Raw genomic sequence first — 72,089 nt, forward strand, 5'->3', positions numbered from 1 at the left:
AGATTTGGTTTAGACGATCGATATTGGTGAAGAAGGAGAAGTAGTAAGGCAGATAGTATAAGATATATATAAGTTAGTCGGGGTATTAAACCAGAAAAATCAACACAGATGGATGGTTAGGCACTAGTTCGGGTGTTCGAGAGGTCGCGGGTTCGATCCTTGCTTTGGGGCAATTATTTTTGCAAAAGCTTGTAAAGGGTATAATCCTTTTATTTCCTTTATTATTATTATTATTATTATTATTATTATTATTATTATTATTATTATTATTATTATTATTATTATTATTATTATTATTATTATTATTATTATTATTATTATTATTATTATTATTATTATTATTATTATTATTATTATCATTATTATTATTATTATCATTATTATTATTATTATTATTATTATTATTATTATTATTATTATTATTATTATTATTATTATTATTATTATTATTATTATTATTATTATTATTATTATTATTATTATTATTATTATTATTGTTATCATTGTGATTATTATTGTTATTGTTAGTTATTATGATTAAGATGTTAACATTAATATTATGAATATTATTATCATTAAAATGAGTAAAATTATTATTATCATTATTATTAAGACTAGTAATAACTTTAAACATTAGTTGTACTAATATATTTCGTATGAATATGAGAATTAATATTAAAGCCATTATTGTTATATCATTATTAATAATATTACAATCATTATTACTATCATTATTATTGTTAAGTAATAGTATTAGTATCATTATTATTAAAAATTATCCTTATCAGTTGTGTTATTAGTAAGATTATTGTTATTATTAGTATTACCATTAGTATAAGTATTATCATTTAAAAATTATTAGCATCATCACTATGTATTATTATTAATGATAACAAATCATTAAAAGTATTACTATTAATATTATCATGAGCAACATTTTTACTATATAATTATTAAAACTATTAATCTAACTGGTAATAGTAGTAAAAGTATCATTTTTATAATTAAAATTATTATCAATATTATCCTTATTAATATCAGTATTATTGTTATTAGTATTATCATTAAGTTAACAAACAAAAGCTATTTATAAATAAATATAGATATATAAATATATATACATATATATTTAATACAAAACTTAACTATATAAATATGGTTATTTACTTAATATATCTAAAATGACATATATAGTTTATTAACATAAAAATTATATCACTAATAATAAACACATATATATTTGTTCGACTACAATTACGTGTATTAATATATATACAAATGATATATGTTCGTGAATCCGAGGCCAACCCTATAATTGTTCAATGTCGTCCTATGTATTTTTACTACAAAATACAGTATGGTGAGTTTCATTTGCCTTTTTACCCTTTATATTTTTGGGCTGAGAATACATGCGCAATTTTTATAAATGTTTTACGAAATAGACACAAGTAATTGAAACTACATTATATGGGTGAATGATCGAAGCCGAATATGCCCCTTTTGTTTGGTAACCTAAGAATTAGTAAACCGATCTACTAATTGACCCGAATCCTAAAGATAGATCTATTGGGCCTAACGAACCCCATCCAAAGTACCGGATGCTTTAGTACTTCGATGTTATTTTTATCATGTCCGAAGGATTTCCTGGAATGATAGGGGATATTCTTATATGCATCTTGTTAATGTCGGTTACCAGATGTTCACCATATGAATGATTTTTGTCTCTATGTATGGGACGTATATTTATGAGAAATGAAATGAAAATCTTGTGGTCTATTAAATTAATGGAAATGATTGTTTATGATAAACTAATGAACTCACCAACCTTTTCGTTGACACTTGAAAGCATGTTTATTCTCGAGTATGAAAGAAATCTTCCGCTGTACATTTGCTCATTATAGAGATATTACTTGGAGTCATTCATGACATATTTCAAAAGACTTTGTATTCGAGTCGTTGAGTTCATCAAGATTATTATTAAGTCAATTATAGTTAGATATATTATGAAATGGTATGCATGCCGTCAACTTTCGATGTAATGAAAGATTGTCTTTTCAAAAACGAATGCAATGTTTGTAAAATGTATCATATAGAGGTCAAGTACCTCGCAATGTAATCAACTGTTGTGAATCATTTATAATCGATATGGACTTCGTCCGGATGGATTAGGACGGGTCTCTACATTTGGGCTGAGAATACATGCGCTACTTTAATAACAGTTTTATAAAATGAATACAAATACTAAAACTGATTTTTCGTGACTTTATAGATCCCTTTTACTCTTTACATTTTTGGGCTGAGAATACATGCACAACTTTTATAACTGTTTTACCCGCTAGACACAAGTACCAACTTTATACTATGCTATACCCGGCTATGTCCGACTAAGTCCCTAACCGACAAGTATAAACACAACTTGTCTTTGGGGCAAACTTTGAACAACTTTTGGATCCGCTTGATCTACTAATTGGTCCAAGTGAGACCAAGCTTATGAACAACTTTTGGATCTACGTGATCTACTAATTGGTCCATGTGAGACCAAGCTTATGAATAACTTTTGGATCTGCGTGATCTACTAATTGGTCCATGTGAAACCAAGCTTTTGAATAACTTTTGGATCTACGTGATCTACTAATTGGTCCCTGCGAGACCAAGCTTATGAACAACTTTTGGATCTGCGTGATCTACTAATTGGTCCCTGCGAGACCAAGCTTTTGAACAAATTTTAGATCTGCGTGATCTATTAATTGGTCCATGTGAGACCAAGCTTTTGAATAACTTTTGGATCTACGTGATCTACTAATTGGTCCCTGCGAGACTAAGCTTATGAACAACTTTTGGATCTGCGTGATCTACTAATTGGTCCCTGCGAGACCAAGCTTATGAACAACTTTTGGATCTACGTGATCTACTAATTGGTCCCTGCGAGGCCAAGCTTATGAACAAAAAATCTTGTGGTCTAACACTATTACTGAAATCATTATTTATGACAAACCTATGAACTCACTCAACCTCGTGTTGACACTTTAAAGCATGTTTATTCTCAGGTACTTAAATATTGCTTCCGCTGTATATCTGCTGCTTTGATGATGATTGCTTGCCATGCTTGGAGTCTTCATTTCATATCATATCAATTAAAGATATTTAATGCGTTGTTCATTAAATACAATGTAATCTATTTACCTTCTGCTGCAAAACTCAATAAAACGTCTCATATAGAGTCGTTCTCGTTTATACAACTATGATTTGATATATTTAGTGACGTTATTCTTCCAGGCCCTATCTGGAGGACGTCACAGATTGGTATCAGAGCAGTTTGTTGTAGAGAACCAGGATTGCATTTTAAGTGTGCCTTATACAATTAGGTACCTTAGCAATGTAGGACTACAACTTTCCTTGACCATAGTGCCTTTACTTGTTGCCTTTAACTGATAAATGCTATACTATACTTTAGAAACTTTACTTATCTTAGAATGCCAAGCCAATCTAAGAACTCTGCTCATTTTCCTAAGTATTATCCAATTCTGCCGCCACATTTAAATACAACACCATGATTTCTGAAATTCTCGACATTCCTATGTCATCTATCATGGTTTTGTATATTACATATGTATTTTGAAACTCTTATAATTGTTACTATTCATACTCAAACGTATATAACTCCCTATTATATATCACGTACCTATATGCCTTATGCCTTTATGCATCGGTTTGCGAACCGAAAAATATCATTGGGTTATCACAGTATACGAATTGAAAGTCTTTAATCGAAAGATTATTAGATTACATACTTATCATTTTATGATCTCGACACGTCATACTGCCATTATTGGAGTATAGACAAATCATATTTTATCATATCTTATCATATCTATCTCAATAGACTTTGTCTAACACTTTTCCTAAATTTTCTCCGTAAATTACGAAAATCTTTTGCTATATATACATATTCAAGGAGACAAATATATCATTCAGTATTCAACAACTCATCTCATATCGAAAACCCTTTATTCAATCACATAATATGGATTACTCACTTGATTCCTTGAACTCCTCGAGCTCCAATGGCAGCGTAACCGGAATGAACCAACCAATTAGTCATCACCTTTTCTGGATGAATTTGGGATGGGTTCGTAGTCGACTCAATTAATGGAGAAGTGAAGAAGGTGATCCTTTTCACCCACCACATTGCCCTATTGGCGAAGAACCTGAAGAACTTACCGGCGAACCAATCCGGAACACAATTTTCACCCTCATTTCCAGAACAGCTCGCCACGATTATATAATATCTAGAATTCTAGATCTTATTCGTCCCCTTGTCCGAACCGCCAATCATCCCAGTATAATAGAAGAAGCTAACGAGCTTCGCGTTCGAGTGGTGGCTCTGGAGAATATGGTGCGAATTCTACAAGCATCAGCAGCACCAGCAGCATAACCAACATCACCACCAGTACCACTAGTACCAACAACATCACCACCAACAACACCAGCTTCATCAACAACAACATCCGCATCTCACGTCTCAACATCACACTCGGTACCTCGGATATCAACATCATACGCACATAGATACTAAGGAATATTAGTAATAATGAGTTAAGATGTATTGACTCATTCTTCCTGAAGAATTATATATATGTATACTTATATATATATATGGTTTGGAATAATAATAAATCTTTCCGTACTAAGCTATTACGTGTGAATCTTAACTAGTAAATACTACTTGGTTAATTCATATCACTAATATGCTATGATGTACATCCTTCGTTAATGACTTAACAATCGTTAATCACTGCTTCAGCACAATAAACTCCATTTCATAATAAATTAAGTGTATTATTCAAATACATGTTTGATTTTACACATATGTTTTCGATGTACTCAAAACTTTCTAGAAAACATCATTCATGCCTTGTGAATTTCACAAGAATTTCACGAGCATCAACATCATATACCGAGGTATATCAATAACAACAAACGATGAAGTATTAATTCATAACTTCATTAGCGAAATATTTCGCGACAATTATGAAATCTCTAAGGTTTTGGAGATTATTTATTCTCGTTTCAACTGCAAATCAAATGAGTTTAATATTATATTAACTCATTAAATCTATATTATATCTGAAGAATACATATATGAACGTATATCTTCTCTTTTGTACAAACTGTTAATTGTGAAAATATTTTAACGGGTAGGTAAGACCCGAGAAATATTTATATCTCACATTAATATGTTACATTGTACATTCTTTAATTCTGATTAAGTAGTCAGTAAATATACTACTTACAATCACAAGATATATGTATCCGTTCACTAAAGAACAACCATTTTCAATTACATATTCGGATTTTGATATATCAGAATCCAAGTAAAGCTTTAGCAGGTGTTATCTTCCAAAAGATCACTACATTCATGAATTATATTCATTCGTATTGTATGATGAATTATCACATCAAACCACCGAAATTATCATTCATTACTTTTGAAATCAACAACGCCTATTCTTCAACCATTAGATCCGTTGACGATTAAAATCAGCGTTTAATCATCTAAAAATAAAATTTCTTAAAACCATCTCGGATTGATAATCAATGATGATTTACTGAAATGACTTGTATAACATCATCATTTTGAATGATCTCCGCATTAATAATAAAATGCACTTCATCGAAGAACCTGTAGAATTTATGATTTGTATGATTTAAATTTTAAAACAAAACAATATTCTATCTGTTGGAATTCACGCAAGGCCCCAAACATACCTGGGAACGTGAAGACCAAATAAAACGTAAATATCCTCGTCTATATACAAACAACGCCGATTGATAGCAACAACTAAATTTCGAGACGAAATTTCTTTTAACTGGTAGGTACTATGACAACCCAGAAATTTCCGACTAAATTTAAACCTAACTTTTATATGATTCCGACATTCACGAACAATTTTATGTAAATATATATATTAATTAAAAACGTTACGTGTTATAATAATTTCTATTATTTAAACGATTTTAAAATAAACTTTAAAATATAATTGATTTTGAAAAAACTAAATATTAAATAAATATTTCAAATATATATTTTGAAATGAATATATATATATATATATATATATATATATATATATATATATATATATATATATATATATATATATTTCAATGTAATGAATTAGTAAAAAGAAAATAATACTTATCATGTAGTAAATGTAATAATAATAATAATAATAATAATAATAATAATAATAATAATAATAATAATAATAATAATAATGAGACTAAAAAGAATCCTAAACAAATACATCCTTATGTTGACTAAAAATAAATAAAAATTTAAAAAAAGGAAAGTATAAACTAGTACATCCTTATGTTGACTAAAAATAAAATTATAAACTAGTATACATATAGTCAATTTTGGTACATAAAGTATGTATTTTTATATTGAAATTTTAGGCTATAAATACTCATGAATGCAAACATTAAACTTGCACCATTTCTCACACTTACAAAGTGTTTCTTTCTTTCTCTCCATTGTCATCTTTGTTCTTACACTTCATTATTAGTATTCTTAATCAAGAATCAAAACACTAAAGGTAGTTATAAGCCTACTGAATTATAACATAATCAAACCACTAAAGGTAGTTATAAGCCTACTGAATTATACTACCTCCGTCTCATTCCAATAGGGCAGTATTCCATTTTGGGCTGTCCCATTCTGATAGTCCACTTCCATAAATAGAAAGGAAAGAAGATATTTCATTGGTGGATCTGGAGAGAGAAGATATTTCATTGGTGGAGAAATGAAGTTAGTGGGATTTCCTAAAACTGCGTGTTTTTTGTCTGTGGACTATTGGAATGAGACGGAATCAAACCACTAAAGGTAGTTATAAGCCTACTAAATTATAACATATTATTATTTATACATAAAATACTACGACGAAGTCATGAGCGGGTCATTTCAAAACGGTTTTTATGAGCGGGATAGAGCTAAGGAAAGTATAAGTTATAGCTATGGAGGTTATGGGTATTGTTCGTGAGGTCAACCTAGCATTTTTAATGTCCGTTATATCTGCGTACTTTTTCCTGCAATATTGAGTCACAATATTGATACGTGAGTGATGTTTCCATTTTCAATTATTATTATTATTACTATCGTTATTATCACCAAGGTTATAATCAAGATAACGTGCACTATATATGAACCTCAACACTACTTAAGGCCTAGGGTGATCGTTGGTACCACTATGGGATGTTTGTGGATTTCGAATGCCAAACTTAGATTTCGGTCGAGAAATCCTGGGCCAACCCGTAAAAATAGATCATTCAAGTGACTCGGCGGTGGCATAGATGTTTGGGTATGGTGCACAATATCAAACCCGACTATAGTTTCATACACTCACTAAGTGAACAACACTTAGTCACTTACACACTTAATAAGTAGTGGACTTATTAAGAACAACTCACTAGTATTCAACACTAACTTACTAAACATGGAAACTTACTAAAAGTGGAAACTTTTCATAGATAGTAACCTTTCCGAAAATGGAATTTCTTTCAGAAAACCATTATCATTGGTATAGTTACCATACTTATGACTATTAGACAACATCTGATCGTACATTCTATCTCTAGGTTGAGATCCCGGTCACTTATTTCCATTCATTTCATTCCTTTCAAGGAACACTTCAACTGCTATTTAATGTGAGTTTTCATAGTTCCCTTTTTATCTATATTTTTGGGCTGAGAATACATGCGCTACTTTTATAACTGTTTTTATGAAATGAATACAAATACTAAAACTAATTTTTCGTGAGTTTTCATAGTTCCCTTTTTATCTATATTTTTGGGCTGAGAATACATGCGCTACTTTCATAACTGTTTTATGAAATGAATACAAATACTAAAACTGATTTTTCGTGAGTTTATAGATCCCTTTTACTCTTTATATTTTTGGGCTGAGAATACATGCACAACTTTTATAACTGTTTTACACGCTAGACACAAGTACCAACTTTAAACTATGCTATACCCGGCTATGTCCGACTAAGTCCCTAACCGACAAGTATAAATACAACTTGTCTTTGGGGCAAACTTTGAACAACTTTTGGATCTGCTTGATCTACTAATTGGTCCATGTGAGACCAAGCTTATGAACAACTTTTGGATCTACGTGATCTACTAATTGGTCCATGTGAGACCAGGCTTATGAATAACTTTTGGATCTGCGTGATCTACTAATTGGTCCATGTGAGACCAAGCTTTTGAATAACTTTTGGATCTAAAGTGATCTACTAATTGGTCACTGTGAGACCAAGCTTATGAACAACTTTTGGATCTGCGTGATCTACTAATTGGTCCCTGCGAGACCAAGCTTATGAACAACTTTTGGATCTGCGTGATCTACTAATTGGTCCATGTGAGACCAAACTTTTGAATAACTTTTGGATCTACGTGATCTACTAATTGGTCCCTGCGAGACCAACTTATGAATAACTTTTGGATCTGCGTGATCTACTAATTGGTTCCTGTGAGACCAAGCTTATGAACAACTTTTGGATCTACGTGATCTACTAATTGGTCCCTGCGAGGCTGTCACACCCCCCAAAATGGACCAGGGGTAATTGTGACTAATCATATCATAACACAGTTGTATAAACGAGAACGACTCTATATGAGACTTTTTAAATAAAACCTTTGTTAATAAAACAGCAGAAGCAGTAATACATATTTACATTATTATTAAAGCGTAAAATAAATGTTTATGAACTAAAATATAATATGCGATGTGGACTCCATGCAAGCATCAAATCTATCATCACAAAGTTGCAAACAGCTAGCTCAATCATCACCTGAGACAAAACATGCTTAAAGTGTCAACCAAAAAGGTTGAGTGAAATTCACAGGTTTATAAATAATATCTAAAGTTTTAGACCACAAGATTTAGTTTAAAGTTGATTGATATAGAAATATCAATCTAAAAGTGTTGCTGCATTTTGTAATATCGCTACTAAACAAGTTTACCCTATGACACCTTGTACTGTCAGTGTCGTGGAATCATTATTATGTAACCAAAGACCAACGGTCAAATGGTTAGAGACGTTACTCTCAATAGGCCTACTCACAATAATTAAGTTTGCATTTAAACATAGCAATTAACGATATTACGATAGGGATTTAGCATGAATCAAAGCATGACATCATAGTTAACAATTTAGTACTTGTGTCTAAGCGTAAAACAGTTATAAAACAAGCATGTGTCTCACCCAAAAAGTTGTAAAATAGTTATGAAACAGTAAAAAGTGGGGCTATGAAGTTCACCTTAGTAGCACAAAAGAGTATTCCACGAAAGAATTGAAGGAAGGACGTGACCGAGATCTCAACCTAGAGATAGAACGTATGATCAGACATTGCCTAACAGACAATAGTATATAGTACTATATTGATAGTAATGGTTCACTAAATAATTTCCATTTTCGGAAGGTTACTATTTATGGAAAGTTTCCACTTATAGTAATTTTCCAATTTTAGAAAGTTCGGGTTAATCTTTAGCAAGACGTTGTATAACTTTACTCAAACTTCGTTGCTATCAAATAAGTCATGAATGACCAGATGTAACCGAGGGCCCAGGACACTTGACCAGAATCTAAGTCATGGCATTCGAGATCCACAAGCTTACCCATAAATGGCAACCTAGACATCATTCACTTACGACCGTGAGTAGCGATGAAGTTCACATGAATTGTACATTATCTTTGATTAACCTTCACTTTAGGTTTATATGTTATTATATATGTTATATTATATTTATTAATGTATTAACAATTTGATTATCTTATATTATATACTATAAGTTATTATTATTAAATTAGTATAGTTATAAAATAAGTGTTTATTAATAATGTATTATTATTAACTTACATTATAAGCATTATACTTTATTATATAGTATACTTAGTTATTAACCGTAAGTTGTAATAATAATATTAATTTAGTATATGTAATATACTTATGTTAATCGAAAATTATACTAATATATGTTAATTCTAATATTAATTCATTAAATATTATATTTATAATTTTTATAAACTTAGTTAATTATACAATTCAGTAGGATATTTTATAAAAATAATTTTATCAAGTTTTTGTATTTATTTCCCACTTTTCTTTATATATATACTCGGTTTATATTAATCAAATTTAATTAGGTAATAAATATTAAATCGACCTAAATAAATAATTTTATATTTTTTACAGGTTCTATATTATGTAAAAATGTTATAAAAATTATTAAATCAAATTTTATATCAAAATATTATTTATTTAATGTTTTCTAATTATTTAACCATTGTAATCGGCCTATAATTAAATAAATAGGAAAAATAATTTAAAATTAATTTTTGTATTTTTTTAATGTATCTAGTGATTCTACTAATCATATAAATTTTTTTTAAAAATATTTAATACACGTTTGTATTTATTTTGTATTTTCTTTATTATTTTTCTCGGTTTAGAATAATGCAAAAGTAAATTCTTTTTAAATACTAATCTTCCCATTTATTTAACTTTTATAATTTTTTCTTGTTTATAAAAGTATAATAATCTGAAAAAAATTTTATAATTATTTTTATTACTGATTAATATTTTATTATGAATTTTATATTGTTTTTATGTTTAAATACTACATAATTTGTATTTAATTCTAAATAATATTCCATAAATTATCAAAATTATTTTTATACATCATAATACTTATAATACTAATTATTACATGTAAAAATAATTTATATATATTAAATTTGAATTTTTAAAGAATATACAAAAAAATAAAAGCAATTCGATAAAAAATATAGAAAATACCTCAAGTACTTTCCCAATTTGTGAGAGAGTTTTTCCAAAGATTTGATACAATTTTTTATGAAATGGAAGTGAGTATTTATAGGAAAAAAATGGTTGGTGAAAAGAAAAAATATAAATAAAATAAAGGTACCAATTTTGACAAAAAATAAAAACATGTTAAAAATATTTTTAATAAGTTTTTGTTTTTGAAAATATTTATTCAAAATTTATGAGCTCATTATTTAATTTATAAAAAAATCTTTTTTTTATAAGCTAAAAAAATATATATAATGATTAAAATAACTTATCATTTAATTAATAATTATGTTTCATATAGTTTTAAATATAATATGCATTAATATTAATATTATCTAAAGTTATTTTATATAATTAGTGTAAACTTTAGTTAACAAAAAGTGTCGACTAAAAATAAATATTTGATCAATGTCAAATTTAATTATATATTACGTATGGATAACAACCTTATAGTCAAATTAGTCAATTCAGGTATGGAAATATGAGGGTTGTTATAGTACCTACCCGTTAAAAGAAATTTCGTCCTGAAATTTAGTTATTGCCATTAATCGATGTTGTTCGTACATAAATGAGGATATTTACGTTTTATTTGGTTTTCACGTTGCCAGGTATGCTCTGGGCCTTGCGTGAATTCCAACGGATAGAATATTGTTCCGTTTCAAGAATTAAAATCATACAAACTATAATTTCTACAAGTTCTTCTACGAAGTGCATTTTATTATTAATGCGGAGATCATTCAAAATGATGATGTTATACAAGTCATTTCAGTAAATTGGATATATAAAATGTGTTATGAATAATATTGAGCTCATTTAAAACATTGAGTGGTTATGCCACAATATTAGGGTAGACAAAATAGAGAGTAGTTCATTAAAATTATAGTCATGAAGTTTGATAGAGATCATCATTGTTTACAACAAGAATATTGTAATGATGAATATAAGTTGAAGAATAAAATTTTATCACTATTGAATAATATGGATAAAACGATTCGATTATAGGAAGAGTATAAACGAAGCTATCGTAAAAGAGTGATTGAGTAAATTAAATGTTCGCCTTAACTTTTGACGTAGTCACGATTGATTTTCGGAATTCAAGGGATTAAAGGAAATCTTCGTAATCTATAAGATTTGATTCTCCAGTATTTACGGAATTTTGGGATTTCTTTGATTAAATGCGGTGAATTGCCTTGATTGCTGTGTTTGGAAATTTTGCTATAAATTAGCTTCTTCCGTTTCATTATCTTCACCACTTCTATACTTTCTTCCCAGATTCATACTTCCAAAAGATTTGTTAATATGCTCAATCCCGTATTGATACTTGTTATTATATTGACCATATATGCAGTCATGCTTCTTTTTCTTTCACCACCAGAGGAATCTGTTTACTTCTACTATGCTCTTGGGGTTATAGTGTTTTTAATTCTCCCGTGTCTTTATGTTGCTATACGCATTGATATACACGATTTGTAATTTCCGTGTTGTTATCGGGCTTTGTATTTTCCCTTATATGTCGGAGCTCTTTACCTTTTTATTCTGCTCTCGACTCTAAGTTAAGCGAGTAATGGTCCAGAATTTGTAGGTATGAAGTTTCGAATGAACCTAATGTTCTAAGCGTAATATCACGATTTGATTTAGTAAATTACCAGAATTACTGAGGATAGAACTATCAAGAATATATGTTCTTGATATGTTTAGAGATTAAGTAGAATGTAAGAGTCGTGTAACATGGCAAATGATGATTATAAAGTCTATGAATCATCATCTTTCATTAAAAATTTAGCATGACTTACTGTAATATAATCACGTTGGCCTGACGTCATTATATTATACTAACTCATGCTTCAATTTCCAATATTTCTTCAAAACATTTATAATTTAAACTTGAATTTTACTGAATATAGAAACTAAAATAGTTTCCTTTATAAAGATATCGCAAAGAGATACTTAATTGTGGACAAGAATCATTATGAAAATATCTTCAGAAATATAGAGGATATTTATAACGACAGTTTGGAATTTCTAAGTTCGAAGGTTGATGAAGAAAAATTTTTCGCAAGCTTTTAACATAACTTTAGAGCAAGATATTCTCTAAAGATTTCATCGGATCTAGAATTACCTGGATTCTTTGAATATAGGGTTTGGTCCTTGTATTTCTCCTTGGTCTCCTCCATGGTTAGCTCAATCCGTTTTTCAGTTCCAAATTTTCTTTTGAGCTTTTCCAACGTACCATTCTTTATTATCAAACTTTTGGCCATTGATACCATCTACAATTATGCTGTTTCCTCTGCATTTAATTCAGCCATATTTGATTCATCGGTTATCAATCCGAGATGGTTTCAAGAAATTTCATTTTTAGATGATTAAACGCTGATTGTAATCGTCAACGGATCTAATGGTTGATGAATAGGCGTTGTTGATTTCAAAAGTAATGAACGATAATTTCGGTGGTTTGATGTGATAATTCATCATAGAATACGAATGAATATAATTCATGAATGTAATGATCTTTAGGAAGATTACACTTGTTAAAGCTTTACTTGAATTTCGATATGTCCAAATCAGGATAGGTAATTAAATTTGTATGAAAAATGGTTGTTCTTTAGTGAACAGATACATATATGGATGTAAGTAGTATAGTTACTAATTATTGAATCAGAATTTGAAGAATGTACAATGTAAGATATTATTGTGAGATATAAATATTTCTCGGGTTTTACCTACCCGTTAAAATATTTTCACAATTAACAGTTTATACAAAAGGATTTTTAATTACAATCTTTATGAAGATATACGTTCATATATGTATTCTTCACGTATAATATAGATTTAATGAGTTAATATAATATTAAAATCATTTGATTTGCGGTTGGAACAAGAATAAATAATCTTCAAAACTTGAGAGATTACATAATCATCGCGGAATATTTCTTTAATGGAGTTATGAATCAATACTTCATCGTTCATTGTTATTGATATACCTCGGTATATGATGTTGGTGCTCGTGGAATTCTTGTGAAATTCACAAGACACGAATAATGTTTTCTAAAAAGTTTCGAGTACATCGAAAATGGAAGTGTAAAATCAGACATGTATTTGAATAATACACTTGATTTATTATGAAATGGAGTTTATTGTGCTGAAGCAGTGATTAACGATCATTAAGTCATTAACGAAGGATGTACATTATAGCATATTAGTGATATGAATTAACCAAGTAGTACATACTAGTTAAGATTTACACGTAAATAGCTTAGTACGAAAAGATTTATTATTGTTCCAAACCATATATATATATATATATATATATATATATATATATATAAAGTATACATATATAATTTTCAGGAAGAATGAGTCAATACATCTTAACTCATTATTACTAATATTCCATGGTATCTATGGGGCGTATGATGTTGATATCCGAGGTACAGATTATGGTGTTTGTTGTTGGTGAAGCTGATGCAGTTGGTGGTGATGCTGTTGGTACCGGTGGTGATGCTGGTTATGCTGCTGGTGCTCGTAGGTTTCGCACCATATTCTCCAGATCCACCACTCGAGCGCGAAGCTCATTGACTTCTTCTATTATTTCGGGGTGATTGGCGGTTCGAACAAGTGGATGAATAAGATCTAGAATTTTAGATATTATATATTCGTGACTGGATACCCTGGAAATGAGGGTGAAAATAGTGTTCTGAATGGGTTCGCCGGTAAGTGCTTCAGGTTCTTCACCAAGAGGTGAATTCGGTTGGTGGAAGGGATCACCTTCTTCTTGTCTCCATTGATTAAGTTTACTACAAATCCATCCTCAATTCATCCAAAATAGATGATGACTAATTGGTTGGTTCATTCCGATTATGCTGCCATTGGAGTTCGAGGAGTTCGAGGAATCAAGTGAGAAATCCATACTATCTGATCGGAATAAGGATTTTTGTTATGAGATGAGTGTTGAATATTGAATGATATATTTGTCTTCTTGATATACGTATATATAGCAAAAAGATTTCCGTAATTTACGGAGGAAATTTAGGAAAAGTGTTAGACAAAGTTTATTAAGATAGATATGATAAGATATAATAAGATATGATGTGTCTATAATCCAATAATAGCAGTATGACGTGTCGAGATCATAAAATGATAAGTATGTAATCTGATAATCTTTCGATTAAAGACTTTCAAGTCGTAATGGCCTATTCAGGTCTAGGGGCTTGAGCTATAGGATCCTTTAAATCGGTAATCCAAACCCTTCCATTCTAGAGTTTCGTAGACGTCATCCGTCAAGAAAATTCAATAACGAGAAATAAAAGGTATAAAAGTAATGAATATGAGTAGTGAGGACATTATAATGTCTTTGAGATTCTCGATAACTCAATGACATTTTTTGGTTCGCAAACTAATGCATAAAGGCATAAAGCATATAGGTACGTGATATAACAGGGAGTTATATACGTTTGAGTATGAATAGTAACAAATATAGGAGTTTCAAAAATTCATGGATAATATTTCATGTAATACATATGTAATACACAAAACCATGATAAATGACATAGGAATGTCGAGAACGGTGTCGCATTTAAATGTGGTGGCAGAATTGAATTGTACTTAGGAGAATGAGCAGAGTTCTTAGATTGGCTCGGCATTCTAAGATAAGTAAAGTTTCTAAAGTATAGTGTAGCATTTAACAGTTAAAGGCAACAATTAAAGGCACTATAGTCAAAGGAAGTTGTAGTCCTACATTGCTAAGGTACCTAATTGTATAAGGCACACATAAAATGCAATCTTGGTTCTCTACAACAACCTACTCTGATACCAATCTGCCACACCCCTCAAAATGGACCAGGGGTAATTGTAACCAATCATATCATAACACAGTTGTATAAACGAGAACGACTCTATATGAGACTTTTTAAATAAAACCTTTGTTAATAAAATAGCGAAAGCAGTAATACATGTTTACATTATTATTAGAACGTAAAATAAATATTTATGAACTAAAATATAATATGCGATGTGTACTCCATGCAAGCATCAAATCTATCATCACAAAGTTGCAAACAGCTAGCTCAATCATCACCTGAGACAAAACATGCTTAAAGTGTCAACCAAAAAGGTTGAGTGAAATTCACAGGTTTATAAATAATATCCAAAGTTTTAGACCACAAGATTTAGTTTAAAGTTGATTGATATAGAAATATCAATCTAAAAGTGTTGCTGCATTTTGTAATATCGCTACTAAACAAGTTTACCCTATGACACCTTGTACTGTCAGTGTCGTGGAATCATTATTATGTAACCAAAGACCAACGGTCGAATGGTTAGAGACGTTACTCTCAATAGGCCTACTCATAATAATTAAGTTTGCATTTAATCGTATCAATTAACGATATTACGGTAGGGATTTAGCATGAATCAAAGCATGACAGCATAGTTAACAATTTAGTACTTGTGTCTAAGCGTAAAACAGTTATAAAGCAAGCATGTGTCTCACCCTAAAAGTTGTAAAACAGTTATGAAACAGTAAAAATAGGGGCTATGAAGTTCACCTTAGTAGCACAAAAGAGTATTCCACGAAAGAATTGAACGGAAGGACGTGACCGAGATCTCAACCTAGAGATAGAACGTATGATCAGACATTGCCTAACAGACAATAGTATATAGTACTATATTGATAGTAATGGTTCACTAAAGAATTTCCATTTTCGGAAGGTTACTATTTATGGAAAGTTTCCACTTATAATAATTTTCCAATTTTAGAAAGGTCGGGTTAATCTTTAGCAAGACGTTGTATAACTTTACTCAAACTTCGTTGCTATCAAATAAGTCAGGAATGACCAGATGTAACCGGGGGCTCAGGACTCTTAACCAGAATCTAAGTCATGGCATTCGAGATCCACAAGCTTATCCATAAATGGCAACCTAGACATCATTCACTTACGACCATGAGTAGCGATGAAGTTCACATGAATTGTACATTATCTTTGATTAACCTTCACTTTAGGTTTATATGTTATTATATATGTTATATTATATTTATTAATGTATTAACAATTTGATTATCTTATATTATATACTATAAGTTATTATTATTAAATTAGTATAGTTATAAAATAAGTGTTTATTAATAATGTATTATTATTAACTTACATTATAAGCATTATACTTTATTATATAGTATACTTAGTTATTAACCGTAAGTTATAATAATAATATTAATTTAGTATATGTAATATACTTATGTTAATCGAAAATCAAACTAATATATGTTAATTCGAATATTAATTCATTAAATATTATATTTACAATTTTTATAAACTTAGTTAATTATACAATTCAGTAGGATATTTTATAAAAATAATTTTATCAAGTTTTTGTATTTATTTTCCACTTTTCTTTATATATATATACTCGGTTTATATTAATCAAATTTAATTAGGTAATAAATATTAAATCGACCTAAATAAATAATTTTATATTTTTTACAGGTTCTATGTTTTGTAAAAATGTTATAAAAATTAGTAAATCAAATTTTATATCAAAATATTATTTATTTAATGTTTTATAATTATTTAACAATTGTAATCGGCCTATAATTAAATAAATAGGAAAAATAATTTAAAATTAATTTTTATATATTTTTTTAAAGTATCTAGTGATGCTACTAATCATATAAAAATTTTATAAAATATTTAATACACGTTTGTATTTATTTTGTATTTTCTTTATTATTTCTCTCGGTTTAGAATAATGCAAAAGTAAATTCTTTTTAAATACTAATCTTCCCATTTATTTAATTTTTATAATTTTCGCTTGTTTATAAAAGTATAATAATCTCAAAAAAAATTTATAATTATTTTTATTACTGTTTAATATTTTATTACGAATTTTATATTGTTTTTAAGTTTAAATACTATATAATTCATATTTAATTATAAATAATATTCCATAAATTATCAAAATTATTTTTATACATCATAATACTTATAATACTAATTATAACATGTAAAAATAATTTATATATATTAAATTCGAATTTTTAAAGAATATACAAAAAAATAAAAGTAATTCGATAAAAAATATAGAAAATACCTCAAGTACTTTCCCAAGTTTGTGAGAGAGTTTTTCCAAAGATTTGATACAAATTTTTATGAAATAGAAGTGGGTATTTATAGGGAAAAAAATGGTTGGTGAAAAGAAAAAATATAAATAAAATAAAGGTGCCAATTTTGACAAAAAATAAAAACATGTTAAAATTTTTTTTAATAAGTTTTTGTTTTTGAAAATATTTAGTCAAAATTCATGGGCTCATTTTTTAATTTATAAAAAAATCTTTTTTTATAAGCTAAAAATATATATAATGATTAAAATAACTTATCATTTAATTAATAATTATGTTTCATATAGTTTTAAATATAATACGAATTAATATTAATTTTAACTTAAGTTATTTTATATAATTAGTGTAAACTTTAGTTAACAAAAAGTGTCGACTAAAAATAAATATTTGATCATTGTCAAATTTAATTATATATTACGTATGGATAACAACCTTATAGTCAAATTAGTCAATTCAGGTATGGAAATATGAGGGTTGTTATAGAGACCAAGCTTATGAACAAAAAATCTTGTGGTCTAACACTATTACTGAAATCATTATTTATGACAAACATATGAACTCACTCAACCTCGTGTTGACACTTTAAAGCATGTTTATTCTCAGGTACTTAAATATTACTTCCGCTGTATATCCGCTGCTTTGATGATGATTGCTTGCCATGCTTGGAGTCTTCATTTCATATCATATCAATTAAAGACATTTAATGCGTTGTTCATTAAATACAATATAATCTATTTACCTTCCGCTGCAAAACTCAATAAAACGTCTCATATAGAGTCGTTATCGTTTATACAACTGTGATTTGATATATTTAGTGACGTTATTCTTCCAGGCCCATTCTGGAGGACGTTACATGTATTCTCAGTCCCAAAAATATATATTTCAAAAGCATTTAAAAAGGGAGTAATGAAACTCACTATACTGTATTTTGTAGTAAAAATACATATGATGACATTGAACAATGCAGGGTTGGCCTTGGATTCACGAACCTATATCATTTGTATATTCATTAATACATATAATCGTAATCGAACAAATATTTATATTTTTATTAGTGATAATTTTTATATTACTAACTTATATATTTTATTTATATATTCATTTTGTATATTTTAAATAAAGTATCTATATATTTAAGTTATGGTTATTATATTTATTTTTATATACATACTCTTTTGTTTACAAAATAATAGTTATAGTAATACTAGAGTAATATTAATAATAAAAATAATAATAATTATTATACTTAATACTATTAATTAAGATAATAATGGTTATGATTTCATTAGTGATAAAAATAATGATATTAATACTAATAATATACTTATATTAATAGTAATGGTTCTAATCTTTATAAAGTGATAATAATACTACTATTTATGAAGATAATAATAATTTGTATTATTTTCACAATATTAATGATAATAATAATTATAATCATAATAATGATAATAATACTAAAATGATAAAATTAATAATAATAGTAATGATATTAATAATACTTATGAAAATTTCTAATATTAATAACGTTTCTATTACTTATAAATATAATTATGATATTAGTAATAATAATAACTATAATACTAACAAAGATAATAATCAAAATAATAATAATACTACTTAGAATGATAAATTAATAATAAAGATAACACTTGTAATATTTATAATAATAATAATAATAATAATAATAATAATAATAATAATAATAGTTATAATACTTATAACTATGATAATATTAATAAGTATTGTAATACTAATAATAATAATGATAATAATAATCATAACAGTAATAATTATAATCATAATAATAACATTAATAGTTAATAATAATAATCATAACAATAATAATAATAATAATTATTATAATAATAATAGATAAATAAAAAAAATGGTTATACCCTTTAATAAGCTTCCTAAAAAGAATTTGCCCCAGACCGGGCTTGAATCCGAGACCTCCCGCTAACACATCAAGACCTTAAACCATAAAACCATTTCATTTAATCTGTTTTAAATCTCATCTAATTTTATTTAACCTTTTTCTGTTTCAACCTCTTCTTCTCCTTCTTGATTTCAAAGTCGACCAGCGTCAGAATCAACAACAACAACAACAAATTTAGGATTTATTTAAGTTATGAAAATACAGCGTAATTGATCCAGATGTGAATGAATTCGTTTATCAACACAGAAAAGGAAGAAAAATTAAAAATTAAAGACTGTAACAGTCTTCTGAAGAACACGATGTACTTTAAATCCAATTTCAAATTCTAGTCGTTTTAGATCATACCTTCAACATGAAATAGATTGCAAAACCTTTTTAGAAACTAACTGTATCTTTAATTGAACCTAAAACATCAACTGGAATTCAAATTTCGCTATGAACAAAGACTTTGACTTTTTTGAATTGGAACTTTGACTCGTAAATTAAGACTCGATACGAGGAATTAGAAACTCAAACTTTACAGACAATTTGTTTGGATGATTCCTAATAACACTACATTAGCAGAATTTGAAATGGGTTTCGAATTAGAGCATTTGTAAAAATAAACCACGGACAGAGGATATCGACTGTTTTCTTTCTTTTTTTTATTATAAAAATTGCCTTTGGTAGTGATAGTGTAAAATCGATTGAATTTGTTAATAAGGTGGGAAGATCAATTAATTTATGGCAATAAGGATGGTCGACAGTTTATTTAGAATCAGACGAAAGAAAAGAAAACAAAAATATACATGAAACTGAATTCAACGATTTGTGCAGTATTTCTATTGTTATCTAGTGATGTTAATTGACACATTATTTAATCAGGTACAGGAATGGAATTACATCAGATAGTGAACCTCAACAGAATTTGTAATCTTATGTTTGTTTGTTTTTTTAATCATTAATAAATATTAATAATTAATAAATATATTAGTAATAATAATATTAGTAATAATAATAATAATGAAGTGATAATAATAATATTATTAATGATAATATAAATTATATTATTTTCAAATAATAATAACATTAATATAACAACTTACATGTATTAAATTTTTATATCTTTATAATATTAACATAATAATATTCATAATACTAATATTAATATTAATATTTACATTTATTTTAATAAAAGTTATAATAATATAATAACTATAATAATCTAAAAATCTTGTTAATATTAATACTAATGTTAATAATGATATTTTATAACTAATTTATAGTTTTCATCATTCTTATGTTAGTATTTATATTTAAAATCATTAATTTGATAATCATAACCTTAAATGGTAACTTTAGTAATCAAGTTAATAATAATACTTTTAGCAATCATGATAATAACTAAGATTATAATTGTACTAATAACAATGATATTAATAATAACAACAAATAATATTAATAATATTAATACTAATATATCAAATTACATGTATCAAACCTGATATGATTATATTAAAAATGAAAGTAACATTAATATTTATAATACAACTATATTTTGACTTGTTATTGAATTTAATTTATCAATAATTCATATTATTAATTATGTAGTACTTATATATTAAGTAATAACATATTTAAATATTTAATATTTACATATTTTGTATATATTACAATATACATATAATGTATAGATTATATATGTTTATATAGATTTATTTTAATAACAATTTTATTAACTTGTATATTATTTTACATACTTGATTTTAATGTTTCACTTATATTTAATTATTATATATATTCACTTTTATATTCATTTATTTATTTAAATACATATTTATTTACATCTAATTGTTCGTGAATCGTCGAAAGCGATCGAAGGGTAATTGAATTCGTGAAACAGTTCGAAAATTTTTGAGACTCAACATTACAGACTTTTCTTATCGTGTCGATATCATATAAAGATTAAGTTTAAATTTGGTCGAAAATTTCCGGGTCGTCACATGATTGAAGATTGATTATCATCTTGGTTAATCCCTATTTTGATTCCATGTCTTCTTTATCATTAACTTTAATAAATCTTGTCTCGAATATGATTGTGGGCTAAGTTTTATATGTTCATCTAGACTAAATACTTGTTTTGGATGTATATTGATATTGATTATTGAATAATTGATGATTATTAGCTTTTACAATTGAATTCTTGTTGAGACGTATTGATTTAAGCAATTGATGATTATGATTGTTCTTATGAATGAGAAATATTGGAAGTCTATTGTAACCGTGTTCATAAAGATTTAAGCTTTTGATTGATTGATTGTGTGATTGTCCAATTTAGTGAAATTTATAGGAGTCTGGCTTATTTAATTGATTAATTAAACTGTTCTAAACACTTGTGCATTAACCGGAGACCATAATGAATGCTTGAATTGATTAGCTGATACAGGGGTTGACTGAGTACAACGAGTCTTGGCTTAGTTGTTGATTTCAGGGAATTTTGAGTCACAGTTTAGGTCTAATATTTAATCAGTTGAATTAACCACAGTCTGGATGTCTACAGTGACAGGGAACCCTACACTTGTGTAATCTGGATTGTTGTGTTCACTCAGGGGAATTCCTTGTGAACTGGCAAGTTTAATTGCAATTGTTTGGTGATTGATTAGGGCTTAGTTTATAAACATCTAAAACGAGTGAATAAAGTCTAGGTGAACATATCCATTATCTTCTGAATTTGAATCTATTCTGAATTTGTTTTATTAATATAAAACACCCAAAAAATTGTCTTTAAGTTTAAATCCCACTGATTGGTTAATTGTTAAATAACCAAAATCAATTCGCTGTTATTTCCTTTATTTATTTTATTTGTTATTAGTTTAATTAAATTTAGCTATATAATCTTGAATTGCGTTGATATTGTCCTTGGAACGAATTTGGATTTACCATTTACTATACTACTACATGATCGGGTACACTGCCCGTTGTGACGACCCGGAAATTTTCGATCAAATTTAAACTTAATCTTTATATGGTTTCGACACGATAAGCAAAGTCTGTTAAACTAAATCTCAAAATTTTTGAACTGCTTCAGATATCTATTTGACCTTCGACTATTTTCGATGATTCACGAACTACTATCTGTATATATATATATATATATATATATATATATATATATATATATATATATATATATATATATATATATATATATATATATATTATATCAATTTGAAATAAAAACTTATATGAGTTAGTTTATTTGTGTAAATAAAATAATACATGACATTACTATAAATCTATCTATATATGAAAAGTACATTGAATATATCTAATATAGAAATTTATTTAATAAATGCTCGTAGCACTCGTTTATCATCTTGATGGTTATTAATCAAGTTAAAAATGAACTTATATGATTTTAGAATAAAAGGTGATCCGAAAATGAGTTATATAAGTTATAGGCTTATTAAAAGTATATTTACGATCTAGTTATTTAATTTTAACACTTTTTAGTTTTTACCCATAAATGAGAGGGACAGTTGATGTAATTTTTATTTATTAAATTAATGACTGAATTTTATACCATAATGACTAAAATAAATAAATATAGTTAATTTAAAAATATGGGATTTTTCTGAACACTTTTATCCCTCACTAATTTCGCGCGATACACAGTCCGTGGAAACTGTCGGTAGAAAACTCCAAACATCCCGCTCCTGAACTATATATATATATATATATAAATAATATTATATTAATATTATTAATTATTATTATTAATAAATCATTCTTATTACTACTATATTTATATACATATAGATACATTCTGCAATTCATTAAGTAAAACATAAAAATCACAAATATAAGCTCGTATCCTCTGTTCTTCATCTTTTTAACCATATTTTGATTTCGAATGAATTTTCAAAATGTAATAATATAGTCTTGTTAGGAATCGTCTATCTAAACTATCTGTAAGTTTTCAATCCTCAATTCTTTCTATTAATTTCTAATTTGAGAGTCAAAGTTTTGTTTTCAAAGTTAACTAAGTGTTCTTGAATCAAATTCGAGTTTGTTTTGATGTTTCCAATTAATTTGATGATCCATAAAGATTATAGAAATGATTTGCAACACAATTCATGTTGTAATCATAACCTATAACATTCTTAATCTCAAAATCAATTTTTGAGTTCATGAGTTCTTGACAGTGATATACACTAACTTGAATTCGAAACAAATTTCAAAAACTAAAAATGCAGAGTTGTTAGGAATCATTTACTTAAACTTCCTATAAAATCTCAAGTTTCAATTCTTAATAATGAATTCGAATTTGCGAGTCAAAGTTTCAATTTTAAAAAGTCAACTATTGTTCTACAATCAAATTCGAGTTCTAATTGATGTTTCTGTTGAAATTAATGATTCACAAATGTAACGACCCGGATTTTTCCTCTAATATATAGAAGATTAATGTTTACATAATTAACGTTTCCAACATGTTAAGCAATCAAACTCATTAAGACTTGGTTATTTGAAATGAATTTTATACAAACATTTGGCCACCCCGTCTGTCTGACGATTCACGAACGTCATAATTCGTAATAATTATTTAAAAATGTATATATGAATATAAATATATACTCATGATTGTTAAATGATATTTAAGTATCTCATTACATATATTAACAATTGGTTATATACATAAAATGAGATTACTAACTTAAAGACTTCAAGATTATATACATATATATATATATATATATATATATATATATATATATATATATATATATATATATATAACGATTAACGTTGTAATAACTTCTAAATTAAAATGTATGTATATGTATTATATTAATATGTATTAATACACTTTTGAAGGACTTAAACATATATACTAACATACTTATACTCAACAAAGATAGCTATACTCATAATCTCATTCAATTCCATCAAGAATTCTATTCGTATTCATTCGGTATTTACACCCGTATCATACCCATCTTTCATACTTAAATACTATGAGTATATACCAATATGAAATACCAATTATAGCCTCCTTAGCAGCCCTATGAGTCACAAGACAAGGATAAACATGATGGAGACTTGTGGGAACCAGCATTTAACTTCTAGTTTGTATTATTATGCTATATTCCAAATTTTGATAAAGTCTCTTAACCATATACATGAACCACGACTTTTAACACTGTTTTTACTTATTCATATCAGCTATTTAACTTACCTTCACTCTCATAATACTCACACACAAGAACTCCAAGTATTCTCTCCATTTCTTACTCTTTAAACACTCTTTAAACACACATACTTCAAGTACTAGAAAATCTTCATTCACTTTGATCATAAACTAGCTTCAAGAACACTTTGTTAACTCATCTACTCCTCTTTATCAAGGTAAGAATCATATATAAGCTTTGGTTCAATTCACATACTTATAACTATCTTAATTCAAGATAGAAATCTTATTCGAACTTTTGTTCATTCTATGATTCTACTCCAAGGATTACAAGCCATCAAGGATATCTTTGATCACAAGATTATCATCTTATTTTCTCAGCAACTTTATTCATTTAAATTGAGGAAGTCACCTTATTCATAATCTTTTTTGATTCATATCTATATAGCTATCTTATTATGAGTTTATAACGTACAACAACTAGAACATAGTTTAGTTGATTCTAAACTTGTTCACAAACAAACTTAATCCTTCTAAATTGACTTTTAAAATACTTCAACACATGTATTATGACAGTATGTCAAGCTAACATAAGGATATAAAACTTGTAAACACGAAGAACACCTTAAAATTGAATATACGCCGTCTTAGTCGAACGGAGGCTGTTTTGGGTTTAATTTTAAAAACCTATCTTAAACTTTGAATTAAAAGATTTTCTTTGGTGAAAAATCTTATTTTATATGGATATGAAATATATCCAAAATCCATGGTTAAACTCTAAGTGGAAGTATGTTTTTCAAAAGGGTCATCAAGATGTCGTTCTTACGATGGATATGACTATCTTTTCTTATTTGACACCTAAGCTGTATTTTTGACTATAAACCTATACTTTTTCTATTAAGATTAATAATTTTGAGTTCGATACGAAACCATGGCAACTCAAATCACTCAAAACGGATTTGTAACGAAGAAATTATGGGTAAAACAAAATTGGATATTTTTCTTAATTTTTAGCTACGGACATGATTTAAAAAAATGGATGCTAACCTTATCCTAGCTAACTTACCTTGTATCCTACATGTATTTATACATGTCTTGTTCCCAAACTTATGGAAATACAATTTATAATAGTCATGATTAAGTTCTACGACAATATATTATAGTCTTAATAAAGATCGTAAGGCACCATATATATATATGACTTGCTCACCGTGGATTCGTATACAAAGTTTTGACATATCATTTTGACTTCTTCTATATATATTATTGGAACGAACTATTAGACACCATTGGCAGTAATCTCGAGTTAGCTGTGGGTCGAAGAGGATTCCAAAATATTATATACTGTGAGTTGTGATCGAGCCTGAGACATGTATACAATGGGTCGCGGATTGCTTCAGACAATATACATATTATGTGTCTTATTATATTAAGACAATATATTATAGTGTTAGTGAATTCTAATACAATATACGCATTTATATTTATATATATATTTATACTGTTGGACTATTGGACTACGAACGTTGGACTACTAACAATGGACAATTAAAATTATCACAAGTATTATAAGTATGGAATATTAATTATATATATATATATATATATATATATATATATATATATATATATATATATATATATATATATATATATATATATATATATATATATATCTTGACACAAGAATATTATTATTAGGTTCGTGAATTTGTCAAAAGGCCAAGTCTTATCACCATCTATTCGGAAATCATCACAAGTGAGTTATAGTCCCATTTTTACTATCTAAATTATTTTGGGATGAGAATACATGCAAAAAATTATAAATGTTTTACAAAATAAGCACAAGTTCACGGAACTACATTCTACGATTGTTTTGTTATACCGGATATCTGTACTTATTATTATTATGCTTGGTAACCTAAGAATTAGTGAAAAACACTAATTGACGCGAATTCTAAAGGTAGATCTACGGTCACCAACCACCCCCATTTTCGAATAGTGGAAATGCTTTAGTACTTCGAAGGGTTCTTGTCATACATTTGAATAGTGGAATGTATGATGCCAGATATGTTAAGCGCTCTATGTTAAGGTCGATTACCAGGCGATTCATCATATGAATGATTTTTGCAGTTGTAATGATCCTGCGCATTTAATTAAATGAAATCTTGTGGCTTATTAAATATTATGATTATTATATAGAAATTAAACCTATGACTCACCAACATTTTTGTTGACGTTTTAAGCATGTTTATTCTCAGGTGAATATTAAAAACACTTCCGCTATCGTATGCCAACCCAAGGTCAAGATTTGGAGTCAGCATAATTCTTTATATTGTTTAAACTTGCATTCGGAGTATTTGTTGTAATATATATGATCATATTGTAATGGGTTGTGTAAAAACTTATTTATTTGAGGAGATTGTCTTTGATAGACAATCTAAATTATGTCATTAAGACCTTTATTCAATAATAAAGGTTATGGTTTTTTTTTAAAAACGAATGCAAGATTTGAAAAACGTATCATATAGAGGTCCAAACCTCGCAAAGAAACCAATTAATATGAAACGATTATAATTAATATGAACGGGGCATTTCAGTTGGTATCCAAGAGTTGGTCTTAGAGAATCAGAAAATTTTTCATTAGTGTGTCTAACTGATTTTTGATGCATTAGTGAGTCTGGACTTCGACCGTAATTGTTTTAAAAATGATTGCTTAATATAATTGTTGGAAACATAAGATTATTAACATATAAATATTATAAGATATATCATTCTCTTAACGTGCCTGCTATTATGTGATAGATGACTTCATCCGACCATATAAGCATCTCTAGTGATTCAAATTTCATTTACTTATCAAGTGATCTGGAGGCTGAGTCAAAGCATACGACTTATGAACCAACGAAAAAGTTAACTTTTGGTGCAACCTTTAAAGTGGAAAATTGTTGGGAAAATTGGGAAGATTCACAATTGCCAGTAGAGGTTCCAGAAGAGGATCCAGAAGAAGATCCTGAAGAGGAACCCGAAGAAGAGGATCCTGAAGAAGTTGTGGAAATTACCGAACCACAACGTGATTTGGGAAAATCTTTGGCTGTTATACCCGATCCCAAACCCGATGAACCTATTATGACCCAAAATGTTTGTGATCATCCACCTGAACCACCTAAGAGACCAGTTTATAAAATGACCGCTCGTATAACGACTATTGGTTTTGCTCCCAAACAATTAGCCGAAAGAACCAATTGGGAGGAATTGGAAAAAGAACTATCCAAACGAAAATCCAAACGTTTGGCCGAGAAAGATACAACGTCAACATCTAAGAAATCTCGCCATTCTTGAACCATCGGTAGCTATCCTGTATTCCATGCATTGTATAATATGTATTATATTGTGTGTTTAAGTTTGTAAGAAAATCCGCAATGTAATTTTCCTTATGATTGTATAATAATAAGAATAAGCATGGAAGGTTTATTATTATTATTATTACAACTTATTATTACGTAGTAACGTAATAACTTACCATAGTTTTTCATATTAGAATTTTAGTAGTTAATTTGTGTGTTAGCTGCTAGGTATGAACATTATTATAGTTATAAAACGCTAATATGAAGAAAAGGCTTTTATAATAATAAGTTCATATTAAGCTACAAAATACTTTTTGGCTACTTCTAAAATTCTATATGATTAACTCAGTCGGCTATTTTTGAAGGAAATGGCTCATCCAGCTACTAGACAACAACAATTGAACACATAATAACTTCAAGCTTTTGCTGCAAATATGGCTGCAGTGGTGAATGCAATGAACAACAATAACCAATTGGGTTCCAGCAGTGGAGGAAACAATGGCAACCGGGTAGGATGTTCCTACAAAGCTTTTATGGCCTGCAAACCTAATGAGTTTGAAGGAACCGAAGGACCCGTTGGACTAAAGTGGTGGACAGAGAAGGTAGAAGCTGTGTTCGCAATCAGCAACTGCGCATAAGAGGATAAAGTTAAGTATGCTACACATACTTTCAGGGGTACTGCTTTGACATGGTGGAATACCTACATGGATTACATAGGACAGAATACCGCCTACGCACTTCCATGGTCCGCTTTCAAGCACATGATGACGGAAGAGTACCGTCCCAGAACCGAAATCAACAAGCTCAAGGCAGAGCTTAAAGCACTGATAACCCAAGGGTTAGATGTCACTACCTACGAGCGACGTTTCAATGAACTGGCTTTAATGTGTCCCGGAGCATTTGAGGACGAAGAAGCAAAAATTGAAGCATTCATAAAAGGGTTGCCGGAACGAATCCAAGAGCATGTAGGTGCTAACGACCCTGCAACAATGAAGAAAGCGAGCCGTATAGCCCATAAATTGATAGGTCAAATTACAAGAAGGATAAAGAAAGAAGCGGCCGAGGAGGCCATAATGAAACAGGGGAAAAGAAAGTGGGAGGAAAGCGGTGATCAGGGTCACCAGTACAACAACAACAATCAAAACAACAATTACAACAACAATCGCAACCACCCCAACTACAACAATAATCACAACAACAACCGCAACAATAACCGCAACAACTATCCCAATAATAATAACAACAACAATAATCCCAATCACAACAATAACAACAACAACGTCTCAACAACAATAACCCTAACAACAACAACAACAACGACAACAAAAAGCAAAGGACTATATGCCCCAGGTGTGATACGTTTCATCCAGAATGGTTTTGTAGAGAATTATGTACCAAGTGTAATAGGAATGGCCATATTGCAGCAAAGTGTGAAGTCTACGGACCAAATAGAAACAAAGCAGTAAATAATGCCGGAACAAATAATAACGGCGTTGTTTGCTATGGATGTGGAAAACCGGGCCATACCATAAACCAGTGTAGGAATGGAAATAGGCAAGGCCGTGGGAGAGCCTTCAACATTAATGGGGAGAAAGCACAGGAAGACCCGGAGCTTGTTACGGGTACGTTTCTTATCAATAATACACCTGCTTATGTTTTATTTGATTTGGGTGCCGATAGAAGTTATATGAGTAGAGAATTTTGTGCCAAATTAAATTTCCCGTTAACGCCTTTGGATAAAAAGTGTATAGTTAAAGTAGCAAACGGTAAACTAATTAAGGTTGATAAAATTTTCCGAAATCGAAAAATTAGTTTAGTTAGCAAAACATTTGCAATTGATTTAATACCGGTGGAATTGGGAAGCTTCGACGTAATTATTGGAATGGACTAGATGTCCAAGGTGAAAGCCGAAGTTGTTTGTCATGAGAAGGCGATTCGCATTCCGAGAGAAAACGGGTTACCCTTAATGGTGTACGGAGAAAAGGGTAATGCCAAATTAAATCTTATTAGTAGTTTGAAGGCGCTCAAACTAATAAGAAAAGGTTGCTATGCCATACTAGCACACGTCGAGAAGGTTGAAAAAGAAGAAAAGAAAATCGATGACGTTCCCGTTGCAAGAGAATTTCCTGAGGTGTTTTCGGATGAATTACCGGGACTACCTCCATACCGATCCATTGAATTTCAAATAGATCTTGTACCAGGAGCCGCACCAATAGCTCGTGATCCATATAGACTTGCGCCCACCGAAATGAAAGAATTACAAAGTCAGCTACAAGAATTATTAGAACATGGTTTTATCCGACCAAGTACGTCACCATGGGGAGCTCCAATTTTATTCGTTAAAAAGAAAGATGGGTCTTTTCGCATGTGTATCGATTATTATGAGTTGAACAAAGTAACCATCAAAAACCGATACCCTTTACCCCGAATCGACGACCTATTTGATCAACTCCAAGGTTCGAGCGTATACTCTAAAATCGACTTAAGGTCGGGTTATCATCAACTGAGGGTTAAAGAAGCCGATATACCAAAAACAGCCTTCAGAACTCATTATGGCCATTACGAATTCATGGTTATGCCATTCGGTCTAACCAATGCACCCGCAGTTTTCATGGATCTCATGCACCGAGTATCTAGTCCATATTTAGATAAGTTTGTTATTGTCTTTATTGATGACATTCTTATCTATTCGAAGAATAACCATAAACATGAACAACACTTGTGACTTGTATTAGAGTTGTTAAGAAAAGAATAACTTTATGCAAAATTCTCTAAGTGCGCTTTTTGGTTAAATGAAGTACAATTTCTTGGCCAAGTAGTCAGTAGTAATGGAATCAAAGTTGATCCCGCCAAGATCGAAGCCATCAAAAATTGGGAAACCCCGAAAACTCCAACGCAAATACGTCAATTTTTGGGTTTAGCCGGTTATTATAGGAGATTTATTCAAGATTTCTCCCGAGTAGCCAAACCTTTAACTGCCTTGACACACAAGGGGAAAAAGTATGAATGGACTTCCGAACAAAAAGGTGCCTTCCAATTGTTGAAAAAGAAGTTGACTACGACACCTATTTTATCATTACCTAATGGAACGGAAGATTTTGTTATCTACTGCGACGCATCAAGAATGGGTTTTGGGTGTGTTCTTATGCAACAGAAGAAGGTGATTGCATATGCTTCTCGACAACTCAAAATTCATGAACAAAACTACACCACACATGATCTGGAATTGAGCGCCGTTGTTTTTGCATTAAAGATGTGGAGACATTATCTATATGGGGTCAAGTTTATTATATACACCGACCACAAAAGTCTCCAACATATTTTAAATCAAAAGCAACTAAATATGAGGCAGCGTAGGTGGGTTGAGCTGTTAAATGATTATGATTGTGAAATCCGTTACCACCCGGGGAAAGCGAATGTGGTAGCCGATGCCTTGAGTCGAAAGGAAAGAGAACCTCTTCGAGTAAAAGCTATGAACATGATTATTCATACTAATCTTACTACTCGAATAAAAGAGGCACAACAGGAGGTTTTGAAAGAAGGAATTTTTGGAAGCGAAATACCCAAAGGATTAGAAAAACAGCTTAATATTCGGGAAGACAGAACCAGGTATTTAGCTGAAAGAATTTGGGTACCAAAGAATGGAGATTTGAGGAAAGTGGTACTAGATGAAGCACATAAAACCAGATATTCAATACATCCCGGAGCGGGGAAATGTACCAAGACCTCAAGAGAAACTTTTGGTGGCCAGGAATGAAGGCCGATATAGCCACATATGTAGGAGCATGTTTAACTTGTTCTAAAGTCAAAGCTGAACATCAGAAACCATCGGGCCTACTCCAACAACCTGAAATCTCATAATGGAAATGGGAAAACATTACCATGGATTTCATTGCTAAGTTACCGAGAACCGCAGGTGGTTATGATATGATTTGGGTAATAGTCGATCGTCTTACTAAGTCAGCACACTTTTTGCCAATAAAAGAAGAGGATGGTATAGAGAAATTAGCATGATTATACCTAAAAGAAGTTGTTTCTAGACATGGTATACCAATCTCTATTATCTCTGATCGTGATAGTAGATTTACTTCCAGATTCTGGCAGGCATTACACGAAGCGTTGGGAACTCGTCTAGATTTAAGTACTGCCTATCATCCACAAACTGATGGGCAGAGTGAAAGGACGATTCAGACACTCGAAGACATGCTACAAGCATGTGTTATTGATTTTGGAAGCAGTTGGGATCGACATCTACCGTTAGCTGAGTTTTCCTACAACAACAGCTATCATTCTAGCATTGAGGCGGCACCATTCGAGGTACTTTATGGTAGGAAGTGCAGGTCTCCGATTTGTTGGAGTGATGTGGGGGATAAACAGATTACAGGTCCGGAAATTATCCAAGAAACCACCGATAAAATCATTCAGATTCAGCAACGATTGAAAATAGCCTGGAGTCGACAAAAGAGCTATGCAGATGTTAGAAGAAAACCTTTAGAGTTTGAGGAAGGTGATATGGTTATGCTTAAGGTATCACCTTGGAAAGGTGTTATTCATTTTGGAAAACGGGGGAAATTAAGCCCAAGATACATTGGGCCATTCAAGATTGAAAAACGCATTGGGCCGGTGGCCTATCGACTTGAACTACCTCCACAATTAGAAAATATTCACAACACCTTTCATGTTTCGAACCTGAAGAAATGCCTAGCTACCGAAGATCTCATTATCCCTTTAGACGAAATTAAGATTGACGAGAAACTAAATTTCGTCGAAGAACCCGTCGAAATTATGGATCGTGAGGTCAAACGACTCAAACAAAGTAAGATACCAATCGTTAAGGTTCGATGGAATGCTCGTAGAGGAGCTGAATTTACTTGGGAACGAGAAGACCAAATGAAACTGAAGTACCCACATTTGTTTCCCGATATCGCACGTTAACTAGGTACTATTCTAAATTTCGGGACGAAATTTAATTTAACGGGTGTGCAATGTAACGACCCGGATTTTTCCGCTAATATATAGAAGATTAATATTTACATAATTAATGTTTTCAACATGTTAAGCAATCAAACTCATTAAGACTTGGTTATTTGAAATGAATTTTATACAAACATTTGGCCACCCCGTCTGTCTGACAATTCACGAATGTCATAATTCATAATAATTATTTAATGACGTATATATGAATATAAATATATACTCATGATTGTTAAATGATATTTAAGTATCTCATTACATATATTAACAATTGGTTATATACATAAAATGAGATTACTAACTTAAAGACTTCAAGATTATATATATATATATATATATATATATATATATATATATATATATATATATATATATATATATATATATATATATATATATATATATATATATATATATATATATATATATATATATATATATATATATATAACGATTAACGTTGTAATAACTTCTAAATTAAAATTTATGTATATGTATTGTATTAATATGTATTAATACACATTTGAAGGACTTAAACATCTATACTAACATACTTATACTCAACAAAGATAGCTATACTCATAATCTCATTCAATTCCATCAAGAATTCTATTCGTATTCATTCGGTATTTACACCCGTATCATACCCAGCTTCCATACTTAAATACTATGAGTATATACCAATATAAAATACCAATTATAGCCTCCTTAGCATCCCTATGAGTCACAAGACAAGGATAAACATGATGGAGACTTGTGGGAACCAACATTTAACTTCTAGTTTGCATTATTATGCTATATTCTAAATTTTGATTATGTCTCTTAACCATATACATGAACCACGACTTTTAACACTCTTTTTACTCATTCATATCAGCTATTTAACTTACCTTCACTCTCATAATACTCACACACAAGAACTCCAAGTATTCTCTCCATTTCTTACTCTTTAAACACTCTTTAAACACATACTTCAAGTACTAGAAAATCTTCATTCACTTTGAACATAAACTAGCTTCAAGAACAATTTGATAACTCCTCTACTCCTCTTTATCAAGGTAAGAATCATATATTAGCTTTGGTTCAATTCATATACTTATAACTATCTTAATTCAAGATAGAAATCTTATTCGAACTTTTGTTCATTCTATGATTCTACTCCAAGGATTACAAGCCATCAAGGATATTTTTGATCACAAGATTATCATCTTATTTTCTCAGAAACTTTGTTCATTTAATTTAAGGTAGTCACCTTATTCATAATCTTTTTCGATTCATATCCATATAGCTATCTTATTATGAGTTTATAACGTACAACAACTAGAACATAGTTTAGTTGATTCTAAACTTGTTCGCAAATAAACTTAATCCTTCTAACTTGACTTTTAAAATACTTCAACACATGTATTATGATAGTATGTCAAGCTAACATAAGGATATAAAACTTGTAAACACGAAGAACACCTTAAAATTGAATATACGCCGTCTTAGTCGAACGGGGGCTGTTTTGGGTTTAATTTTAAAAACCTATTTAAACTTTGAATTAAAAGATTTCCTTTGGTGAAAAATCTTATTTTATATGGATATGAAATATATCCAAAATCCATGGTTAAATTCTAAGTGGAAGTATGTTTTTCAAAAGGGTCATCAAGATGTCGTTCTTACGACGGATATGACTATCTTCTCTTATTTGACACCTAAGCTGTATTTTTGACTATGAACCTATACTTTTTCTATTAAGATTAATAATGTTGAGTTCGATACGAAACCATGGCAACTCGAATCACTCAAAACGGATTTGTAACGAAGAAATTATGGGTAAAACAAAATTGGATATTTTTCTTAATTTTTAGCTACGGACATTATTTATAAAAATGGATGCTAACCTTATCCAAGCTAACTTACCTTGTATCCTACATGTATTTATAAATGTCTTGTTCCCTAACTTATGGAAATACAATTTATAATAGTCGTGATTATGTTCTACGACAATATATTATAGTCTTAATAAAGATCGTAAGGCACCATATATATATATGACTTGCTCACCGTGGATTCGTATACAAAGTTTTGACATATCATTTTGACTTCTTCTATATATATTATTGGAACGAACTATTAGACACCATTGGCAGTAATCTCGAATTAGCTGTGGGTCGAAGTGGATTCCAAAATATTATATACTTTGAGTTGTGATCGAGCCTGAGACATGTATACAATGGGTCGCGGATTGCTTCAGACAATATACATATTATGTGTCTTATTATATTAAGACAATATATTATAGTGTTAGTGAATTCTAACACAATATACGCATTTATATTTATATATATATTTATACTATTGGACTATTGGACTATTGGACTACGAACGTTGGACTACTAACAATGGACAATTAAAATTATCACAAGTATCATAAGTATGGAATATTAATTATATATATATATATATATATCTTGACACAAGAATATTATTATTAGGTTCGTGAATTTTTCAAAAGGCCAAGTCTTATCACCATCTATTCGAAAATCATCACAAGTGAGTTATAGTCCCATTTTTACTATCTAAATTATTTTGGGATGAGAATACATGCAAAAATTTATAAATGTTTTACAAAATAAGCACAAGTTCATGGAACTACATTCTATGATTGTTTTGTTATACCGGATATCTGTAATTATTATTATTATGCTTGGTAACCTAAGAATTAGTGAAAAATACTACTTGACGCGAATCCTAAAGGTAGATCTACGGGCGTCAACCACCCCCATTTTCGAATAGTGGAAATGCTTTAGTACTTCGAAGGGTTCTTGTCATACATTTGAATAGTGGAATGTATGATGCCAGATATCTTAAGCGCTCTATGTTAAGGTCGGTTACCAGGCGATTCATCGTATGAATGATTTTTGCAGTTGTAATGATCCTACGCATTTAATTAAATGAAATCTTGTGCCTTATTAAATATTATGATTATTATATAGAAATTAAACCTATGACTCACCAATATTTTTGTTGACGTTTTAAGCATGTTTATTCTCAGGTGAATATTAAAAACGCTTCCGCTGTCGTATGCTAACCCAAGGTCAAGATTTGGAGTCGGCATAATTGTTTATATTGTTTAAACTTGCATTCGGAGTATTTGTTGTAATATATATGATCATATTGTAATGGGTTGTGTAAAAACTTATTTATTTGAGGAGATTGTCTTTGATAGACAATCTAAATTATGTCATTAAGACCTTTTTTCAATAATAAAGGTTATGGTTTTTTTTTAAAACGAATGCAAGATTTGAAAAACGTCTCATATAGAGGTCAAAACCTCGCAAAGAAACCAATTAATATGAAACGTTTATAATTAATATGAACGAGGCATTTCAACAAAGTTTTTAGGAATGATTTGAAACATATTTCATGTTGTAAAGGTTGTCCAAAACGAACTCAAAATTGAAAACATTAATTTTTTTTAAAGAGTATCGAGCTTCAGCAGTAGGCTGTTTTCAGTTTTTTTCTCAATTTTTTTAATTACAAGAACACTTTTATTTTTTTTTGTTTCATGTTGTTTACAAGTCATAAATGAAAATCCGAATTCGTTATTTTGATTTTTGAAGTTCAATGGTTGAATGGATTTAAGGTATAAGGGTAAGAAGATGATGAACTAGTTGAAACAAGTACTAGATATATATATATATATATATATATATATATATATATATATATATATATATATATATATATATATTGGGTTGTAGTATAATCAGAAAAACAAGAATTTCAGAATGGTTAAGTGTGTTTGCGGGTGAGCGAGAGGTCTCGGGTTCGAACCCTGTTCGGGACATATTTTTTTTGAAAAGCTTTGGAAGGTAGATTTCATTACCAAAATTATTATTATTATTATTAATGTTATTGTTACTAAAATTATAATTTTTATCATTATTATTATTACTAATATATGTATTATTACTATTATTATGATTAAGATTATTATTATTATCAAAATAACACAAACTATTATTATTATTATTAATATTAGTATTAGTATCATTAGGTACTTATTAGTATTATTAGAATCATTATTACCATATGTATTATCATTATTATCATTATCATTTTTATTATTATCATTATCATCATTAATAAAGTTATTATTAGTAGACTATTATTAGTAAAATCATTAATATCAAAACTATCATTTTTAACGAATAGATATTTGGTACATAAAACCTACTTATTATATATACTACAACTATATTAATAATCTATATAACTATATACAAGACATATTAACATTTCTTATATAAATACCGACATACAACAAATTTGATATTTTTAATATAATACTAAATATATACATGGATATATTAATATAACTAAATGTATAGATTCTAATCATTTTAAATATATATAAAATAAATATATATAACATATACTTTAAGATATAATATAAGTATATATTTTTAAATGGAATTTAATATAAATTATATAAACTACAAACACATAAATAATATATAATTAATAAAGGAAATTATGTGATTTCCATTATATGTTTTAATAGATATACAATTGATATAGGTTCGTGAATCCGAAGCCAACCCTGCATTGTTCAGTTTCGTCGTATGAATATTTTTACTACAAAATATTGGATTGTGAGTTTCATTTGCTCCCTTTTTAAATGCTTTTGCAATATATATTTTTGGGACTGAGAATACAGGCGCTGCTTTTATAACTGTTTTACGAAATAGACACAAGTACTTGAAACTACATTCTATGGTTGAATTGTTATACCGGATATCGCCCTTGTTGAACTTGGTAACCTAAGAATTGGTGTTTATTATAATTGCCACCAGTTGATGCGAATCCTAAAGATAGATCTATGGGCTTTGACACGCCCCAGTCAGAGAATTTGAACTGCTTTAGTACTTCGATGTTTATATATTTGGGGATATTCTAGATGCATTTTGTTAATGTCGGTTACCAGGTGTTCAATCCATATGAATAATTTTTGTCTCTATGTATGGGACGTATATTTATGAGAAATGGAAATGAAAATCTTATGATCTATTAAAATAATGGAAATGATCGGTTATGATAAACTAATGAACTCACCAACCTTTTGGTTGACACTTTAAAGCATGTTTATTCTCAGGTATGAAAGAAATCTTCCGCTGTGCATTTTCTCATTTTAGAGATATTACTTGGAGTCATTCATGGCATATTTCAAAAGACGTTGCATTCGAGTCGTTGAGTTCAACAAGATTATTATTAAGTCAATTATTGTTGGATATATTATGAAATGGTATGCATGCCGTCAACTTTCATTGTAATGAAAGTTTGTCTTTTAAAAACGAATGCAATGTTTGTAAAGTGTATCATATAGAGGTCAAGCACCTCGCGATGTAACCAAATGTAATGTATTCGTCCAGATGGATTAGGATGGGTCATTAAAGTTGGTATCAGAGCGATGGTCTTAGCGAACCAGGTCTTGCTTTAGTGTGTCTAACTGATTGTTGTTTAGATGCATTAGTGGGTCTGGACTTCGACCGTGTCTGCATGTCAAAAGTTTTGCTTATCATTTCGTGTCGAAAATTACCTGCTTATCATTCTTAGGCAATCACTTGCTTATCATTCTTAGTATAGACACGTCTTACTGCATTGATTGCATGAATAGTGTATAGACAAAATTCATATCTTAGCGTATCTTGTAATTCATATCTTAGCTTATCTGTTACTGTAAATTTTGCCTGACATATTCCGTAAACTCCTCCGTAATCTACGGGATCTTCTGTACTATATTTAGGAATTCTATGCAATTAGAATATCATCCAATATCCGAAAATCATTTCATATCGAAAATCCTTTATCTAACCGTACAAGACGGAACTCGCAACTAGTTCAAATTCCTTAGATTCCGACAGCTATTCCGATATGGATTTTGACTCAAGCTCCGAAGACAGTGTAACCGGAATGGATCAACCAATTAGTCATCCCCAATGCTGGATGAATTGGGGATGGGTTCGTAGTCTACTTAATTATTGGAGACAAGAAGAAGGTGATCCCTTCCACCCACCATATTGCCCTCTTGACGATGAACCTGAAGCACTTACTGGCGAACCTATTCGAGACACCATTTTCTCTCTCATTTCCAGAGTATCTCGTCACGATTATATACTATCTCAGATTCTAGATCTTATTCATCCACTCGTCCGAACCAACAATCATCCCGGTGTAATAAAAGAAGTCAACGAGCTTCGCACTTGGGTAGTGACTTTGGATAATATGGGGCAAAGATTACAAGCACCAGCGGCAACACTGGCAGCAACAGTACCACCATCAGCAGCACCAGCAGCATAACCAGTACCACCATCCACAACATCCACATCCTATTATTCAACATCACAATCTGTATCTCGAGCATCAACGTCATACGCACCATAGATACCAAGGTGTGATGACCCGGAAATTTCCGACCAAATTTAAACTTAACCTTTATATGTTTCCAACATGATAAGCAGAATTTGTAATGTTGAATCTCAAAAAGTTTGGAACTACATTCATGTAATCAATTACCCTTTGACCATGTTCGACGATTCACGAACAATTATGTGTATATAGATATGTATATATAATATATAATATTAACTGAAAACATTAACAAAGTATTAGATATATGATACTTTACATGAACGTATTAGTTTCGATATATTTATCGACAGAATTAAGAGATAATATCAAATGATTGAATTATCAGATACATTATGATATGATTACGGGCCAATGTTATGAGGTCCACTGTAATTTAAGAAATCTATTCTTTTTAACAATATTCGAAAAATGGTAAAGTGATTTATAAGTAAGAACAAATGTGTCAATTAACGAGAACTAGACAAGGATTAGTGGAAATTCCTGTTTAATTTTCAAAGCATGTTTTATAATATTTTCCTCGTGACCTTGATAAGATAACTATGTTAACCTTCATTTTATTTAATATGAAAGTACGTGGAGTGTAAAAAACTTAGATGTTGGATATCGACAAGTTAAGTAACTCGACATTTTTCATTAAGATGATTTCATACGTTTATTTAACCTTTGAACTTTATCCCATGATTCACCAACAGACTGTAATTTAAAAACTTGAAACCTATTATGAATATATATAATTCTACTTTTCTAAAATGTTTTATGATATAACAATTTAAATTAATATTAAATATATTTATACGCGTATTATACGTACATAGTTTTATACTTTTACTATACTTTAACTCTACCTTTACTTTACTTTTACTTTACTTTAACTTTAATAATTCATACTTTAATAATTCACTTTAATAATTCACTTAAATAATTCACTTTAATAATTCATACTTTAATAATTCACTTTAATAATTCATACTTTAATAATTCACTTTAATAATTCATACTTTAATAATTCACTTTAATAATTCAAAAATTTATTATAAATAGAATTCAATAGGTTTCATTATTTTATAGAAACTTAAAAATATATTTCTCTAAACTCTCTCAATCGAATTACATATATATATTTACTTAGTATTATTTCAAGATATTATTAGTATACATAAAATACTACGACGGAGTTATATTCAGACGATTTTAAAATAAGTTTTAAAACGGGATAGAGCTAAGGAAATTATGGGTTATATCTATGGAGGTTATGGGTATTGTTCGAGGGTATTGCTCGTGAGGTCAACCTAACGTTTATCATTTTCGTTGCATCTACGTACTTTCCTGCAATATTGCATCACAATATTGATATGTGAGCATTCATATCTTATCTTTTATATATTAATAGTGTATCCCTGACTAGTGCTCGAGTATATATGATATGCATGTCGTTGAAAAGCTAAAGAAAAATTAATAACTTTTCATTTAGAAATCGTGTGGTTTCGATGAACGGATTAAAAGATATGGTCAACTGAATTATCATTAATTTTCATATTATTATTAAAACGATTATTATAATTGTTATCAGTTGATGTTATTACTAAAATTATCTTTATTACTAAAAATTAATATTTTTATTGAAACTATCATTTTATTATTTTTATCATTATTATTATTATCAATATTATTTTATCAAATAAATATGCGTACAAAGATATTTTTACCACACGCAATATAATTACATTAATAATACATACCACTATATTTTTATGATATTAAGTGAATTTTATAAATTTTATTACTTGATATATATAAAAGTATATTTTTATCATATATGAATTTTAATATAAATTTTTATTTATTAATAAATGACTTGTATTATTTAGTATAATAATATCTGATAAATATATTTAAATATATAAATCGGCTATATATAAGTTATATAATAAACATGTATAGATTTTGGAAGTCATTTTGGGTCAAGTTGAATTTTGTTGACTTTTGCATGTCGGTCTCGAGCATTAGGATTGTGATATACTACGACTTGACCTAAATTGTTAGACAGATATTGACCAACATATAAATATATATACTTAATATAGGTTCGTGAATCCGAGACAAACCCTGCACTTGTTCAGTGCCGTCATATACATAATTGCTACGAAATACAGTATTGTGAGTTTCATTACTCCCTTTTTATATATATTTTTGGGCTGAGAATACATGCACTGTTTTATAACTATTTTATGAAATGGACACAAGTACTAAAAACATATTCTATGTTGAGTTGTACCACTTTGCATATTTTTCCCTAATAGCTTGGTAACTACCATTTACATGAGGTATTGTAAACGCGAATCCTGTTGATAGATCTATCGGGCCTGACAACCCCAACCGGACTGGACGACCAGTATTCAACGGTTGCACAGTACTTCGTTTCAGTGACTACACTTGGTACAGTGTAGTGAGATTTCATAATAAAGGGAATATGCGACGTTGATTAAATGTTAAGTATGGTTACCAAGTGCTCAACCACTTAGAATATTTTTATTAAAACGTTTATGTATATGAAATCTTGTGGTCTATTACTATTACGGAAATGATTGATTATGATAAACTAATGAACTCACCAACCTTTTGGTTGACACTTTAAAGCATGTTTATTCTCAGGTATTAAAGAAATCTTCCGCTGTGCATTAGCTCATTTTAAGGATATTACTTGGAGTCATTCATGACAAACTTTGAAAGACGTTGCATTTGAGTCGTTGAGTTCATCAAGATTAATATTAAGTCAATTATAGTTGGATGTAATATGAAATGGTATGCATGCCGTCAATTTTTGATGTAAAGAAAGTTTGTCTTTTAAAAACGAATACAATGTTTGTAAAACGTATCATATAGAGGTCAAATACCTCACGATGTAATCAACTATTGTGAATCGTTTATAATGTATATGAACGAGTCCTTTCAGTTGGTATCAGAGCAGTGGTCTTAGCGAACCAGGTCTTGCATTAGTATGTCTAACTGATAGTTGTTAAGATGCATTAGTGAGTCTGGACTTCGACCGTGTCTGCATGTCAAAAAGTTTGCTTATCAATTCTAGTCGGAAATCATCTACTTATCATCCTTAGGAAATTACCTGTTTATCATCTTAAGTCTAGACGCGTTTTCCTGCATTTATTGCATAATAGTGTATAGACGAATTCTTATCTTAGCACATCTATTACTGTGAACTTTGACTGACATCTTTTCAAAGATTCTCCGTAATTTACGGCATTTTGGCATTATATATACATATGCAAATTATGTAATTGAAGAATACCAAATCTAAATTCTACAATCTATTTCATACCAAAAATTCTTTTCCTGATCCTACGAGATGAATCCCTCAACCAGTTCGAATTCCTCAGATTCCGACAGCTATTCCGATATGGATATCTACCTGAGCTCCGAAAGTAGCTTCACCGGAATGGATCAACCAATTTCCCATCATCTATTTTGGATGAATTGGGGATGGGTTCGTAGTCAACTCAACCATTGGAGACAAGAAGAAGGTGATCCCTTCCATCCACCACATTGCCCTCTTGACGATGAACCTGAAGCACTTACCGGCGAACCTGTTCGAGACACCATTTTCTCACTCATTGCTAGAGTATCTCGTCATGATTATATACTATCCCATATTGCGAATCTTATTCATCCGCTCGTTCCAACCGCCAATCATCCCGGTGTACTAGCAGAAATTAACGAACTTCGCGCACGGGTAGTGGCTTTGGAACACATGGTGTAAGGATTACAAACACCATCAGCAGCACCAGCAGCACCAGCGGCATAACCAATACCGCTAGTAACATCCACATCGCAAGCCTCAATACCACAAGCTTCAGTAGCATCACCGGCATCAACAGCACCACCACCATCAACATCAACAGGATCAGTACCACCACCAACAATCACATCCGCATCACACACCTCAACATCACACTCTGTACCTCGGATATCAACATCACACGCACCATAGATACCAAGGAATACCAACAACAACAAACGATGAGGTATTGATTCATAACTTCATCGGAGAAACATCCTGTGGTGATAATGTAATCTCTAAAGTCTTAGGGATTATCTATTTCAGCCTTATCCATAAATCAGATGAGTAGAATAGATAGAGATGATAGGGAGAAGAATCGAAATCCTGACAAGAATGGTGAGCGATTTACAAGCTAGACTTGCTATACAAGCATCACCAGCAGTTACCAGCAGTATCATCAGCATCAACAATATTGTCAGCACCACCATCATCGTCAGTACTGTCAGGATCATCAGTACTAGCAGCACCTATAACATCACAAGTTCCGTCAGTTCAAGAATCGCCGTGGACGTCATCATTGATCAACAACGAGTATTTTGTATCAACGAGTTATGAAGTATTAACTCATTCTTCTGAAGAAATTATATATATATATATATATATATTTTATATATATGAATGCTGAAACTATAAAAATATTTCGTACTAAGCTATTGAATATGAATTGAAAAAGGATAGATACTACTCAGTTAAATTCATATTACTAATATGCTATGATGTACATCCTTCGTTAACAACCTAACCATCGTAACTACAATCTTTGATTCAATTAAATGAATTCGGTTTCATAATAAACCAAGTGTATCATTCAATAACATGTTTGATTTTACACTTTCATCTTCAATGTACTCGAAACTTACTGGAAAACAACATTCGTATCTTGTGAAGTTAGCAAGAGTTCTATGAACATCAGCATAATTCACTAAGGAAATATCTATAAGAATAAATATTGAAATATTGATTACATTAGCAAAATACTCCGCGAAGATTATGTAATCTCTAATGTTTTAGAGATTATTCTTTACTAATCCAAGCCGAAAATCAAATGAGCTTAATATGATATTAACTCATTAAATCTGTATTACATCTGAAGAAAATATAAATACATATATTTTCATAAAGACTGTAATGAAAAATTCTTGTTCAAAATATTATTTGTGACATTTTTTTTAACGGGTAGGTAATACCCGAGAGATATATAAATGCACAATTAATATATTACATTCTTCGATTCTAATTCAGTAAATCATCAACTATACTCCCTATTTTCACAACAGTATACCTTCTTTTATAAGAAATCAAAACAACCATACTCATTCAAATTCAGTCACCTATTCTGATTTTTGAAATCTCAGAATGCAACTCGAGATATAAGCAAAACCATCACTCTTAGATCCTTACATTTTTTCAAAGCTATACTTTGACTTCAAAACTGTGATAGAACATCACTTTTAATTGTAACACTCAAAAGGATACGAGAATCTATCGAGATTCATGACGAATTTATCCTTTAGATATTGACAATGACAAGCTGCATTTAAAACGCTTCAAAATGTCGAAAGACACTTCAAATAAGGAACAATCGAGATGATGATCCAATCACACATTACCCGAAGTATTGTACCTGAAAAACTCTCGAACCCAAAGTCATAGTTTAACACGTACTCGCATTGAATTCTTTAGCATTTATTAGCAAAAACAACCTTACGATTCTTTTCAAAGTAGCCAGTTTTGTCACAGCTCCAACAAGTCAACTTCGACTTTTCAGTAAAACTAATTTTATTATAACTTCGATAGATACGCTGCCCTTTCACCATCGTTACTGGGGAACCTTTCATATCTCACCACATTAGCAGTAAACTTATCAACAACTTCATTAACCTTCGACTTAAACCTCTCCGAAAAGTCACTATACTTATTCATTGAAACTCCATCTTTTACTCATCCGTATCTTGCAACAAGAATTGCCATACCAATTACTGAAAATTAGCAATCAGTATTTTGAATTCTTGCAGCGTTTCTACTTTAATAGTTATATATACATATAACGTCTATCTCCTAAACTTACACACTTGGAATGTGAAGTTTCTGAAAAACATCTCAAACTGTGAATTAGTTCTCGAAATGCTAATGAAGCAGTAGAAACTGTGAACGACTTTAACAGTCAAAAGTTTGATGACAAAGAATAATGTGTTGGTAAAGCCCAGAAAAAGAGAAAAGTTGGTACTGAACAATGGATTGAGCAGACCATGAAGGAGACCAAGGATAAATGCAAGGACCAAAGTCTGTATTTAAAGAATCTTGATGATTCTGTTTCTGACGAAGTCATTAACGAATACCTTGCTCCTGACTCTAAACCTTTGCGGACCTTATTCTTCATCATCATCTTATCTTAAATATTATAAGATATCTTCGTATCTCTCATTATACATATTCTCCATATTTCTGGAGATATTTTCACAACTATTCTTATCTGAGATCATTTATCTCTCCATAATATCTGCAACATAAAAGAAACTGTGTTAGTTTCTGAATTCTGAAAAAATTCAAATATGAATGTTTTGAAGTAGTGTTGGGAACTGAAGCATGAGTTAGTATAATATAATGACACTTGATCAACGTGATTATATTACAGTAATTCATGCTGAGTTTCTAATGGAACGTGATGATTCATAGAACATACCGTCATCATGTGCCATTTACACGACTCTTACATTCTACCAAATCTCCAAACATATTAAGAACATATCTTCTTGATAGTTCTATCTTTCTGGATATTCTGGTAATTTGCCAAATCAAGATCGTACCATTACGATTTCCTTCTTAGAACATTAACTATGTTCATCCAAAACTTCATACCTACTAATTCTGGACCATTATTCGCTTGACTTAAAGCCGGGAAGAGACAACAAAAGTATGAAACTCCGAAATGTAAGGGAGAATATAAAGTCCAATAACAACACATAAATTATAAACCGTGTATATCAATGTTTATCGCAACATAAAGACACGGGAGAATTAAAAACACTATAACCCCAAGGGCGAAGTAGAAGAAAATAGATTCCTCCGGTGGAAGTTGGAAAAGGAGAATGATTGTTGCGATAGTAAGGATAAGGACAAGGATTAGAACTGGATTAAGCATTTTTGCAATCTTTTGAAATTGGAATTGAGTATAGAAGTGGTAAAAACTAATGGAATGGAAAAGGTAAATATATAAGGGAAATATCAGACGTAGTAATCGGGACAGATCATCGCACTTAATTAAAGAGATCCTAATTTCCTTAAATCTCGAAGAAACAGATCTTATAGATTTCCAAGATTTTTTTTTGAATCCCTTGAATTCCGGAATTCCACCATGACTACGTCAAAAATTATGACGAAACTTATTTTCCTCATTCCACTATTTTGTGATAGCTTCACTCATACGCTTTGAGTAATCAGATCATTTTATCCATATTACTCTATGGTAATAAAATCCTATCTATCAACACATATCCGTCATGAAAACATTTTTATGGTTAGCCATGACGACCTCGATCAAATTTCGGGATGAAATTTCTTTAACGGGTAGGTACTGTGACGACCCGAAAATTTCCGACCAAATTTAAACTTAACCTTTATATGTTTTCGACACGATAAGCAGAATTTGTAATGTTGAATCTCAAAAAGTTTGGAACTACATTCATGTAATCAATTACCCTTTGACCGTGTTCGACGATTCACGAACAATTATGTGTATATAGATGTGTATATGTAATATATAATATTAACTGAAAATATTAACAAAGTATTAGATATATGATACTTTACATGAACGTATTTGTTTCGATATATTTATTGACAGAATTAAGAGATAATATCAAATGATTGAATTATCAGATACATTATGATATGATTACGGGCCAATGTTATGAGGTCCACTGTAATTTAAGAAATCTAATCTTTTTGACAATATTCGGAAAATGGTAAAGTAATTTATAAGTAAGAACAAATGTGTCAATTAACAGGAACTAGACAAGGGTTAGTGGAAATTTCTGTTTAATTTTCAAGGCATGTTTTATAATATTTTCCTCGTGACCTTGATAAGATAACTATGTTAACCTTCATTTTATTTAATATGAAAGTAAGAACGTGGACTGTAAATAACTTAGATGTTGGATATCGACAAGTTAAGTAACTCGACATTTTTCATTAAGATGATTTCATACGTTTATTTAACCTTTGAACTTTATCCCATGCTTCACCAACAGACTGTAATTTAAAAACTTGAAACCTATTATGAATATATATAATTCTACTTTTCTAAAATATTTTATGATATAACGATTTAAATTAATATTAAATATATTTATATGCGTATTATACGTACATAGTTTTATACTTTTACTATACTTTAACTTTACCTTTACTTTACTTTTACTTTTCTTTAACTTTAATAATTCATACTTTAATAATTTACTTTAATAATTCACTTAAATAATTCACTTAAATAATTCATACTTTAATAATTTACTTTAATAATTCACTTTAATAATTCATACTTTAAAAATTCACTTTAATAATTCATACTTTAATAATTCACTTTAATAATTCAAAAATCTATTATAAATAGAATTCAATAGGTTTCATTATTTCGTAGAAACTTGAAAATATATATCTCTAAACTCTCTCAATCGAATTACATATATATATTTACTTAGTATTATTTCAAGATATTATTAGTATACATAAAATACTACGACGGAGTTATATTCAGACGATTTCAAAATAAGTTTTCAAACGGGATAGAGCTAAGAAAATTATGGGTTATATCTATGGAGGTTATGGGTATTGTTCGAGGGTATTGCTCGTGAGGTCAACCTAACATTTATCATTTTCGTTGCGTCTACGTACTTTCCTGCAATATTGAATCACAATATTGATACGTGAGCATTCATATCTTATCTTTTATATACTAATAGTGTATCCCTGACTAGTGCTCGAGTATATATGATATGCATGTAGTTGAAAAGCTAAAGAAAAATTAATAACTTTTCATTTAGAAATCGTGTGGTTTCGATGAACGGATTAAAAGATATGGTCAACTGAATTATTATTAATTTTAATATTATTATGAAAACGATTATTATAATTGTTATCAGTTGATGTTATTACTAAAATTATCTTTATTACTAAAAATTAATATTTTTATTGAAACAATCATTTTATTATTTTTATCATTATTATTATTATCAATATTATTTTATCAAATAAATATGCGTACAAAGATGTTTTTACCACACGTAATATAATTACATTAATAATACATACCACTATATTTTTATGATATTAAGTGAATTTTATAAATTTTATTACTTGAGATATATAAAAGTATATTTTTATCATATATGAATTTTAATATAAATTTTTATTTATTAATAAATGACTTGTATTATTTAGTATAATAAGATCTAATAAATATATTTAAATATATAAAATGACTATATATAAGTTATATAATAAACATGTATAGATTTTGGAAGTCATTTTGGGTCAAGTTGAATTTTGTTGACTTTTGCATGTCGGTCTCGAGCATTAGGATTGTGATACACTACGACTTGACCTAAATTGTTAGACAGATATTGACCAACATATAAATATATATACTTAATATAGGTTCATGAATCCGAGACAAACCCTGCACTTGTTCAGTGTCGTCATATACATATGTGACGATCGCTCCAAATCCATATGGACAATACGTCATTCATTGATTTCATTGCGAGGTATTTGACCTCTATATGATACGTTTTGTAAACATTGCATTCTTTTGAAAAGGCACACCATAAATGAATATTTAAATCAAAGGTTTTTAACATCTGATGATTTCTACATATAGACAATCACTGTAAATAATAGTTTACAATAGTACTTCCGTTGACAGTACAGTCAAAATAAGATACATGGTGATGATTTGGTGAATGCAACGTTTCCTTGAAAAATATGCCATGTATGACTCCATGCACATAGCTTGTCTAACATATAAGAAAACAGCGGAAGACTTCTAGGAAACCTGAGAATAAACATGCTAACAAGTGTCAACACAAAGGTTGGTGAGTTCATAGTTTTAGTGTTTCGTATAATCTGTATATAAAAGTGGATCACAAGATTTTAGTTGTTTCATCCAGAAATGTTTATCAATAGATTATATAAAAGTGGATCACAAGATTTCAGTTGTTTCATCCAGAAACGTGTATCAAAAGATTATATAAAAGTGGATCACAAGATTTCAGTTGTTTCATCCAGAAACGTTTATCAAAATATTCTACGAAATTGAGCACCCTGGTAACTAAACTTTAACGTATATATAATTTGTACCCTTTGTATAATCATCTTAATAATACACGCAAACCAACGTGTACGCTTCTCAAATAGCATACGTCCGTTAAAAGGCTAGCGCTCTAGCTCGGACGGGGATGTCAAGCCCTATGGATCCATATACTACTACTCGCGCCCATCAGTTCTTATAACTGGCAGTTACTAGTTACCAAAGCTAAGGGGATTTTCGGTTCAAACTCAGTGTAGAATTTAGTATGTACTTGTATCCATTGTGTTTAAAATAAAGTGCATGTATTCTCAGCCCAAAAATATATATTGCAAAAGCAATTAAAAAGGGAGCAAATGAGACTCACGCATATAAATATTGTATATCGGTTAATAAAGCATTTGCATGTATTCTCAGCCCAAAAATGTAGAGAGTAAAAGGGATCTTATAAAACTCACACAAAATCAGTTTTAGTATTTGTATCCATTTAGTAAAACAGCGCATGTATTCTCAGTCCCAAAAATATATATAAAAAGGGAGTAATGAAACTCACAGTTTAATATTGATATACAATATTGCAGGAAAGCACGTAGACGCATCGGAGATGATAAACACGAGGTTTGATTCACAAAAATACCCCCGAACATTACCCATAACCTCCATGGCAATAACCCATAATTTCCTTAACTCTATCCCGCTTGAAAACATATTTTGAAAGTGACACGCTCATGACCTCGTCGTAGTATTTTAGGTATAATACTAATAATAATAGATTAATATTAATCTTAATAATAATAATAATAATAATAATAATAATAATAATAATAATAATAATAATAATAATAATAATAATAATAATAATAATAATAAATAATAAATAATATTACGGAGTATATATATATTTGTGTATGTGTGTGATTTAAATCGAGCGAAAACACTGGAATTTATAGATGTGGCCTGAAATCTGGAGTCATGCGACTCGCATGGAAATGGCCTTCTGGCCATGCGACTCGCATGAGGACCAGGGACAGCTCACATTGTTTTGGCTCCTAGCTTGTCGACATAATATAAAATAATTATATAATATATATAATTTAAATAATTAATTATATATTATATTAAATTCACATGCATAGTTGATTTGTAATTCTTGTTCCGATAAGTCGTACGTCATCACTCGACTTATGTCCCGGTTCCGGTTTCTCAAATGTCCTTTCGTACGCTGAGAAAACTTGCATTTTACATTTCGTGACTCGTACCTTTGTTAAAATATAGCCTTAAATCATCCATAAACTATACCACTTGAGGTATAACTTATACATTTGAGTGTTTTGGTCATTTACTTCTATAAATCATCGTCTCGTTAATTTTTAAAATACATTTTAAAATAGTGTTTTACTGTAGCAAAGTTATTGTAGCAAAGTCAATTTTTACTGTAGCAATTCACTGTAGCAAATAGTGATTTTCGAAAACACTGTAGCATTTTGAGTAATGTGGCAATTTGAAAACACTGTAGCAAATTAGTGTTTAACTGGTTCATCTTAAACGCTTTAGTTAACTTATCTAAATATCAATCGAATCAATAAACGAATGTTACTATCGTTTATTATATATATATATCTTTTTAATATATACATAAATCAGTTTTTAAATACACATTGGAAGTTATTTATAAATAAATTTTAATAATAAATATTTCAACTTATCATATATATTCAAATAGATATTTAAACCAATAAGTTTAATGTACGGTATCAAACAATTAATACATTGTTACCTTTTCATGTTATAGTATATATGTATCTATTTTTCATATAATTGTTCACGGATCGTCGAAAACAACCGAAGGGTATTTAAATATATAAAAGTAATTCAAAAATTTTGAGATTCAGTTTTACAGACTTTGCTTATCGTGTCGAAAATGTTAATCATACAAAGATTAAGTTTAAATTTAGTCGAAATTTCTGGGTCATCACAACATAATTGCTACGAAATACAGTATTGTGAGATTCATTACTCCCTTTTTATATATATTTTTGGGCTGAGAATACATGCACTGTTTTATAACTGTTTTACAAAATGGACACAAGTACTAAAAACATATTCTACGTTGAGTTGTATCACTTTGCATATTTTTCCCTAATAGCTTGGTAACTACCATTTACATGCGGTATTGTAAACGCGAATCCTGTTGATAGATCTATCGGGCCTGACAACCCCAACCGGACTGGACGACCAGTATTTAACGGTTGCACAGTACTTCGTTTCAGTGACTACACTTGGTACAGTGTAGTGAGATTTCATAATAAAGGGAATATGCGACGTTGATTAAATGTTAAGTATGGTTACCAAGTGCTCAACCACTTAGAATATTTTTATTAAAACGTTTATGTATATGAAATCTTGTGGTCTATTACTATTATGGAAATGATTGATTATGATAAACTAATGAACTCACCAACCTTTTGGTTCACACTTTAAAGCATGTTTATTCTCAGGTATTAAAGAAATCTTCCGCTGTGCATTAGCTCATTTTAAGGATATTACTTGGAGTCATTCATGACAAACTTTGAAAGACGTTGCATTCGAGTCGTTGAGTTCATCAAGATTAATATTAAGTCAATTATAGTTGGATGTAATATGAAATGGTATGCATGCCGTCAATTTTTGATGTAAAGAAAGTTTGTCTTTTAAAAACGAATGCAATGTTTGTAAAACGTATCATATAGAGGTCAAATACCTCGCGATGTAATCAACTATTGTGAATCGTTTATAATGTATATGAATGAGTCCTTTCACAAGGAGTACCAACAATAACAACCGATGAAGTATTAATCTATAACATCATTGGAGAAACATTCGGTAGCGATTACTCTAAAGTCTTAGAGATTATTTATTCTAGTTCCAGCCGAAAATCAAATGAGCTTAATATGATATAAACTCATTAAATCTGTATTACATCTGAAGAAAATATATGTGTATATATGTTTTCATAAAGTTTGTAATTAAAAATTCTTTTGTACAAACTGTTAATGGTGAAAATATTTTAACGGGTAGGTAACACCCGAGGAATATTTAGATTTCACATTAATAAGTTACACTGTACATTCTTCGAATCTGATTCAATGGTCATTTACTATCCTACTTATATCCACATATATACGTATCCGTTCACCACAAAATAACCATTTTCATTCAATTTAATGTTTGGATTTTGACTTACCAGAATCCAACAAGTGGCATAATGAAGATAACATTGGACAAAAATAAAATTTGTTAGAAACAAACAAATTAATTATGAGAATTTTTGTTAAGAAACCACGCTAACAAAATCCTAGCTAGCTGTTCCTAGCTAACTGTTCCTAGCTAACTGTTCCTAGCTAACTGATTACATTTTATCTATCGTAAGTTATTTATCGCAATTTATATTCTCGCAATTTTATTTATCGTCATTTAATTTCTGTTATTTATTTTACGCACTTTAAATATCGGGACACGTATACAAGGTTTTGACATATCATATCGACGCATCTATATATATTATTTGGAATAACCATAGACAGTCTATATGCGGTAATGATCGAGTTAGCTATACATGGTTGAGGTTGATTCTACAATAATATATATACTTTAAGTTGTGATCGAGTCTGAGACATGTATACAATGGGTCACGATACGTATTAATTAATTCGAATATTATATATTAAACTATATATGAATTATTGAATTACTAATTATGGACTGTTAACTGTGGGCTGCCAACATTAGACAATTAAAATGAATTAAAATATTGATTATAACATATGAAACTAAACATATCTTCAAGTTGCCACTTGATTTCATTTTAAACCTCATTTGTATCTCGACGATTACAATCTACGTTCAAACCTTTCATGAATCTTGAAAACACCTCAATCGAGAGGATGAACCAACCACACTTCATCTACGGAAGAAAAGATTGATGTATATAGTCATGCACCTGAAAACACTCGGAACCTGAGTAAACGTTTAACACGTATCTGTGCTAGCTCCTTTGGAGTTGTTATTACCGAAAATAACTTTGTAATCCCTTTCCAAAGTAGTCAAATTTGTCACATCTTTAGCAAATCAATTTCGACTTTTCATTCTAATAAACTCTATTATAACCTTGATATATAAGTTGCCTTTCCTCATCATTACTGGGGAACCGTTTATATTCCACCACATTAGCAATAAACTTACCAGTAACTTCATTACTCATTGGCTTAAATCTCTCTGAAGAACCATTATATTGGTTCTTTAAAACCTATTCATATACTCATCCACATCTTATAACGAGAATTACCACATCAATTACCGAGAATTAGCAATTAATATTTTGAAATCTCGCAGCATGTCTACATCAACAGTTATATGTATACATATAACCTTTATCTCTTAGAATTACGATCTTTCATTCTGAAACTCTGAAAAGCACCCAGTCTACGAATCAATACTCCAAATTTAGAAATTGCTGATGAAGCAGCAAAAACTGTAAAAGACCTTAACCCTCAGAAGTTTGATGATAAAGAATAGTATGTTGGAAAAACTCAGAAAAGTTGGAACTGGAAAACGAATTGAGCAAACCATGATGGAGGCCATGGACAAAACACAAAGGCTAAATCTTCCTTCAAAGAATCCAAATGATTCAATGCCTGCTGAAGTCTTTAGCGAATATCTTGCTCCTTACTCTAAACCCTTACGGACAATATTCTTCATCATCCTTTAATCTTAGATATTCTAGGATATTATCATATCTTTCATTATAAATATCCTCGATATTTCTGAAGATATTTTCATAACTAATCTTATCTGAAATAATTTATCTCTTCGCGCTATCAGTATTACATCATATAAGAAACTGCTAGTTTCTATATTCTTTAAACTTTCGAGTTTAAACTATGAATGTTTTTGAAGTAGTGTTGGAAATTGATGCATGAGTTAGTATAATATAATGACACTTGATCAACGTAATTATATTACAGTAAGTCATGTTGAGTTTCTAATGAAACATGATGATTCACAGATTATAACGTCATCATGTGCCATATTACACGACTCTTACATTCTACCTAATCTCTAAACAAATCAAAAACATATTGTTATTAATAGTTCTATATTTTCCAGTGACTTTCAATAATTTGACAAATGTTTTGGAAATATGAATTGAAGTATGAAAGATGAGAAGTGTAGAAATAAGGAAATGAAGAGAATAGATTTATAGTGAAATATCCAGCAGAGCAATCAAAATAGATCATCGCATTAAACCAAGGAGGATTCCAATTTCCTTAAGAATCAAATCTTATTACGAAGATTTTCTCTAAATCCCTTAAATTCTGGAAATCCACCGTGACTACGTCAAAAGTTAAATCTCTATCTCAATCTTTTGTGATAGCTTCACTCGTACGCTTCACATAATTGAATCGTTTTATCTATATTACTCAATGATGATAAAACCCTATTTATCAACTCATATTCATCATGAAAACATTCTTATTGTTAGCCATGACCATCGCAATCAAATTTCAGGACGAAATTTCTTTAACGGGTAGGTACTGTGACGACCCGAAAATTTATGATCAAATTTAAACTTAATCTTTATATGGTTTCGACACGATAAGAAAAGTCTATTACACTAAATCTCAAAAATTTTGAACTGTTTCAGATATCTATTTGACCTTCGACTATTTCCGACGATTCACGAACCATTATCTGTAAATAAATAAATAAATAAATAATACATGACATTACTATATATATATATATATATATTAGTTTGAAATAAAAACTTATATGAGTTAGTTTATTTGTGTAAATAAATTAATACATGACATTACTATAAATCTATCTATATATGAAAAGTACATTGAATATATCTAATATAGAAATTTATTTAATAAACGCTCGTAGCACTCGTTTATCATCTTGATGGTTATTAATCAAGTTAAAAACGAACTTATATGATTTTAGAATAAAAGGTGATCCGAAAATGAGTTATATAAGTTATAGGCTTATTAAAAGTATATTTACGATCTAGTTATTTAATTTTAACACTTTTTATATTTTACCCATACATGAGATGGACAGTTGATGTAATTTTTATTTATTAAATTAATGACTGAATTTTATACCATAATGACCAAAATAAATAAATATAGTTAATTTAAAAATATGAGATTTTTCTGAACACTTTTATCCGTCACTAATTTTGCACGATACACAGTCCGTGGAAACTGTCTGTAGAAAACTCCAAACAACCCGCTGCTGAACTATTTGTTACTGTACGTTCTTTGAATTCAGTTTTATTATTATATTAATATTATTAATTATTATTATTATTATTAAGTTATTCTTATTACTACTATATTTATATACATATAGATACATTCTGCAATTCATTAAGTAAAACATAAAAATCACAAATATAAGCTCGTATCCTCTGTTCTTCATCTTTTTAACCATATTTTGATTTCGAATGAATTTTTAAAATGTAACAATACAGTCTTGTTAGGAATCGTCTATCTAAACTATCTGTAAGTTTTCAATCCTCAATTCTTTCTATTAATTTCTAATTTGAGAGTCAAAGTTTTGGTTTTCAAAGTTAACTTGAATCAAATTCGAGTTTGTTTTGATGTTTCCAGTTAATTTGATGATCCATAAAGATTATAGGAATGATTTGCAACACAATTCATGTTGTAATCATAACCTATAACATTCTTAATCTCAAAATCAATTTTTGAGTTCATGAGTTATTGACAGTGATATACACTAACTTGAATTCGAAACAAAGTTCAAAAACTAAAAATGCAGAGTTGTTAGGAATCATTTACTTAAACTTCCTGTAAAATCTCAAGTTCCTTTTCTTAATAACGAATTAGAATTTACGAGTCAAAGTTTCAATTTTAAAAAGTCAACTATTATTCTACAATCAAATTCGAGTTCTAATTGATGTTTCTGTTGAAATTAATGATTCACAAAGTTTTTAGGAATGATTTGAAACATATTTCATGTTGTAAAGATTGTCCAAAACGAACTCAAAATTGAAAACATTAATTTTTTTTAAAGAGTTACCAGCTTCAGCAGTATGCTGTTTTCAATTTTTTCTCAATTTTTTTAATTACAAGAACACTTTTATATTTTTGTTTTATGTTGTTTACAAGTCATAAATGAAAACCCGAATTCGTTATTTTGATTTTTGAAGTTTAATGGTTGAATGGATTTAAGGTATAAGGGTAAGAAGATGATGAACTAGTTGAAACAAGTACTAGATATATATATTTGGGTTGTAGTATAATCAGAAAAATAAAAATGGCAGAATGGTTAAGTGTGTTTGCGGGTGAGCGAGAGGTCTCGGGTTCGAACCCTGTTCGGGACATATTTTTTTTGAAAAGCTTTGGAAGGTATATTTCATTACCAAAATTATTATTATTATTATTATTAATGTTATTGTTACTAACATTATAATTTTTATCATTATTATTGTTACTAATATATGTATTATTACTATTATTATGATTAAGATTATTATTATTATTATTATCAAAATAACACAAACTATTATTATGATTATTATTAATATTAGTATTAGTATCATTAGGTACTTATTATTATTATTAGAATCTTTATTACCATATGTATTATCATTATTATCATTATCATTTTTATTATTAGTATTATCATCATTAATAAAGTTATTATTAGTAGACTATTATTAGTAAAATCATTAATATCAAAACTATCATTTTTAACAAATAGATATTTGGTACATAAAACCTACTTATTATATATACTACAACTATATTAATAATCTATATAACTATATACAAGACATATTAACATTTCTTATATAAATACCGACATACAACAAATTCGATATTTTTAATATAATACTAAATATATACATGGATATATTAATATAACTAAATGTATAGATTCTAATCATTTTAAATATATATAAAATAAATATATATAACATATACTTTAAGATATAATATAAGTATATATTTTTAAATGGAATTTAATATAAATTATATAAACTACAAACACATAAATAATATATAATTAGTAAAGGAAATTATGTGATTTCCATTATATGTTTAAATAGATATACAATTGATATAGGTTCGTGAATCCGAAGCCAACCCTGCACTGTTCAGTTTCGTCGTATGAATATTTTTACTACAAAATATTGGATTGTGAGTTTCATTTGTTCCCTTTTTAAATGCTTTTACAATATATATTTTTGGACTGAGAATACATGTGCTGCTTTTATAAATGTTTTACGAAATAGACATAAGTACTTGAAACTACGTTCTATGGTTGAATTGTTATACCGGATATCGCCCTTGTTGAACTTGGTAACCTAAGAATTGGTGTTTATTATAATTGCCACCAGTTGACGTGAATCCTAAAGATAGATCTATGGGCTTTGACACGCCCCAGTTAGAGAATTTGAACTGCTTTAGTACTTCGATGTTTATATGTTTGGGGATATTCTAGATGAATTTTGTTAATGTCGGTTACCAGGTGTTCAATCCATATGAATGCTTTTTGTCTCTATGTATGGGACGTATATTTATGAGAAATGGAAATGAAAATCTTGTGGTCTATTAAAATGATGGAAATGATCGATTATGATAAACTAATGAACTCACCAACCTTTTGGTTGATACTTTAAAGCATGTTTATTCTCAGGCATGAAAGAAATCTTCCGCTGTGCATTTTCTCATTTTAGAGATATTACTTGGAGTCATTCATGGCATATTTCAAAAGACGTTGCATTCGATTCGTTGAGTTCAACAAGATTATTATTAAGTCAATTATAGTTGGATATATTATGAAATGGTATGCATGCCGTCAACTTTCGATGTAATGAAAGTTTGTCTTTTAAAAACGAATGCAATGTTTGTAAAGTGTATCATATAGAGGTCAAGCACCTCGTGATGTAATCAAATGTAATGTATTCGTCCAGATGGATTAGGACGGGTCATTAAACTCGTGAGCGTGTGTTCATCATTTTAACCGGTACTATTCCATTGATAAATTATATACACGATTTAACACATCAAGGTTTTGGCACCGCTACCGGGGACAGTTGTGTCAATTTAAGATTATTGGCTAGTTTGTGATTATTTGAGTCTTGTGTGTTTTTCTTTTTATTTTGTTCTAGTTTTGTTTCTTTGTTGAGTCGGTGCATTTAATTTCTTTGTTAGTTTTGTTTTAGCATGTTTCAGGTTTTGTATGCTAAGAACTCGTTCGTTTAATCCTATATTGCTTTTACCATATTCAGTTACAGAGAGAATACTTTGGAGCCAAAACTCTGAACAGTTAGATACAGTGGAGTCTTCATTGAGTGGTATTGTAATTAATTTAGGTAGTTCTTTGGAAACTATTGTACCATCAACTCCTCAAATGGCAGGAAGACAACAGTCAATGGCTCATAAGATGAAGGCCACTCGGACAGGCCCGGGTAATGCTATCACACAACCGGTGGTAACAGCTGAATATGAGATTAAGGGACTAATTCTTCAAATGATCAACAGTAATTGTCAGTTTGGAGGAAAGCCAAGTGAAGATGCTAACGGGCATATTCGAGTTTTTAAAAGAATCTATAGTTTATTTAAAATCAAGGATGTTATCGATGAGGTGGTTTATTTGAAGCTTTTCCCGTGGACGCTCACAGGAGAGGCAAGTGCATGGTTAGATAGGTTACCCGAGGGAAAGATTTCCACTTGGGATGTATTGGTTGAGAAACTTTTGGGGAAGTACTTTCCGACTTCTAAAGATGCTAGGCTTCAACGGGATATTACCCAATTTCTTTAGAAGTCCATAGAAACCTTATATGATGTTTGGTGTAGGTTTAGCAGAATGTTAAGAGGGTGTCCACATAATGGGCTTGACACCTTCCATAAGGTTCAGATTTTCTACAAGGGTGTGATGTTTCCAACCCTTTTACTATTGACCAAGCTGCAGGTGGTTCTTTGATAGATAAGACTAAACAAGAGGCCTATGATATTATTGAGAAACGGGCTACGTACTCACATGAGTGGATCAGGATAATGATTTGACTCGTTCATCTTCTACAGTCGCAAGCGCCGGTGCTTTTGACGATTTTGGGTCTATTAGTGCAAAGTTTGATGGTATATCGCGGAATATGGAAAAGATTAATAAGGAGATACATGCTATTAAGGTAGGATGTGAGTATTGTAGGGGTCCGAATTTGGGTAAAGATTGTGATGCTGGTTTGACTATAGCTCAACATAAGCAAGTGGCTTATCTTACCTAATAAAATAATAACCAGTTTCAAGGAAGAGCCAAATTCAATCGAAACTTCAACAATCCGTATAACTTGCAAAGTGTCATGACCCGGATTTTTCCATGATTATATATTGAACAATATTAATATTTACATGATTAAATGTTTCCAACATATTAAGCAATCAAACTTTTTAAGACTTTATTAATTGAAACGAATTTTATGTAAACGTGTGACCACCCAACTTGTCCGATGATTCACGAACGTTATAACTTATAAATAACATGATAATATATATATATGAACTTATATATACTTAACATGATGAAATGATAATTAAGTATCTCATTAAGTATATTAACAATGAACTATATACATAAAATGAGACTACTAACTTAAGGATTTCGAAACGATATATATACGTAACGATTATCGTTGTAATAACGTCTTAATATTTATATATCATATTAAGATATATTAATACACTATGTTATCATGATAATATAACAATTTAACATCCCATTAGATATAATAACAATGGGATTAATTACATTTAACAAGGTCGTTAACTTAAAGGTTTCGAAACAACACTTACATGTAACGACTAACGATGATTTAACGACTCAGTTAAAATATATATATATATATATAGTGTATTAAGATGTATTAATACACATTTTGAAGGACTTAAATACATATATAAAAACACTCTTACTTAACAAAAATAATCACAATTGTATTCCCATTTGTTTTCATCAAGAATTCTACTCGTATTCGCTCGGTATTTGCACTCGTATTATACCCAGCTTCTAGATGTATTTACTATTGGTATATACCAATAAAAATCTGTTTCTTAGCAGCCTTAAATGATTAAGGAACATGTGGAACCAACCATTTGTCAAGTAGCATGAATTATTTAGCAATAAAACAAAATTAGGAATCTTTTCTTTCTTTATAATCTAAAAAACGTTTTTATGCATACACGCCATTTCTTCATTCCATTTTCTCATACTTACACTCGCAATTATCTCTAAAAATACTCCTAACTTCATACTTGATCATCTCTAAGTATTTTCCCCATTATTTAGCATCAATTACAAGCTTTAATCATCATAAGAACAACCTAGAATCAAGAAGTTGCAAGATTACTTCCAATCTTTTTAATCTAATCCAACAACTCATCAAAGATCAAGAACTTCCATCTAATCTCAGTAACTTTTTATTCTTAATCAAGGTAATAATCATATCCAAGCTTTGGTTCAATTCCTATAAACATAACTATCTTAAATCAAGTAGTAATCTTACTTGAACTTGTTTTCGTGTCATGATTCTGCTTCAAGAACTTCCAAGCCATCAAAGATCCTTTGAAGGTCAAGTTATTTTCTCATCATTTCTAGTAGGTTTACTTACTATACATGAGGTAGTAATGATGTTCATAACATCATTCGATTCATATATATATAACTATCTTATTCGAAGATTTAAACTTGTAATCACTAGAACATAGTTTAGTTAATTCTAAACTTGTTCATAAACAAAGTTAATCCTTCTAACATAACTTTTAACATCCACTAAACACATGTTCTATATCTATATGATATGCTAACTTAATGATTTAAAACATGTAAACACGAAGAACACCGTAAAATCGGACATACGTCGTCGTAGTAAAACCGGGGCTGTTTTGGGTTGGATAATTAAAAACTATGATAAAATTTGATTTAAAAGTTGTTCTTCTGAGAAAATGATATTTCGTATGGACATGAAACTATATCCAAAAATCATGGTTAACCTCAAAGTGGAAGTATATTTTTCAAAATGGTCATCAAGATGTCGTTTTTCGACGGAAATGACTACCACTTTCAAATATGACTTGTAACCTGTAACTCCGACTATAAACCACTACTTTTTTAGTTTAGTTCTAAATACTACAATTCATTATGAAACCATATCAATTTGATTCACTTTAAATGGAGTTGTAATGAATATTTGGCGAGCAAAACAAAATCTGCTAAAATTAACATTGTATGGACGAAATTTATATTGTAAAAACTATATTAACCATATCCTTGCTAACTTTTCCTATATATATCTGGACATGTTATCATTAGTATAACAAAATATTATAATCTTAGTTAATTCCGAGATTGTATATATATATAATAATCTTGGTACATTCAATGACAATAAGTATACAATACGTTTTGATAAATCCTAAGACAATAAGTATACAATACATTTTAATAAATTCTAAGACAATATGTATACAATATATCTCTGGGTTGATGCAAAGACAATACAATACGTCGTGGGGTAATTCTAAGATTATATATATACCGATTATTGGACTGTTGGACATTTCGGACTATTTAGGACTACTAACATAAAAATGTTAAACATTATTATATAAGTATTCTATGAACTTGTTTTATTTTATTCACATGTCGTATTATTATCTGAATCATTATTCATGTTATAGGTTCGTGAATTCAAGGACGACGGCCATATTTTTAATAAGCTGAAAACTTATTATTAATATACTTTTACTACTGTGAGTATATAGTCCCATTTTTAAACTCTAAAAATATTTTGGGATGAGAATACATGCATTTTATGTTTTACGCCATGGACACAAGTACTTAAAATATATTCTACTTTGGGTTGTACCACCTTGCATATCTTCCCTAACAGCTTGGTAACTAATATTTACATGTTGTAAGAACATGTAAGCGCGAATCCTATTGATAGATCTATCGGGTTTGACAACCCCAACCGGGCTAGTTGCTATTGTATCGTAACGGTTGCATAGTACTTCATTTTTACTACACTTGGTACAGTGTAGGGAGATTTTATAATAAAGGGAATATGCTACATTTATGGTTAAGTATGGTTACCGAAGAGCTCAACAACTTATAGAATATCTTTATTGAAATATTTATAACTATGAAATCTTGTGGTATATATTTATATCGATGCTAGCTTTAAACCTATATATCTCACCAACCTTTGTGTTGACTGTTTAAGCATGTTTATTCTCAGGTCCTTAAGAAAGTCTTCCGCTGTTGCATTATATGAGCAAGCTGTGCATGGAGTCTCATGCTTTTGTTTATATGAAGTGTTGCATTCAATAAAACCTTTATCATGTATTATATTCGACTGTTATGTCACGTGTGTAGTATTTGGAAATCGATGTATTATGGGAATTATTTCTTAAATAATCGCCCACTTGTTTAAAACATGCATTATGTATAATAAGGGTGTATCTTTTTATGAAACGAATGCAATATTTTCTAAAATGTATCATATAGATGTAAAATACCTCGCTATGGGACCAATGAATAACGTACCGCGTTTATAGTAATATGGACGAGTCGTTTCAGTTGGTATTAGAGCAGAGGTCTTAGCGAACCAGAAATTGCATTAGTGTGTCTGACCGGTATTTGTTAGGATGCATTAGTGAGTCTGGACTTTGACCAAACTTGCTTTTGAAAACCATTGCTTATCATTTTTGGTTGGAAATTAAATATTATAACATGTAAATATTATGTGGTATATTACTAATGTGGTAGTTAATGTGTGATAGATGTCTACTTCTAACCCCAATCTCATTATCACATTCAGCGACTCCGAAGTTGAATCTCCAGCAAAAGTACCAATCATCGACTTATCTGATAACGATGATGACCCGAAGGAAGGTGTATCAATCATCTATATAACTGATGACGGTGATGACCTGGAGTCGGATGTATTTTTGAAAGACTCACAATTCCCAGAGGAACCAGAAGAGGAACCTATAATCGACAACCCAGAAATTCCAAAAGCAGAAACTAATAAAACAATTATTGTACCAAGTGCTCCCAATACTACCACACCTAGTCAACCATGTCTTACCAATACTACAGAAATGTCATCTACTAAACCCCAACCAAAACCTAGACTTACTGCTGAAAAATGCACTCTGACAGTAGGGAATCGAAAATTCTATGATTTCCCAGATTTCTTTGAATTCTCAAGGAAGCCTCGTCGTTTCTAATCTATTTTTGCTTCTATTCGACCTCACGCCTTATATAATAATATATCATGTGCTATATTTCATCTTACATATGTTTTATGTAAATAGTAGTATTGGATTATCGTAAAATATTGTACCAAAAGAATAAGCGTGAAGTATTAATGAATTAAGTTTTTCATGATAGAATATTATCATGATTGTAGTAGTTAATTTGTGTACTAGCTATTAATTATGAACTTTAACGGGTAGGTACTACCCGAGCTACAATTATAAAACACTAATAAGAAGAAAATGCTTTTATAATAATTGGTTCATATTATTAATATGCCACGATGTACCATTAATTACTTGCTACATCTATAATATTCTATGTGATTAATTATCTTATATATTTATTGAAGAAACATGGCTCGATTAAATCGAATGACGAAACAAGAAATTGAGGAGCTTATCAACCAACGCGTAAACGACCGAATGCTTTGGGTCGAAGCGGTAAGAGCAGCAGCAAACAACACAAACCCTCATGTTGGATGATCATATAAAGCATTTTAAGGTTGTAAACCTTCATCATTCAGTGGAACAGAAGGACCAGTCGGTTTAACCCGATGGTTCGAAAAACTGGAGTCCGTATTTAAAATCAGTAGTTGTGCGGAAGGGGATCGGACAAAGTATGCTTCATGCACATTACAGGATGGTGCACTTACATGGTGGAAAAACTATGTAAAAGCTGTAGGGGGCAATGAAGCATATGATACTCCTTGGGAGGAATTGAAAAATATGCTAATCAACGAATAATGCCCAAGGAACGAGGTTAGAAAGATGGAAGCCGAGTTACGAAATCTGAAAGTTGTTGGAACGGAACTTACCAACTATAACAGGCGATTCATGGAATTAGCCTTGTTATGTCCTGAATTGGTACCAACGGAAGAGCGAAAGATTGAATTGTACAAAGATGGTCTGCCAAAGAACATCAAGACCAATGTTACAGCATCCAAACCCAAGACAATTCATGAAGCTATCACCATGGCAAACGAGCTAATGGATTAGATCATCCTGGATAAGAACGCATCAAATACCGATCCCAAGGTATCGGATAACAAAAGAAAGTGGGATAGAAACCGTGATCGAGGTCACCAGCAACAATCTCTCAAGAAACAGGAAACCACGCAAGGTGCGGGTAGTGGTTCAAGCTCGGGTTACAAAGCGCGTAATCCCTTATGTAACAGATGCCATAAACATCACACTGGTTTTTGCAATGTGGTATGCAATAAATATAATCGAAGGGGTCATCTTGCTGAAGATTGTTGGGTTCCTGTTACAAATACAAATGGCACCAAGACTCCTGCCACCAATGCAAATAGAACTGCCCTGGCTACTGTTACTTGTTACGGGTGTGGGAAACAGGGTCATATTAAGAGCCAGTGCCCGAATCCAGAGAAGAATAACGGACCTGCACGGGGAATAGCATTTGTTATTAATGCTAGAGAGGCATGTGAAGACCCGGAGCTTGTTACGGGTACGTTTACCATTAATGACTTATTAGCATCTATTATATTTGATACTGGTGCCGATAGAAGTTACATGTGTAGAGACTTTTACGCTAAATTGAATTGTTCATCATTACCTCTAGATGCTAAGTACATGATTGAGTTAGCTAATGGTAAATAAATTAAAGCCGATAAAATTTGCCGTGATTGTAAAATAAATTTAGCCTGAGAGACGTTTAAAATTGATTTGATACCCGTAGAATTAGGAAGTTTTGATGTAATAGTCGGCATGGACTGGATGTCCAAAATAGGAGCTGAAGTTGTGTGTACCAAGAAAGCAATTCGCATTCCTCATAAGGATAAAACGATAGTAATGATTTATGGAGAGAAGGGTAACTCAAAGCTAAAACTCATTAGCTGCTTGTAAGTCCAAAAGTTCTTGAAGAAAGGGTGCTATGCTATCCTATGTAACGACCCGGATTTTTCCGATTGTTTTATACTTATGAGATTAATATTTACATAAAATAAACTTTACCAACATGATAAGCAATCTAAACTGTTGAGACTTATGTTTTTGAAAAGAGTTTCACACAACGTTTGACCGTCCAATTTGACCGATGATATCACGAACTATATAACACACGATAATTATACGATTATGTATATGTACATATCTATACATATTTAACATGATTTAAGGATGGTTTAACATTTCATTGTGAACTAACAACAATGAGTTATAAGTATACTTTGAGACCACTAACTTAAGTTATCAAAACGATAACTATATGTAACATTCTTTGACATATATACTTACAATATATAATGTGTTGGTGATCTATGTCACCAATATGATTTAAGTGTAATGCGATTAATTTGTAACCAAAATAATCTTGATAAATATCGAACAAGTTTGGGGAAGTGTGGAGTGCACACTTGTTTGAACTTATCTTGATTATGACGGGGGTTCGGGGGCAGTGCCCCCGATAAGCGGGGTCCAAGGGGTGGCAACCCCTGGCGGGGTCCAAGGGGCAGACCCCTAACATTGCTTTATTAAAAATGTCTTAAAATATGTTGATATATTATATATATGGTTAGGTTCGTGATATCTATCGGAGACCAAGTCGAGTTAAATACCTTCAAGACAAAAGTGAGTATATAGTCCCACTTTTAAACTCTAAATATTTCGGGATGAGAATACATGCATTTTATGATTTACGTTATGGACACAAGTGATTACAAATATATATTCTACGTTGAGTTGTACCACTGGCATACTTCCCTGTAACTTGGTAACTACTATTTACATGAGGTATTGTAAACGCGAATCCTGTTGATAGATCTATCGGGCCTGACAACCCCAACCGGACTGGACGACCAGTATTCAACGGTTGCACAGTACTTCGTTTCGGTGACTACACTTGGTACGGTGTAGTAAGATTTCATAAGAAAGTTATTGCATACGCATCTCGTCAATTGAAGATTCACGAGCGGAATTATACGACGCATGATCTAGAATTGGGGGCAGTAGTGTTTGCATTGAAGATATGGAGACACTATTTATATGGAGTTAAATGCACTGTGTTTACTGATCATAAAAGCCTTCAACATATTTTCGATCAGAAACAGCTGAACATGAGGCAACGTAGGTGGGTCGAGCTGATAAACGACTATGATTGTGAGATTCGCTATCATCCCGGGAAAGCGAATGTAGTAGCCGACGCTTTAAACAGAAAGGAACGGGAACTAATTCGAGTACGAGCAATGAACATAAAAATTCGCATGAATCTCAACTCACAAATCAAAGAGGCTCAACGAGAAGCTCTTACTAAAGAAAACATAGGAAATGAAATAATGAAGAAGTATGAGAAGCAACTCGTTATGCGGGAAGACGGAATTCGATATTTTGCAAACCGTATTTGGGTACCGAAGTTGGGTGGATTAAGGAAGTTGATATTGAATGAGGCACATAAGACAAGATACTCGATACATCCTGGAGTTGGAAAGATGTATCAAGATCTTAAGACGCATTATTGGTGGCCTAATTTAAAGACAGATGTAGCAACATATGTTGGGAAATGTTTAACTTATTCCAAAGTCAAAGCAGAACATCAGAAGCCGTCAGGGTTACTTCAACAACCAGAAATCCCAGAATGGAAATGGGATGGTATTACCATGGATTTCATCACAAAGTTACCTAAGACTGCCTGGGGTTATGACACCATTTGGGTAATAGTTGATCGTCTCACCAAATCTGCACATTTCTTGCCTATAAAGGAAACGGATAGAATGGAGAAACAATTACGATTATACATAAAGGAAATTGTTTCAATGCATGGAATACCTATTTCCATTATATCCGATCGTGATAGTAGATTTACATCAAAGTTTTGGCAATCACTACAGGAGGCCCTGGGAACCCGTTTGGATATGAGCACTGCATACCATTCGCAAACTGACGGGCAGAGTGAAAGAACAATTCAGACTCTTGAAGACATGCTCAGGGCATGTGTGATCGATTTTGGAAATGGATGGGATAAATATCTACCATTAGCAGAATTCTCGTATAATAATAGTTATCATGCGAGCATTAAAGCTGCACCATTCGAAGCACTGTATGGAAGGAAGTGTAGATCCCCTATCTGTTGGAATGAAGTAGGAGATCGACAATTAACTGGTCCCGAGATCATCCATGAAACTACTGAGAAGATAGTGCAAATCAAGGAGAGATTGAAAACTGCCCGTAGTCGCCAAAAGAGCTACGCCGATGTCCGAAGGAAACCATTAGAGTTTCAGATCGGTGACATGGTTATGCTAAAGGTGTCACCTTGGAAAGGTGTAATACGTTTTGGAAAAAGGGGTAAACTGAACCCAAGGTATGTAGGCCCGTTCAAGATCATCGAACGCATCGGACCGGTAGCTTATCGACTCGAGTTACCATAACAACTCACCGGGGTACATAATTCATTTCATGTCTCAAACCTCAAGAAATGTCTTGCAAAGGAAGATCTCACCATTCCTCTTGAAGAAATCCAAGTCGATGAGAAACTACAATTCATAGAAGAACCAGTCGAAATCATGGACCGTGAAGTTACACGGCTCAAGCAGAGCAACATACCAATCGTTAAGGTTCGTTGGAATGCTCGAAGGGGTCCCGAGTTTACTTGGGAATGAGAGGATCAGATGAAACAAAAGTATCCACATTTGTTTCCGGACAACGCAAAATAGGTACAACTTTAAAATTTCGGGACGAAATTTATTTAACGGGTAGGTACTGTAATGACCAGGATTTTTCCGATCGTTTTATACTTATGAGATTAATATTTACATAAAATAAACCTTACCAACATGATAAGCAATCCAAACTGTTGAGACTTATGTTTTTGAAAAGAGTTTCACACAACGTTTGACCGTCCAATTTGACCGATGATATCACGAACTATATAACACACGATAATTATACGATTATGTATATGTACATATCTATACATATTTAACATGATTTAAGGATGGTTTAACATTTCATTGTGAACTAACAACAATGAGTTATAAGTATACTTTGAGACCACTAACTTAAGTTATCAAAACGATAACTATATGTAACATTCTTTGAGATATATACTTACAATATATAATGTGTTGGTGATCTATGTCACCAATATGATTTAAGTGTAATGCGATTAATTTGTAACCAAAATAATCTTGATAAATATCGAACAAGTTCGGGGAAGTGTGGAGTGCACACTTGTTTGAACTTATCTTGATTATGACGGGGGTTCGGGGGCAGCGCCCCCGATAAGCGGGGTCCAAGGGGTGGCAACCCCTGGCGGGGTCCAAGGGGCAGAGCCAATTTTGAGCTAACATTGCTTTATTAAAACTGTCTTAAAATTTTATTTTGGCTCGGTTTGACCCAAAAATAAAAGCCCAATTTTGAGCCTCTTTTACAGTTATAAACCCGTCCATATTTGAATTCTCGTTCCGATTCCTCAAAATTTCTACAAGTATATCTAGGGTATATATAACCGTATCATACCCAGCTTCTATACGTATTTACTATTGGTATATACCAATAATAAACGTCAATGATCAGCCACTAGACATGATGTTACATGTGGGAACCAGCCATTTAACCTCATGTGTGACTTTTGTGCAAGAAAACAAACTAAATCTCCTATATATCTATCCCATAATCATGCTATTTTGCACACACACACACACATACAATTTCATTTCCAATTTTCTTTCAAGTTAATTCACTCCCTAATCTCTCTTCATTTACCTACTCAAGAACGTATCAATATAGTCATCCGATTTCAAGGAGATTACTTCCAATCTTTCAATCCCACTCCACCACTCTTTTGATTCCAAGATTTTTCTTACCTTTTCCAATAGCTTTGTCCAAGTAACTTGAGGTAGTAACCTTATTCATAACCTTATTCGATTCATATTTATACAGCTATCTTATTTTGTGTTATAAAATTTTAACAACAAGAACATAGTTTGAGTGATTTCAAACTTGTTCGCAAACTAAATAGATCCTTCTAATTTGATTTTTAAAAAACACTTCAAGACCTGTAATATATCAGATTATGACAAAATCGGATTAATCATATCTTGGCTAATTAACATAATATTTAATATATATTTACTTATGATTTTATTTTATATATTTCAGGACCACCCGTAAACAACACGAGAAGATTAATCATAAGACCTCATGATTGTACGCAACACGTCATTTGACAACACGGTACTTTATGTACGCAACACGTCATTTGACAACATGGTACCATAGGTCAAGATTAATTCTGATCAACACGAATACGATGGGGTCTTTATTTATTTTATTTAAGCAACTAATTGTGGACCACTAACATCGGACTGCTAACTACGGACTAAGAAAATATTAAAAGTATATATATATATATATGTAACGATTACTTGAAAAGAAAATATGTTGATATATTATATATATGGTTAGGTTCGTGATATCTATCGGAGACCAAGTCGAGTTAAATACCTTCAAGACAAAAGTGAGTATATAGTCCCACTTTTAAACTCTAAATATTTCGGGATGAGAATACATGCATTTTATGATTTACGTTATGGACACAAGTGATTAAAAAAATATATTCTACGTTGAGTTGTACCACTGGCATACTTCCCTGTAACTTGGTAACTACTATTTACATGAGGTATTGTAAACGCGAATCCTGTTGATAGATCTATCGGGCCTGACAACCCCAACCGGACTGGACGACCAGTATTCAACGGTTGCACAGTACTTCGTTTCGGTGACTACACTTGGTACGGTGTAGTAAGATTTCATAATAAAGGGAATATGCGACGTTGATTAAATGTTAAGTATGGTTATCAAGTGCTCAACAACTTAGAATATTTTTATTAAAACGTTTATATATGAAATCTTGTGGTCTATATTCATAACACTGCCGGCTTTAAACCTATATCTCACCAACTTTATGTTGATGTTTTAAGCATGTTTATTCTCAGGTGATAACTAAAAGCTTCCGCTGCAACATGTTGAATTTAAGCAAGATCTTGAGTATGCATATTTGTGTCAAAAATAAAACTGCATATCGGAGGATTTGTAATGTAAAATATGTTGGAGGTCGTATTGTTATTATCACATGTAAAGTTTGTAAGTCTAAGATTATCGCTAAACGATAATCATTATTAAGTTGTTTAAACCTTGTATTTGTAATAAAAGCTATGGTTTGTATTGCAAAAACGAATGCAGTTTTTGAAAAATGTCGCATATAGAGGTCAATACCTCGTGATGAAATCATATGTTATTGTATTCGTCCTTATGGTTAAGGTCGGGTTATGACATCCTAGCACATGTTAATAAAGTCAAAACAAAGGAAAAAGAGAAGAGCATCAACGACGTGCCTGTGGCAAGAGATTTTCCCGAAGTCTTTCCGGAAGAGTTGCCGGGATTACCTCCATTTAGATCTATAGAATTTCAAATAGATCTAGTACCAGGAGCTGCACCAGTGGCTCGTGCTCCATATAGACTTGCAACATATGAGATGAAAGAGTTACAAAGCCAGTTACAAGAATTACTGGACCGTGAATTCATTCGACCGAGTACTTCACCGTGGGGAGCTCCAATTTTATTCATCAAGAATAAAGATGGATCCTTCTGAATGTGTATAGATTACCGTGAATTAAACAAGTTAACTAACAAGAATCGGTACCCATTACCGAGAATTGATGACTTGTTTGATCAGCTACAAGGATCACGTGTTTACTCCAAAATCGATCTAAGATTGGGATATCATCAGTTGCGTGTCAAAGAAG

This window comes from Rutidosis leptorrhynchoides, chromosome 3 (assembly GCF_046630445.1).
Source record: "Rutidosis leptorrhynchoides isolate AG116_Rl617_1_P2 chromosome 3, CSIRO_AGI_Rlap_v1, whole genome shotgun sequence".
In the NCBI taxonomy this organism is placed as follows: Eukaryota; Viridiplantae; Streptophyta; class Magnoliopsida; order Asterales; family Asteraceae; genus Rutidosis; species Rutidosis leptorrhynchoides.